At 41.7% G+C, this 64,675-nt stretch overlaps 2 protein-coding genes across 2 annotated transcripts; one reads left to right on the top strand and one right to left on the bottom strand.

Annotated features, from left to right (window-relative positions):
* Positions 1-4,120: 4,120 nt before the first annotated feature.
* Positions 4,121-17,076, bottom strand: LOC109510923 (A disintegrin and metalloproteinase with thrombospondin motifs 8). Its single transcript, XM_019861610.1, has 9 exons — positions 16,121-17,076; positions 14,251-14,490; positions 11,728-11,860; positions 11,476-11,643; positions 10,483-10,775; positions 8,387-8,570; positions 7,049-7,221; positions 6,555-6,730; positions 4,121-6,043 (listed from the first exon to the last, which is right to left on the bottom strand). Exons 1-9 carry the CDS (start codon positions 16,853-16,855, stop codon positions 5,305-5,307), a joined length of 2,841 nt encoding a protein of 946 aa, XP_019717169.1. The 5' UTR covers positions 16,856-17,076; the 3' UTR covers positions 4,121-5,304.
* A 2,596-nt stretch (positions 17,077-19,672) lies between these two features.
* Positions 19,673-35,991, top strand: LOC109510942 (A disintegrin and metalloproteinase with thrombospondin motifs 15). The gene is made up of 9 exons (XM_019861646.1): positions 19,673-19,880; positions 19,911-20,942; positions 23,920-24,052; positions 25,014-25,181; positions 29,919-30,202; positions 30,544-30,721; positions 30,843-31,018; positions 31,436-31,611; positions 33,370-35,991. Exons 2-9 carry the CDS (start codon positions 20,010-20,012, stop codon positions 34,145-34,147), a joined length of 2,826 nt encoding a protein of 941 aa, XP_019717205.1. The 5' UTR covers positions 19,673-19,880; positions 19,911-20,009; the 3' UTR covers positions 34,148-35,991.
* Positions 35,992-64,675: the final 28,684 nt, after the last annotated feature.

Here is a 64,675-nt window from a genome sequence, read left to right as displayed (position 1 = left end):
TATATACATATCTATATATATATAGATAGATAGCTAGATAGATAGATAGATAGATAGATAGATAGATAGATAGATAGATAGATAGAGAGATCGAGAGATAGATATGTAACAGAGTGACACATTAAGTTTATTAAATTATGACGGAAGTGACGCAACAGCGCACAGTATGGCACCAGCTTTCCGCCGTACCTCAGGCAGAGCTACCAGGGAAGTCACACAGTAAGTCACATTTTATTGACGGTCCGGATTCATTAATAGTTTAAAGACTATTTCACTTTGTTTTTCCTTTTTCTATGGTACAATGTGTTTAATTAGTTCCCTGATTTGTCCCAAGTCCAGATTGCTTTTTGTATTATTTAATTTAAGTTTTGTCGAATGGAAGTTTTTACCCGCTGAGTTAATAGTGCTTTTCTGTTGCTCAGCTATGTCCGAGACCCTTGTTTTTCCTTTTTCTATGGTACAATGTGTTTAATTAGTTCCCTGATTTGTCCCAAGTCCAGATTGCTTTTTGTATTATTTAATTTAAGTTTTGTCGAATGGAAGTTTTTACCCGCTGAGTTAATAGTGCTTTTCTGTTGCTCAATGCCTCCGCCCACCACAAGCACGACTGTCACCTTTACCTTCCAGGCTCTATCCAGCTCCTCTGTGAGCCCTTGGTATTTCTCTAGTTTCTCGTGTTCCTTCTTTCTGATGTTTCCATCACTTGGGACCGCTACATCCACTACAATGGCTTTCCTCTGCCCTTTATCTATGATCACGATATCTGGTTGGTTCGCCATTACCATCTTGTCAGTCTGGATCTGGAAGTCCCACAGGATCTTCGCTCTGTCATTCTCCACCACCTTCGGAGGTGTTTCCCATTTTGACCTTGGAGTTTCCAGTCCATACACTGCACAGATGTTTCGGTAGACTATGCCAGCCACCTGGTTATGGCGTTCCATGTAGGCTTTCCCTGCCAGCATCTTACACCCTGCAGTTATGTGTTGGATCGTCTCAGGGTGCCCTGCAATTGGCTGGTAACCGGTTCAGTAAGATGTAAGATGGATGGATGGATAGATGTAATTATAACAATAAAGTATATATATATATTTTTTCTATTTGTTTTTCAAAAAGAAAAATGTTGACTCTTACAATTCCAACAAACAAAAAAGTTTGGGAAAGGCAGAATCACAGTGCTGTAGCGCCGCTGAGTGGAGAAGTTGGTTAATTACAACCGCTCACTCCACCTGTGGAAATTTATCAACATTTTAAAGAGGGGTTCTTTCAAGGCACACTTGACAAATTTATTTTGCAGTTTTTCGTAAGCTTGCTAACAAACAAGCAGCGATCACAACAATATGGTATGGCAGAAGGAGGGAGGGATGCAAGGAAAGAAAGAGTGAATGAAGGAAGGTAAAAAAAGAGGTCTGAAAGGATACAGGCAAGGCAGGATCAAAGGAAGGAACAAGTGCAGAAAAGTAGTTTTTGGCAAGTAAGGATGCAAGAATAAAAAATGTGTAATGGAAGGAAGAAAGGAGGCAAGGAAGGATAGAATTCAGCATGGAGTTGGTTTAAGCCACGGAAGGAAGGCTGCAAGGATGCATGAATGAAAAAAAAACAAAAAGTGAGGAAGCAGGAAAGAGGTCAAAGGAAGGAGGCTAGGAAGGAACAAAGGAAGGAAGTCAGAAAAATGTTTCAGTTAAGAAAGGATAGAAGTAAAGAAGCAAGAATCAAAACAGGTGTGATGGAAGGAAGAAAGGGAAGACAAGGAAGGACAGAAGGGTGGAAGAAAGGCTGCATGATTATGGAGTAACTTTCACTGAAGGAAGGCCAAAGTACAAAAAGAAAAAAAGAAAAGAAAAGGAATTAAAGGAGTGAATGAAGGAAGGCAGGAAGCGAACTTTAATCAAGGCAAAGGAAGATGTGAATAAGAATAAAAGCAGCTTGGAAGGAAGAAAGGTCAAGAAGAAAACAATGCCTTAACCTTTTTAGAGGTACCGAACCCAACCAGTTAATATGCACATTCACCGAACCCTTCATGAGTAAAAATAAATTTAATTTTATTTTTTTTACAAATTCAAGTTATAAAAAAAACGCATTTACTAAAAACAGAAAAAATAAAAATTCAAGCGATAAATATACTTTTTTTTTTTTTAAATTGTACGACGTTTTAAATTATCACGACAGTCACACGTTGACTACTAAGTGAACTAAATTTCCCACCTCACTGATTGGGCAAGCAATGTAATGTGATCATCTGCAGCCAGTGATGGCCAAGCGGGCGTGTCATAACTAATTAACATGTTGAGTCGCGTGGGTCTTACCCTCCATGGCAGAGGCTCCGTCGAACCCCTGAGACCGACTCACCGACCCCTTGGGTTTGATCGAACCCAGGTTAAGAACCACTGTTCTAATTAAAAGGGAATGTGTGAATCTACATTTTCATTGTATTTCAAAATGGCATAACTCATACAAACTCTATCCTCACAAGTTGTCGTAGGGGGTGCTGTCTTCGGGCAGTAGGCAGGGGACACCCTGAACCGGTTGCCTGCCAATCGCTGGGCACATGTAGACGAACAACCATCCGCGCTCACACTCACACCTAGGGACAATTTAGAACAGTGGTTTTAACCGTGTTAGAGGTACCAAACCCAACCAGTTCATATGCACATTCACCAAACCCTTCTTGAGTGAAAAATAAAAATATGATTTTGAACAAATTCAAGACATTAAAAAATGCATTTATTAAAAACAGAAAAAAAGTAAATACAAATTCAAGACATAAGTCCAATTTTTTTTAATTGTATGGTAGAGGCTCTGTCGAACCCCTGCGACCGATTCACAGAACTCCGAGGGTTCAATCGAAACAGGTTAAGAACCACTGACTTATATACATACACACACACACATATGCACACACACTGTGTGCATATGTGTGTGTGTGTGTGTGTGTGTGTGTGTGTGTGTGTGTGTGTGTATATACATGGCACGGTGGTTGACTGGTGAGCACGTCCACTTCACAGTACAGAGGTCCAGAGTTTGATTCCAGGCCCCAGCCTTCTTGAGTTTGAATGTTCTCCCCATGCCTGTGTGGGTTTTCTTTTTTGCATAGCAGGTCAATGGAAAAACTCCAAATTGTCTGTAGGTGTGGCTGAGATTGCAATTGGTTGTTTGTCTATGTGTGCCCTGTGTTTGGCTAGCAACCGGTGCAGGGCATCTCCCGTCTCCTGCCCGGATTGGCGCCAGCACACCTGTGACTCTTCTGACTCAGATAATGGATGTGTGTGTGTGTGTGTGTGTGTGTGTGCGCGTGTGTGTGTGTGTGTGTGTGTGTGTGTGTGTGTGTGCGTGTATGTGTCCATCCATCCATTTTCTGATCCGCTTTATCCTCGCAAGGGTCATGGGGGGTGCTGGAGTCTATCCCAGCCGTCTTCGGGCAGTAGGCGGGGGACACCCTGAACCGGTTTCCAGTTAATCGCAGGGCACACACAGATGAAGATCCATCCACGCTCACACTCACACCTAGGGACAATTTAGAGTGTTGAATCAGCCTGCCATGCATGTTTTTGGAATGTGGGAGGAAACCGCAATACCCGGAGAAAACCCACGCAGGCCCCGGGAGAACAATCGTAATCACCATTTAATAGCTGTATTCTATGTTTGCTTGTATTATCGATGTCTAATATTTTCTGAGTAATTTTAGCTGTTCTCTTCATGGTGTTTGTTCAGTTTGAGGACCCATGACCGATGACTGAGCGAGCTCAAGCTTTCTATAACTCAACAGCACACTTTACTCCAGAGTTTCCTTGCCAGTCTTGAGATTTCATTGGTTCGCATAGATTCAAGACACCCTGCTTAACCAAACATTTTTTTTTTATGCGGTCCCAAAACAAATCTGTACTTAATGTGATATCATTACACTTGCAATGCAATGTTATTTTGAAAGTAATTTGAAAAGAATATTTTGTCGATGTGGTCTTTGCCACTTTTGCCTCCGACGTATTTAAAGGAATCCATTGGGATTCAAGCCGAGAAACATTTAAAGATGACATTTTTACACTCAAATAAATGGCTCATTACCGGTATGTTGTTTTTCTTCAATAGCACAACACAGAGTCTTTGGGAAACATTAAACACTGCCTTATTGACATAAATGTGTTTATTTGACCATTTTTAGAAACAAAACCATTTCTGAGACAGTAGCATCTGCCAGGTTCATTACACATACTAAGTAAAAACTTAAAAAAATAAATAGCTTAAAAGGAAGCTTTAATCATAGAATTGCAAGGTCCTTCATTGAAGGGATAAAGGCCTGATGCTCCCTCGATTTTCTCTCATTGCATACTGTAAATTAACAGGAACTAAGAATAAAGTAATACATACAAAAGTTTTAAAACATGTTTGGATATGATTGTTGACATTGTTAAGGAACATGACAAATGACCATCGTAATCACATAACATGAAATGCACCTTTAATTCGGTGGAACTGACCAAATATGAATGCTTTGTCGCGTAGTAAGCCCGATACCCTCAACAGTAACATAAAGCAGAAAGGAAAATACAGGACAGGGTAATTCTCTGTCTTGCGCTATTCTTGATGTGAAATATTTCACACAGTGTGTCAACTCCCAAAACGTTTAACTTACTACAAATGGAGATTGGCACTGAAAACAAATTGTTTTGGCAAAAGCAATCCAATATTTATTTCGAGCCCAAGATCTTGCCCTATTTTGGACTCAATGAAACTCATGTTGATTTAAAAAAAAAACACACACACACATTTACGATCCTTAACATAAATCAACTGTCTGTGTCTACAAATAAGGAGCAGTGAACGCATCGAGAAAGCTTCAAACCCACAACACACTAATCTCACCCACCTCAGCAACTGAAATAAAACGCTAAATTGAAGCAGCCCAGCGGAGGACAGTATGTCAGATAAAAGCACAGTATATTCACACCATGCTGCACAATGGTAGGCTTCATGCCATTTTCTTCGCCCCACTATAAATGACAGCTAATTTACAAATATATTCTGTAACCAAGACTAAATGGAACGCCAATAAATTAGTTGTCATTTAAAGCGGAGAAAATAAAACACAGCACCTTAATCATCTAGCATCTATAAATGGCATCTCATGACATTTCCGAGGTAGTTTTTTTTTTTTTTCCCATTGGTTACTTTCAACAGTGGTTGTCAACAGTCCAAAAATAAAACGGCCAAACCATACTCAGGCAAATGCGCTTTCTGTGATGTGATGCAATCCGTTGATAAGTGCAGTAAGATCAAAAGGGGAATTGTTCAGTGGGCTTATGTTCTTCATCAGCACTCAAGGTTAAAACATTCCCCAGAGACAGGCGCAGGTTTTTTATTCGGGTCACACTTTTCTGGTTCAACAGTCTTGCCAGTGTAGTCTATACAGAAAATGCTGCGGCGCCGCTCGCCCTGGCCACAAGTTCGTGAGCAGGCCGACCAAGGTCCCATCTGCCAGATGGGACAGGGCTGATCTCCGCAGGCCCTGATGTCCATTGGCTTCAGGTCTTTATCACAAAGGCTTGAGAGAAAGCCCGCGCTGTCTCTGCACTCCACATTCCTCCGCGACCACCCTGAACCGCAGCTCTTTGAGCACTCGGACCACTCTCCCAGCACCCAGTCTGACACACTGAAAGGATGAATCACGTGCAAAGATGCTGAAGAGCCCTTCTTCTCTTTTGACTTGAAAGCAACATCTCTGGGGATAAAAAAGGAATATTTGACTTTCGGAGGACTGCTATCCCCTGCTGTGGCCAGAAGCTGAATAACGATGGCCTCCTTAAGCCGCATGAAACTCTGGATCCTCTCCAACGTGGTGGAGGAACCACTGTATTTCAGCACAGCACCAAGTACAGGAATGTCCTGTTCCACCATCGATACGGAGAAATTTCCGTTGAGGATGTAACTTCCACTCTCTCTCATGATAGCCAGATAATTCCCGTCATGTTTGATTCCTCTGTGGCTGCGCTGTTTGATATCGATGTTGGTTGCGCCGGCAGGGATTGTGACAATGTCACTGTATCCATAGCTGAAAGTGAAGAGTTCGACATCATTTAAACGTAGCGTATTCACAAAGCACAAAGGTACTTTTCATAGTGTGGTGTGGTACCAAAAAAAACATTTCTGCCCCGACCAACTAAACCAGGGGTGTCAAACTCATTTTTGGCACGGGCCACATTTTAGTTAGCGTTTCACTTGGAGGGCCGTTATGACTGAAACCATATAAAGAAGTAAGGAATAACTGTTGATTCAACTATTGTTTAAGTTACTATCATGAGGGGTTTGGTAACAAGAACGTGCTTAGAATATATCTCTTATTTATTACATGTGGGAAATTTATTACATGGTGGACAATTTAGAAAGGATCATGGAAAATGACATGTTTGAGCTGCTTTCGCGGGCCACATAAAATGATGTGGCGGGCCAGATCTGGCCCCCAGGCCTTGAGTTTGACACCTGTGAACTAAACATTACAAATTTCAATATTTTATGCAAAAAAAAAAAAAAAAACAAACAAAAAAAACAGTTAGGTCACTTACCTTGCCTTGTTGTAGGACCCAGTGATCTTCCTGCAGCTAAGTCCGTTTCCGCCACACACGCCGCACTTATCCACCCTCTTATTGGATCCGATCACCTGATCGCAGCCTGCCTTCACACACTGGCCTTGGACGCACACAGATGTGGTGTCAGGACCACAAGGTGTGCCATCAATTACCTACACAAATATATTGATTGCATGATTAGAGTTCACGAGACGTTTTGGGGAGTTTTCAAACGGTCATCATCTTTTCTGGCAATGGCGTTGTATAAAATGTTCTGTACGAAATACTAATCAATTGACAGTTTGAAAAGCCACAGTGAAACAAAGTTCATTTGGTATACAGTATTTATTTCCATTTGTAGATGTTACAACAAGAAGTCGCCTGAAAGAAAAATGCCAATTCAGAACCGATTTGCATTATTTTCATTTGTTAGTAATCCTTAGTCTTACTCGGAATGTTTTTGAACAAGTTGTGATGTTGGATGCGTGTACCTTGGACTCAAACACCTTAAATTCACTGCTGCCCCTGGCCCGGCAGAACAGTTTGCATCTGTCCCTCGGAGACACGCCAGCATACTTTGGTATCCAATGCTTCATTTTACCATTGTAGTCCAAGTAGTTTGGGCTATTGTACTTCTCACATTGCTCCTCTCGATAACTTTTGCCTGTTAGGGTAAAATAGAACAAAGATGTGTCCGCGACCTCCACAACGTATCTTACAACCAAGACACTTTGTTGTACTGATTGTAACACAAACGCCCTCTGCATCTCTCATTATGTTTCCGAAAGTTCCTGATGCTGCAAGGCCAGAAATACTGACCGTGAGTTTACAGAGCTCCTGGGGCAAAAAAATGTGATTGTTCCAACAATATGAGATGATATAGAGCACAGGTGTCAAAGTCAGATCTGGCCCGCCACATCATTTTATGTGGCCCGCAAAAGCAAATCAAGCATGCCAAGTTCCATGATGCCTGCTAAAGTCTGAACCAAAATTTCAAATTGTCATATGTAATCCGCAATAACAGGCATTATTCTTGACTTCTTATTTTAAACCAGTTATCTATCAATTTGTTGTGCGCTGTGTTTGTCATGTGTGGAGGAGTGATTCAACATTTATATGGTTTTCCAAAATTCATAATGGCCCTCCAAGGGAAACCGTAACCACAATGTGGCCCGCGACAAAAATGAGTTCGACACCCGTGATATAGAGGGAATACAAAAAACCTACACACCCCTCTTGAAATGGCAGTTTCAATCATTTGAACGTCACATTCAAAGGTAGATTTTTGTGTGGTTTCTTTGTGTGTGTGTGTGTGTGTGTGTGTGTGTGTGTGTGTGTGTGTGTGTGTGTGTGTTTATAAACATACTGTATGTAAAAACAGACCAAGATAAATCATTTAACAACTTTTTGAACCATTAATGTGGCTTATAACCTGTAAAAATGTGAGGGGAAATAAAAAATAAATGACTGAAACAAAACTCATTTTAATCGGAGCCATCACACATCTGACACCGTTTAAAGGGCCTCTGATTTAGCCCAAATAAATTTTAGATGTTTTTGAAGGCTTGTCATGCCTCAGTTTTGTTTTTTTTTTTTCTTTCTGGCAAAATAATGAAGGTTTTGTGATCATATTGGCTGCTATTTCCAAGTGTTCATTATTCCCCCCATCTTGCCTAAGGCCTCAAATGAATTATCTTGGTCTCAGTTTTAATATCACAAAAAAACCCTAACATTTGAACAGGGGCGTGTAGATTTTTATATCCACTGTACAGCGCATCAGTTGATTACGTGGCTCAAAACCAGAGGAAATCACTGAACTTTTGCCTCACCATTGTTGTCACAAGGCTGCGTGTTGCAGGACTGGTATCGAACCCTCTGTCCCTCACAATAGTTGCCCCCATTCTGAGGCTCAGGGTTCGTACACTCCCGATAGGAGAACTCTACTCCACCTCCACATGTCCTGGAACATTGTTGCCATGGTCCCCACGTGCTCCAGCCGCCATCCACAACCACCTGCGGTAAAGAAAAAAGGGACAAAAACAGGCAGTAGTTAGAGAGGTTGGTTGCCACAGGAAGTCTCAACTGTGCAGGCGAAACCACAGTCTGGGCTTCTGGCTCTGAGGCTGCAGTGGGTTGGCATGCCGTGACTGGAGGCTAATTCTGTGTTGAAGTACGGCACGCGTCTCCTGTCTGCTTGTGTCCACATTCTTGCTACATGTGTCACTCACTACTTGTGGAGCCTGCCATAGAACTGTTCGCCGAGGTACAATTTACAATTTGTGCGCCTTTTCCAGAGGTTGAATGACTTTAGGACAGCTCAACTCCCAGCTGCCGATGCGTCTGTTCGCAAAAACAGATGTGGGATCATAACACATGGGTAAGATATCAGGGTACCCAGACTAAATTTAAACAGAGCAAGCAACTCTTTCTGAACAACATCCGCTAAGAACTTGCTGGATATTAACGATAATTTTGAACATGTTATACAAACACTTCTTTCTTGCATGCTTGCTGTCATGTACATTCCCAGCCTTGCAGTGGCAAAAGGCATTTCTATCTAAAGAGCTGTTTTGAAACTGAGAGTTACATCTTGGGTACTGATTAATGTGTTATACACACTTTTGAAAAAAAAGACATTTGGTTAAATTAATATTACATGTTATTATTAAATAACGATATTCATTGATGTGAAAGCCCTGCTTATGTTTGTCAGATTAATTAGGAAATAGATAAATATCATATGTAATACTTTATTTCTACAAATTTCTCCCAGTGTTTCCATTTTCAAATGTTCCCTTCCACAGCATCCTGACAAAATAAGGTCCCTTCACTGGTTAGCTGAATTTAGAACAGGTCTGCGGGCTGCTCATGTGTTCCTTGAAGGTAGATGGTGCACACCACCTTCGGTGACCTCTGTGGTACAGCATTAGATCCATTCAACAGATGGTTGTTATTTTAACTGGTACTTCATATTAAAATGTTTTTTGGGTCATAGGAAATGGGTGATGCTAGAACAATTTTAAAACAGGGTTCTTTTCTATATATTTATGTCATAAATTTCATTTAAAAAGAAACTACGTTCTGTTCTGAGTTTGTCATTGAAATACCATATGACTACCACTTAAATAAACATAGAGAGTTCGATTCCGGCACCGGAGCTTTCCTGTGTGGAGTTTGCATGTTTTCCCCATGCCTGTGTGTTTCACTGGGTACAACGGTTTTGTCCCACATTCCATAAACATGCATGGCAGGCCAATTGAACACCCTAAATTGTCCCGAGGTGTGAGTGTGAGCGCGGATGGTTGTTTGTCTGTGTGTGCCCTGCGATTGGTTAGCAACCAGTTCAGGTTGTACCCCGCCTACTGCCGAAGACAGCTGGGATCGGCTCCAGCATGCCCCGCGACCCTTGTGAGAATCAGCGGATTAGGAAAAAAAATCAACAACAAAACATTTTTTAAAGTGGAACGATCCGATTCGGTTCTATTCCATACACACATCTTTTAAATCAAAGCACATTTGACAAGAGCTGTATCAAAATGTTTTGAATTTTAACAATAGATTTTGCATTGAGGGCATAATTTGTTCCACCACATAATGTATTACAGGCTGTCCCAAAATAATGTTTAGATTCCTGAAGGCTAAAGTGCGCTTTTCAGATTAACCGTTACAGTTGATAATGGGGGCCAGACTAATCTTTGAACAAATCACATTTTTTTCCCTAAAACACTACTGGACACCAAACATAACACAGTACAGCCTTTTCTAAGTTTGAGGTCCGATTACATACAGGTAGCATTATCTTCATTGAAATAATGCCTGATAATTTCCTTGCATTTAAAAATGAAGCGAAAATGATCAAATACCATCTTTATATCTGTATACAAGTGTATACACTTGGCCGCCTTGTATACGCTGCTATTCTTACCAGTGGCTCCAGCACCTCCTTTGTCGGCATGCAAACTCCGTGGAGGCATGTCCTGTTGAGACTACAAGGGGTGCCGTCAGCCCAGGGCAGGCTGCCATTCTTTGTGGAGCACTGGGATGTTCCATCCTCTTGGCACCAGAGCTGGCTGCAAATATCACTCTCTGTTGTGTTGGGACAATGGTAGAATTCCTCTCCAAAAATCTGTTGGCACTGATGGTCTAGGTTGTATTTGGTGCCTGGCAGGTCCTTGGGTAATGGCAAACTGCTCTCTGGAACATCCAGCAGGCAGTCTCCTGTGGTGACAATTCAGAGCAAACATTGAGGTAAAAAGGAAATCGTGGTTTTTGTGGCGATACGGTACTTGTGCATATGCCTTTTTTGCACGGTCACAACAAGAAGAAAAACATTCAAGTTTGTGTCCTCAATATTGAACTCATAAAATTAACCGATACAATGTGCTTTTAAAGGCATATCTGAACTATTCATCACTGTCGAATTTGCTTTTATTGTGTTCAATAAGCGATTCGTCCGGAGTAACATTCCCAGTTTGGAATGAACGTGTTTTGCCGCAAGCTTTCTTTGCAGAGACAACTGATAAAAAGCGTATTTTGCTGACAAGAGCTGTTTATTTTGGATCTTGAGGGCAAACTGGAAGTATTCCATGCATAGTAAGACTCAAAGACCAAAAAAGGTTCATCAGTAGTTCTAGCAAGTGTACGAGCAATGAAAGATACAAGAACAATGAGTGTACTGCGAACAAAAGAAATCTAAGCCGCTCCTGAAGTAGACGTGTGAAGACAGTATTAGGAAACCTTGGGTGAGATAAACTATGCGGCTTGTACTTTATAGGGGTGGCATGTTCAAGCAGGAAAGAGAGTTCAGAGGGAATATCGGCATGTTATTCATATTAATAATTATAGAGTCTGTGCGCATGACGGATGTCCACAATGACGAAGCGTCAGCTCATATTATTTACACATTTACTTTTCTTACCATGGCCGTTGTCAAAGAATTCCGTGATGTAGAGTGCACTACAGGGGGACCAAGGCATGTTTTTGTTGAGGCTAACAAACAAAGGGGCCATCAAGTAATGTCCTCCAAGATCCCCAAACAGCCTCTCGCAGGTTTTGGAGTCATCATGGGGCATGCTCAGAACATGACCTAAAGTAGGAAAGAGTGTCAAAAATTAAAAAAAAGAAAAAGACAAAATACGGAAAATTTATTTCACGCATCCAACAAACTAACCAAGTTCATGTGCGGCTGTGAACGCAGCTTGCAGACCGTTGTCCTCGATAACAGAGCAGCTTCTCTTGGGATCGCACATTGTCCCGACATCGGCAACACCCAATGTGTCACAGCTCTTTTGTCCACAGATGTCCTGCCACACAAAGAAAACACAGACCACTGCAACAGCAATATTATGACAGGAAAGGAATGATGTCCATCCCAATGCCGACAATAAAATCATTTTTGTCAAAAATAAAATGAGAGAACAAATTAGCTTTTGTGTCTCCCTAGTGATGCATATTATTGGACTGTATGTCATTAGGACCAGCACGCCTTCTGACGACACAAACTTTTCCTCGTAGGAATTTTATTATTCAGTGCCAAACGGTTGCTCGTTTAGATTACTAGTGATGTGTTTTGATTATTTAATCAGCACACGGCACACCCAACACACTGGAATCAAACGATGTGTTGTGAGTCTCATGAGATTAAACACAAGAGCTGGATGGAAAAAAATGCTTTCACAAAGATAATAATGAAGTGGTAAAGATTTGTCAACATCACAGTGGGTCTGACTCCAAATTAAGTCATAACCATACACAGTGCTTGCTACCTTTGCTGTAATCCCATCTCAACATTAAGTAAACCCTTTTCAATGTCAATGTATGTTATCAGACATTTTTTGTTGCGTTTTGTAATCTTTTCACCGAGAAACTGTAAATTCTCATCCATTTTGAAGTACTGCTCTTTGTAGCTAAAACAAAAAAATCAACCAAAATATCGGAAACAGCTCTCACAACTGTGCAGTGTTTCTTCTTTACAGCACAATGACATTAAGAAACACACACAGAGAGAAACAGAGAGAGGGAGAGAGAGATCTTAGATAGATTTATAGATTTGATACATAGATAAATTGGAGATGAACAAATGACTAGTGTAAATGTTAGCATGGTGTGTGTGTGTGTGTGTGTGTGTGTGTGTGTGTGTGTGTGTGTGTGTGTGTATGTACATGTGTATGTATGTATTACTCTTATATTCATGTTAAGACTTCAGTGGTAAAAACACTGTACCTGATTTAAATTCAAATAAACAACAATAAATGCATGCACTCAAAAAGTTCATTCGACACATTCCCAAATATCCACAATCCACTATAATTGACAACACATCTGGTTTTGGCGCTGCACTTGAGTACTGCTCAGCATGTTTGTACATCTTGTTCCACAAAAGCATCTGCCATTTATGTATTCAGCTCTACGTCAATGCCTGTAAGTATGGTTCAGCACACAGGGCCACAATATTAAATTTGCAAAACGGAGACTATTGAAAGGTCAATAATCAGATCAAAGTTGCATGTTTTCAAGGCATGCAACAATGTGGCAAAGCGAAATGGTGTACTACAGGCTCTTGTGACTTTGTAAAAAATGACATCGGCATCAGAAAACTGAACCTGGCTGAGCATTCGAGCTGGACCATAATGTCAAGATTGATTTGTGAAGGTCCTAAAATCAGCTCATTCATGATCTTGCATCCTTTGCATTCCAAAGTTTATCTCCATTTGAATGGAAATAAAACCACAAAGTATCTTTGTAAAAAAGATGGCTTTTCTCAATGAGTTTAACTCTGCAGTACAAACTCGGAAACAACCCATTTGTTGAATCATCTTGTTATGAGATTTATGGAAGCGCATGACTCAGTGAGTCAGTTGGGTCTGAGTAGTCCAGACAAGTGGAATGCCTTCATTTTCTTGAAGATGGTATTTACATTTGCAACATTACCTTTCCTGTGGTATGGTCCTATTAAAATTAAATGTGGGGTTCCCCCAAGGACCTGTTCTTGGACCACTTTAATTTACTCGTGGTAATAGAAGAAAAGGAGCATTTTATGATTCATTCATCCATCCATTTTCTAATCCGCTTATCCTCACAAGGGTTGCGGGCGTGCTGGAGCCTATCCCAGCTGTCTTCTGGCAGTAGGCAGGGTACACCTTAAATTGGTTCCCAGCCAATCGCAGGGCCACACAGAGACGAACAACCATCCGCGCTCACACTCACACTTAGGGACAATTTAGAGCAGGGGTCACCAACGTGGTGCCCAGGTAGAGGACCGCATGAGTAGCCCTCCAGTGCTAGGATATTGTGATTTGCTCGGAATGTTGTCGAAATTTTGATTTAAAAATGCAAACACTGGCAGTATTGTGAGACATCTTCAACGTGACCAGAGCCGGCAGATTAAAATCATCAAGTACACATGCTAACATTCACACAATCAGTACACATGAAGTAGCTCTCTCTCTCCAAATGGTTGGTGACCCCTGATTTAGAGAGTTATTTTATTATTCAGAACATGCAAAATAATCCATTTGAAAGGGTTTTGGTTTCTTGATCTGTAATTTCTGGTTAATTACCTTTGAGAATTGCTAAGACACAGCTGTTTTTGTTACTTATAATAAATGTTGGTTTCTGATGTTTGCTTCCCCAGTGCATTTTCTTGGATTTTATTATTCAAGATCAAAGAAATCCACCAAATGTTGTCACTTACCTCTCTGGTGAAGAGCATGGCCGTGTCATAGTGCTCTGGATGACGCTGACTTGGTGGGTTGAAGAGCTGCTGCCATGAGCAAAAGTTCCTGAGAGCGACCCCTCCATTGCTGGAGACTTCTGGCCCAACCTCCTCATCCTCGACCACCAGCAACTTCACTACCACTACATTGACAGAATTCTTTATGCTGGGGTGCTTGTATAGCTGGGCAGCCATTGACATTAAGGTCAAAATATAGTGCTGTGGAAAGAAAGAACAACAGCAAAAAATAAGCTTGAAAGGTAAATGGCAAAGGAATATAGCTCATGGAAATATTTTTGAGAGATTCACTGTAAAACATACATTAGTAAAAACAATAGTTTTATATTAAATGGTTGGTTGCCTTTTCTATTCTGAGGTCTTGGGTGGGTGTTCTCGCAGCCTGTTCCAAATGTTATTCTTTTAAACTATATTGTTTATGACCCTGAAGATGATAGGCGAAAGAAAAATTACAACTGGATGTTTTCATTTAGCAATCAGAATAGAGAATCATTTGGATCAGGAGGAAGTGATGGTTTGAGACTGAATCAATCCAAATTGACACAGTTACAAGGATATCCAAGGCTAAAATGTCTCCAGTAGTTGAAAAATGGTCACTTTAATCGCTTAGTTGTTATGTGGGAGAGAAATCATGATGATTCCTGTCGCCCCCAGGCCAAACAAAATAATTGAGCTTGCATATCCTGAGCATGAAAACTGTATCAGATTATTGTGGTAGGTGTATTTTTATTCCATCATCACTACATTTTGTGTGCTGTCATTTTCTTTTTTTTTTTTTACATCAAAATGGAGAAATCCTTCTGGCCAATAAACTGTGTTGCCATTTGGAGGGAATGAGAGGAGCAGATGTCATGAAGCCTCCAAGTAATGTGGAATATTTAGAATCTTCTCCATGTCTTGAGCAAAGTGAATAATTAAGATTGATCGCCTTTTTGGATTTGACAGTGGAAAGACTTGTTTTCAAATAATCTTATGTTCACTAGCCATGACTTTTATTTGAAGCACGCTTTCCCAACTCTCGTTTTGTGTACATGTGTTTGTGTGTGTGTGTGTGTGTGTGTGTGTGTGTGTGTGTGTGTGTGTGTGTGTGTGTGTGTGTGTGTGTGTGTGTGTGTTCTTTTTCAGAACCAGTAAAACACAGTCAACGTCGTTCTGTGCCATGCACGATTTGCAAGTACCTCTGAGGATATAAATTTTTCCTTGTTGCACATTTTTTAAACATAGACTATGGTGCCAAGTGTTCATTCTGCCTCTGTTCATCTATCCCTTCGTGTGTGGCATCGTTTTTTTTTTTTTGTCATGAAAAACATATGCCAAGTTTATTGTCCCTGTAGAGTTTCATCAACATCTGTTGATTTTGGTCAATAACGGCACAACAATATGGTCACATTGTGACAACATACATACTTTCACCTCACAACAATTGGTATGTCACAACTTCATTCAAACAGGAAATCCACCATACATTTTGCTATTGCGTTCCATGGTATGCACTTTACATAGTTAAGTTGTGAATCATGGGAAGTATCTTCCATGATGCTGCTGCTCCGCTTGCCAAATCATGATCAAGCCCAGAGGAATGTGTTTCAGCATTTTTTGGTGCATTTTTTTTCTCCCTGACCTTTTTCTTTTATGCAAAACAGAGAATTAAGTCAATCTCAATACCAAAATCTTATTTTGTCCAAGCCCTTAATCTAAACAATACATTATTTATAAGATCGTTAGGGCAAAAATACGGGACAATTAAAACTTCAGGAGAAAATTATGGGTGGAATTGTTAAAATATGTTGCCAAAGATGATGTGCAATGTGAGTACGGGCGAGAGTCTGACCTTTATTTCATCCCCATAGAAGTGGACCATGCTTGGATCTGCCACTGCCAGGGTCTCTATGAACCGTGGCGCTGAAACGAAGCGTCTCCGGCGAGGTTCCCTTTGTGCGTCACTGCCATCACGCGTAAAACTTTCCCATTTGTTTTTCTCCAGTCCACTCGCTTCGATCGCGTGATCGAAAAGGAAAGGGACATCGTGGCTTTTGGACAACGTCCTCCTCTTGATCACATGCAGCTGTTCAGCCGAGTGTGACCCAAAGCCTCCTCGAAATTTGGGTTCAATTAGGTACTCGGTTCCCTCCGTTATGAAGGAGCCATAAACGCCGGAGCATAAACTCAGAGCCACAAGCGAATGTTGATCTTGATCAACGTTCCCCGAATAAAAGCAAGTTCTCAGTTGTCCTTCACTCTCACCCGTCCGGTTGATTAAATTGTGGAGCTCTTCGCCCAGAGAAAGTTGCGCACCTGTGGCGCTGCGCAAAAGCCCGACGTCTTTAGCTCGGAGGCGCTGTACGGTAAAATAAGGTGAGATGAAACTGGTATCGGGAATAAGATTGAGGGTAAATTCTTTGCCAAATGCGTTGAGGATGACTCTCGCCTGGTCCTCGCTTCTTTTCCAGAAGCGACCGCTGACTCTTCCGTTTATCCGAACGGGCACAACATCCTCGGATTCAAACCGAGCGGAGAGCGCTGGATGGAAGACGCATAAAAGCAGCAAACAAGCAACGGGGCACATCTTCAGGAAGTAAAAATTGGCTTCCAGACGAATTTTTCACAATTATATGCTCCTTAATCTTCGACAAAGCGCCTGTCTTCAGGAATCAACTCTAACTCTTCTAGAAAGCTTCTCACGTTCAGGTTTAGTCCTGTCACGTCAGTCTTGGTCAAAGTGTGTCTGCTTGTAATGCTCGCGTGCGTGAGTGTTCCCGAAACGAGCTCGGTCCTTGTGTCACTCACCAGCGTCACTCGCTGCAGTCTGCATACAGCAGGTCTATTTATACGTTCTGTTCTTCTCCAGACAGGAGGCGACGGGGGCGGTGGGGGTGTATTTTTGATTATCTCGCTTGCTGGAAATCCTCCTCCCACTCGTAGGTCCACTCGAGAAAAGAAACTGGAGGATAAAATGAACCCGATGGGAATAAGCCTACCCTTACCCTTGTGGAGAAACTATTATTAACCAAGCATGTTAGTGTAGCTGGATAGGCTGGACATGGACGCTATGTTAGCTGCGTGTCCGCTACTCTAGTTATTTCAGAGTCCTGTGTCTGTGTGCGTGCATTGTGAGTGTGTATGTATGTGTGTGTGTGTGTGCGTGTGTGTGTGTGTGTGTGTGTGTGTGTGTGTGTGTGTGTGTGTGTGTGTGTGTGAGAGAGAGAGAGAGAGAGAGAGAGAGAGAGAGAGAGAGAGAGAGAATCAGTGACAACCCCCGGCCAAGACTTAGGCCACCCCCGTGGATAATCAATTTTTTTTGCCACTCTTGCGTTTACATTGCAAATCGCAACACAGTTAAGGCAGGGTGTGTGGTCAAAAGCAGGGACCCCAGACCAGTGTCCAAAAGCTAAAGTGCTTTTCGTTTGCGACGAGATTTGATATGAAGTTATTTAAAATAGTCATGTTCCATCTTAATCAATTCCATCTGACACCTACACTTCCAAGCAAACAAGCATGCACGAACACTCACACTCCACTTTAGTAGAATACAGTACTGCGTGTGCCATGTTCCATCTTAATCAATTCCATCTGACACCTACGCTTCCAAGCAAACAAGCATGCACGCACACTCGCACTCCACTTTAGTAGAATACTGCGTGTGCATATGTATACACACACACACACACACACACACACACACACACACACACACACACACACACGCACACACACACACACGCGCGCTTACTTATTATGATACCTTACTTCTTTATCATGCTATGCATGCCTATGTTCCTGATAAATATAGGCTATCATACCTTGAAAATGCACTATATAAAACTCTGTAATATAATAACAAGAATATTCTCAATTGTTATCATTCTTCTTAATATTATTATTATCATCATCATCATTATGAATATTATATTTGAAGTGATTTACAATCTCGCTGATCTGTTTAGGTGCACCTCAACAATCCTACAGTGCAAAAGCTGTACTGTAAATAAAATTCTCCCTTTACAATCACACTAATTCTCAGTTCTGTTGAAGCTATTACATGGGGTATTGTTTTTGAGGCACACACACACACGCGCGCACACACGCGCGCGCGCGGGCGCGCACACGCTTACTTATTATGATACCTTACTTCTTTATCATGCTATGCATGCCTATGTTCCTGATAAATATAGGCTATCATACCTTGAAAATGCACTATATAAAACTCTGTAATATAATAACAAGAATATTCTCAATTGTTATCATTCTTCTTAATATTATTATTATCATCATCATCATTATGAATATTATATTTGAAGTGATTTACAATCTCGCTGATCTGTTTAGGTGCACCTCAACAATCCTACAGTGCAAAAGCTGTACTGTAAATAAAATTCTCCCTTTACAATCACACTAATTCTCAGTTCTGTTGAAGCTATTACATGGGGTATTGTTTTTGAGGCATGTTTATTGCAATTCTGTGTTCCTCTCATGTGGCTAAATAATGAAAACCTGTTATTATAAACGCAAAGCATAATGCACGATAATCCCCCAAAACTACTTCATGTAATATAATAACAAGAATATTCTCAATTGTTATCATTCTTTCTTAATATTATTATTATCATCACCATCATCATTATGAATATTATATTTGAAATGATTTACAATCTCGCTGATGTGTTTAGCTCAACAATCCTACAGTGCAAACGCTGTGCTGTAAATAAAATTCTCCCTTTACAATCACAATAATTCTCAGTTCTGTTGAAGCTATTACACGGGGTGTTGTTTTTGAGACATGTTTATTGCAATTCTGTGTTCCTCTCATGTGGCTAACTAAGGAAAACCTGTTATTATAAACTCAAAGCATAATGCACGATAGTCCCCAAAAACTACTTCGGATACTTTGGTAAATTAACTTGTTTGACAATCCAAACTGCGCGTTATCATCGTTGTAATTGCACGTGTTTAATCCTTACCAGTAGATGGTGTGAGAATGCAAGACATTTTCATCGTGTCACAATTGTGACTAGGCCAAGATCGTTGCAAACACCAACAGATGTCGCTCTTTGCCTATTCCCATTGTGTTCCAGACTGCCACATTGATAGAGTGTCAAAATTAAAGCTTTGACAAACTTTATTACCGATGCAATACGAGGCCACGATACGCCAGAAAATACAATGTTTGTTTTTGTTTGTTCAAAGTCCCCGAAATGTTTTAATAATTGCCAATGTTTTAAGTGTTTTTGACACAGTTGAACGCGTTTGTCAATATTATAGCACGAAATCACTCTTAGAATAAGGCTGAAAGAGTATTTTTCTGCCTTTGTATAAAAACGTGAAGTTAAGCTGTACGTGTATGCAATGTGAGCGAACCGTCTCGGTGGGAGTGGGGGCAAGTGGGAGGGCTGATGATGCTCTGGCTGCTGTCACATATGCTGCACAGCAACAATAATATTCGGAGAGTTACAAGTGGCTGCGGTCTGCAGCACAAACCGAGATGCATGAACAATGAACTCTCTTTTGCGCAAACCTCCAGCTGACAGAGGTCATCGGTGTGCACGCTTCGAGATTTTCTGCATGGCCTCAGTTGTCACGCCGACGAAATAATTGTTTAAGAGCAAAACGAATGGAAGTTGTAGTTCTTTTTTTTTTTTTTTAAGCGAGTGCTACTGTGCAATAAACTGCAAGCAAACGTAATTTAGGGGACTTACAAGGGACTTGCAAGACGTGGAGCAGTTATGGCTATACTGATAACTTCCACTTTGATCGTTTGCATACAAGTGGTTCTTTATGTGACATTTACGCACAGCATGGAAGCTGATTTCTGCAAGCCTTTACGAGTGGCGCGTGGAAAGCATTTACAAATGAATGAAAGACAAGTTACGTTTAGGATCAATGCGTTCAAACAGGTTTTTTACCTCCACCTTCAGCCGGATTTTAATTTTCTCGGACCGGGTAGTTTAAACTCATTCGAGTCCAACGCATCGACAGCTGCAGACCTCAGGAAGTGCTTCTACTCCGGTAACGTCAACTCACAGCCGGACTCGTTTGCTGCCCTAAGCTTGTGTAAAGGTCTCAACGGGGGGTTTTACGAGAACGGCGTGGAATATTTCATCAGCCTCGCAAGAGGTGAGGATGGATCATCCGAGACTGGGGACTCTTCATCCAAGGCGCACGTCATCCATCGCCGGAGTCGCTCTGCACCCTTGCTCGGTAACTTCACCAGCAAGTGTGGAGTGACACGTGACTCTAACTTTAACACGTCCCTGGAAAAATACAAGTATTTGAGTGAAATGGAAATTGGAGGCTCGTCTGAAACAGTGTTGGAAAGACTGGGGAGGTCCAAAAGATTTACCTCCATCCCCAGGTTTGTGGAGGTGCTGGTGGTGGCAGATCCATCCATGGATTCGTTTCACGGGGATGAGCTGAAGCATTACCTGCTGACACTCATGTCGGTGGCTGCTAAGCTTTACAAGCACCCCAGCATCTTAAACTCCATCAACATAGTGGTTGTGGGCTTTGTGGTGCTAAAAGAAGATGACAGAGGGCCAAAGGTTTCCAATAATGCTGCCCTAACTCTGCGTAATTTCTGCTCTTGGCAGAAGAAATTAAATAAACACAGCGACAAGCATCCTGAGTACTGGGACACTGCAATTCTCTTCACCAAACAGGTAAGAAAAATCAGAACGTGTGCAGCTGGTATGCGTCACTTGTCTGATGCAGTCTGTGATCATTTAGTGAGTCACTATAAAATACCCACAGTATGGAAATTTAATCGCTGAAAAGGTGTTTATTTAAGAAAAGTCAGTCTTCATCTACATAAACAACTAGCTCACATTCGTGTCTCATAAAATGTCCATTCTATAATATATCTTCGGTACCTTCTTAGAAATTAGGTGAATTAATTTACTGTTAAGATTAAAATTGCTTCTGGCTGTGGCACAAACAGTTATTTAATGCAATCTTTTGGGGTACATGCGTGCAGATTGAACCACCGGCATCGAAACCAACTCTGCCCATAGCTTGTTTCTGACAGTGTGAATCGAGTGAACAAAATCTCGCTATTTGCCTCAAAGATGGGTTAACCTCCATTGCTGCCAGACCACGGAGCAAGTAATGATACCCTTGAAGAATGTTGTCGTGACAGCACATGGAAAAGGCTGAATCAAGAAACAACCCAACTGTTCTTGGTCTGTGGCAGGAGCGCAGACCAATCTGTCACTGTGGCTCCCTTTAATACATACCTGTGCTCAGGGGTGTCACGAAGTTTGATGGACAAAGAGGGCTCAGGAGATGTACAGGAGGTGAACGAATCCAATATGCGAGCACATTTCACAAGCAGCTAACAAAAACTGATAATACTGTAAAAGTTCAAAATCACCACATTGGATTCGTAGTGTTATTTTGGTCTGTTTTTAATACGGCACACAATCAGGAAATGTGTTTGTAACCTTAATAACCCAGAAAAAGAGAACATGTACACATTGCCACATTGTATGCAAAAAAAAAGGGTCACTGTATTGTCACAAAGTAAACCAGGCCATCATATTTAATAAACAAAAACATTATAGACAAAAATGTACCATCTAAGGGTTTTTAATATCCACCCATCCATCCATTTTCTAATCCGCTTATGCTCATTAGGGTCGCGGGCGTGCTGGAGCCTATCCCAACTGTCATCGGGCAGTCGGCGGGTTACAGCTGGAACTAGCTGCCAGCCAATCGCATGGTACACATAGGCCAACAACCATTCACACTCACAATCACACCTAGGGACAATCTAGAGTAATCCATTAACCTGCCATGCATGTTTTTGGAATGTGGGAGGAAACCGGAGTACCCGGAGAAAATCCACGCAGGCACGGTGAGAACATGCAAACACAGTGAGGCCGCAGCTGGAATCGAACCCTGTGCACTGTGAAGCGGACGTGCTCACCGGTCCCACACTGTGCCGCCTTAGAGTTAATAATGTTTTTAAAATCAAATTAACAGCTGCAATCGACAGCTACTTGGTGAGTGGAAGCGTCAAAGAGTCCCGCTGTTTTTTTAAAAGGTGGTCAATTGGTTGGTTACTGTGCTGTGACTGTGTGTTGGGGCTAATCACATGACTTTGACTCATAGCACAATAAATGTTTGCTCCAAAATACTTTTGATGTTGCAAAGATTGGATTTTGGCGCACATGTGCCTAAATGGTTGGGGAAAAATATGACTCACTGATATTTTAATTCAATAACAAAAGTAATTTTAAAGTCGTTGCCTTGAAAATATCTGGGAGATGCTAATTTGGTTTTATCCCTTGGCCCTCTCCAATTTAATTACATTCCGAAATTAAGTTTGAACTAAACAAGTCTTATGTGATGCACCTTGCCTGAAATGTTTCATATTTTGTATCCACATTGAGTTGCATATCATTCCTATTGACAGTCTGCATCACAACTGACTTTATTCTGTGAAATCTTAAGGCCTCACATTCTGATATTCTGCTGTTCGGCAGGAGCTAGCTAATTGTTACTAACAGCAGTAATGAAGTTTTACTTTCTTGAAAAAAAACGTCCATCCTTCACGTTCTTTTTAGTCTCTGTTCTGCTTTTAATTGCCCTGTTTGCTCATAAGGCAAGCAATAGCGTCGTGAGGGAACGGGCTAATATATGACTGCACTAACAATTCCACTTACTCGCCATAGGGACAAGTGAAGCCACCGGCAGCCATATTACATTGCCATATATAAGTCCATTAGTAACTGCTGCAAGCAAGGACACAGGGAAATCATGGACTGGCTTTACAAGAAATCCGCTGTCCCTGAAAGGGTTAATGAAATTAAAAACAAAAATACATTAAGAATGCAGCCTTCATTTTGTACTGGCTTCAGCCCCACTAAAATAGGCTGCCACTTTGTTTGTGATACTTAAAACTATAACAATCAAAGTACCATGCAAAAGCAATTGGATTCTCTCTACCGTTTGTTATTTTCCCAATGTCATGAAATGCATATGTTACTGCAATGTTACTCAGTGGAGAAATGGATGTGCCTTTGACAAAGGATTTCAACAAAAGACCCAGAATGAGAAAAGGATGTGACATCTCCACGATATGTCAAACTGACAATAAGTGAAAAACAGAACCAAAGCTAAAATAAAATCCATTGTTGATGCTTCTCCTTTCACAATCAAAATTAAGTAAGCTAGAAGTTTATTCAGGCAGCAGCCAGTGCATTTAATTCCTTAAACGATTCCACAGAGCATCGGTCCAACCCAGTGGTTTACCACAAATGAATAAAAGACCAATTTAAGCTCACCCACAACTTGTGATGCAGTCGGAAAATTGCCCAACCCTACTTCACTAGAAATAACAAAATAAATTCCTGGCTTATTCACCTATCGTTGACTATAGACTATAATTACTGTACACGGCTATATGTGGGCTAAGTGTATGTATTCTTTCCTAATGCTCTTGTATTGCCTTTATAACAAGAGTCAATCTTGCTGCAGCCCATCCATCAACACAGAGTGAGTTTACAACAAAGCCAGGGCATGTGCATTGTGTTAGTGTCTGTGATCGTCATGGCTCAGTTATCCCAAACGTGTCGTGAGTAAGGTTCTGATCCCTTCTTCAAGCAAAACACTTCATAATGAACTGTTACCAACCAGGATCTTTGCGGGGCCACGACTTGTGATACGCTGGGGATGGCTGATGTTGGGACCATGTGTGACCCCAAAAGGAGTTGCTCTGTCATTGAAGATGATGGCCTGCCGTCAGCATTTACAACAGCCCATGAACTTGGTGAGATGCAATGTTGTTCACTTCTTTTCCTGTTTTGTTAGAGAAACCCTGATCTGGCTTGCATTTCCATTACGATACTGTTGGCAATCGTCATGTTATGCAAATAGCGGGATATAGCAGTACAACTTACCAATGAACTAAACAATGAAAACATTGACATGGTGCAGTAGTGACAGAGGATGGGTCTTGAAAAAAAAGGCTACCCTAAACTAGAGATCTGAAAGAAATGGTGCTAAAAAGTGGAAATGTATCGATGTTTTATGACCCTTTATAATGGAAATACATCACGTAATACACTGGCAATACGTGTCATAAGCCACACGTTGATACACACGTTCTGTATTCATTTCTGCACTCAACTTTGAAATGACAAAAAAGGAGATAGTCCACTCCAGTTCTCAGTGGCGAAATTATAATAAGGTTAGCTGTAGCTGTGTCCAAAACCAGCTAATAACTCCCCCGGAGACGCATTGCATTACATTCCTCTCATATGTGTCATGTAATAAGTTGTTAAACAATTTCACTGAACATGTTCTTCTCATAATTGATCACTTTGAAACCACAGTTTCGTTTTCTTTTGGACGGTTCTTCATGTTCATATTAAGGGAAAGAAATTGTTTCCTTGGGAACTGAATTCCCCTGTCAGGCATGGTTAAGCACATGGATGTATGCCATGCTTTATATTCCCATGCATAGCTGCATTCCTGCCTGCTGTGACATCAGCTTCAAATCAGTCCAGTTTTAGTCTGCTCTGCCTTCTCCATACACAATGAATAGATGTCTGGCGAAACCTTTAGAAAAAATATTTTCACATGTGTCAGTGTTGCTTCTAGAAACATAGCAGTACATAGTCTGCAGAGTTACAGATTGTCATGTTTTCAATAAACTGAAAAGAGAAATACTTCAACTATGATGTGACCTTTTTTTTTTTTAATTTTCCCTTCCCACGCTATCCTCTTAGGTCACGTCTTCAACATGCCCCATGACAATGTGAAGGCATGTGAAGAGGTCTTTGGGAAACTAAACGACAACCACATGATGTCCCCAACTCTAATTCAGATCGACAGGAGTCGTCCCTGGTCTGTGTGCAGTGCAGCCATCATTACTGAATTTCTGGATCGAGGTCATGGTTAGTGAACGCTTCCTATGCACGCTTCTTGATTCAAAAAAAGGAATACAGATTTTGTCCCAACGCTGGTCGTCATCTATTTGTATGTCTTTAAAAAGAACTTAAACTGCTGTTACAAATGTCATAAAACACAAAAGCAAAATCAGTAGTCGTTGATTCATTAAAATGCTTCAAAGTCAATAATGGTGGAGTGGTTCATTCACTTGACTTCTGTGGCAGCAGTGTGGGTTCAGTTCCCACTCAGTAATGTTGTGAACATAAGTATGAATGGTTGTCTGTCTGTATATGTGACTGGTGACCAATCCACGGTGTAGTCTGCCTTTCTCTCAAAGTCAACTGGAATAACCTCGAGATCTCTGCAACACCAAAGGGGGATATGCGCTATAGGAAAAGTATGGATGGATGAATAAAAAAAAAATGGAATTACATTTTCTACATTTTCATAACCTAGTTTACACACTCTTGTCGATCAAAAGAATAGCTTGGATACTGTGAGACCCCCCTGCCAAAAATATTGACAGCAGTGCTATAAAAAAAAAATTAAGATGATAATGATTATAATTAAATTTAAATTTCAATTAATTTATATTTCTCCAATGATTCTGAGGGACTGTCCCACTTGTCATATTTGCGAATTCAATAACATGACGTCAAACACGCACGTACGCAAGCTCTGCATTTGTCTGCCCGCGCCTCGAACAAATATATCAAAATCACATGATGTCACCTGCACTATAAAGAAAGTTTTATCCAGTTAAAAATGTCATGTACATTTTATAAACAAATTTGCAGGTATGCTAGGGGTTAAGGCAGGAACGCCCAGTGAGGTGTAGCGCATCTAGCAAATTCACAAACATGCTGAAGTGGACCATTGCCCCAGCATGAAAATGACACTGCACCCGTTTTTCGGCTGAGTGCAGACTGCTTTCTGTTCCCAAATTGTTGAATGGGCGAGGCAACTCAATCCGCTGGAACGCCCAGACAGGCGCAACACTGCCCCAAACACACCAGACTAGCATTGCACTGGCTGGGCCTACATCCATGGGGTCCGGCTGGGCTCAGCCCGATGAGGCAACGTGGGCTGACCACCCATGAGAGGGCCCAAAAGGGTCGGATGCAGTGTGAGCTGTGCGTCAGCCAAAGGCGGGGACCCTGGCGGTCCGATCCTCGGCTACAGAAGCTAGCTCCAGGGATGTGGAAGGTCACCTCTCTTGCAGGGAAGGAGCCTGCGCTGGTGTGCGAGGTAGAAAAGTTCCAACTGGATATAGTCGGACTTGCCTCCACACACAGCCTGGGTTCTGGTACCAGTTCTCGCGAGACGGGTTGGACTCTCTTCCGCTCTGGAGTTGCCCACGGTGAGAGACGTAGAGCAGGTGTAGGCATACTCATTGCCCCCCGACTCAGTGCCTGTACATTGGGGTTCACACCGGTAGACGAAAAGGTTGCCTCCCTCCGCCTTCGGGTGGGGGGACGGGTCCTGACTGTTGTTTGTGCGTATGCACCCAACAGCAGCTCAGCGTACCCACCCTTTTTGGAGTCCTTGAAGGGTTTGCTGGAGAGTACCGGTACTTCTGCTGAGGACTCCCTTGTTCTGCTGGGGGACTTCAATGCTCACGTGGGTAATGACAGTGAGACCTGGAAGGGCGTGATTGGGAGGAACGAGTGGTGTTTTGTTATTGGACTTCTGTGCTCGTCACGGATTGTCCATAACGAACACCTTGTTCAAACATAAGGGTGTCCATATGTGCACTTGGCACCAGGACGCCCTTGGCCGCAGTTCGATGATTGACTTTGTGGTTGTATCATCGGATGCGGCCGCATGTTTTGGACACTTGGGTGAACAGAGGGGCGGAGCTGTCAACTGATGACCACCTGGTGGTGAGTAGGGTCCGTTGGTGGGGGAAGATGCCGGTCCAACCGATGTGTTTAAAAAGCTCCTCTGTGGCAAAGCCCCAGGGGTGGATGAGATCCGCCCAGAGTTCCTCAAGGCTCTGGATGTTGTGGGGCTGTCCTGGTTGACATGCCTCTGCAACATCGCATGGTCATCAGGGAGAGTGCCTCTGGATTGGCAGACTGGGGTGGTGGTCCCTCTTTTAAAAAGGGGACCGGAGGGTGTGTTCCAGCTACAGAGGGATCACACTCCTCAGCCTCCCTGGTAAAGTCTATTCAGGGGTGCTGGAGAGGAGGGTCCGTCAGGAAGTCAAGTCTCAGATTAAGGAGGAGCAGTGTGGTTTTCTATACCACTGATGTCAAGAGTTTGGTTTGCATTGCTGGCAGTAAGTCGGAATCGTTTCCAGTGAGGGTTGGACTCCACCAAGGCTTCACTTTGTCGCCGATTCTGTTCGTGACCTTTATGGACAGAATTTCTAGGCGCAGCCGAAGCGTTGAGGGGGCCCGTTTTGGTGGCCTCAGTATTGCATCTCTGCTTTTTGCAGATGACATGGTACTGTGTGGTCCTTCAAGCAGGGCTCTCCAACTCTCACCGGAGTGTTTCGCAGCCGAGGGTGAAGCGGTTGGGATGAAAATCAGCACTTCCAAATCTGAAACAATGGTCCTCAGTCGGAAAAGGGTGGAGAGACTATGTCACCCAGCTGGCCTGGGAATGCCTCGGGATCCCCCAGGAAGAGTTAGAAGAAGTGGCAGGGGAGAGGGAAGTCTGGGCTTCACTGCTAAAGCTGCTGCCCCCACGACCCGACCCCGGATAAGCGGTAGAAAATGGATGGATAGATGGACCATCGCCATGTGTTTTTACAGTAATAACGTAGTTGGGTCAGCAATATAATGTGAAAGCCATCCTTCCTGATTATACAAGAGAGAAATATCAGATAGTCTGCAACTCCTCTTGGCTTTCGGGGCTTGACACAAAGTTGCACAAGCTGCACAACTGTATTTTGGTTGCTTCCTAAAACCCGCTGAACTCACTGATCAACACAGTTTACAACAAACTGGTGAGCAACGGGAGTCAGTCGCCGCTCAGTCTTCATGTACTTGTTGTAGAAGTCCTATGCTGTAAAGGCCATAGACTAGAGCAGGGGTGGCCAACCCGCGGCTCGCGAGCTGCATGCGGCTCTTTGGCTGGTTCAATGCGGCTCCGGGCTTTCACATGACAAGCGTCGAAAACACCTCGGCAGTGGCGATGCCTTTCAAACAAGGCGCTAATTACACAGAACGTACTACGTCAGCCTATCATCAATCCCGTTATTTGATTGACAGAGAGGGCAACCAATCAGATGACTGCATCACCGCTCATGCGCAAACAACGGCGGTGTGTGTGTGCACGGGCGCGCGCGAGGAAGTGTATGATGTGGCTCTTTGCAGTAACACAGTAAAAAAATTGGCTCTTTGTCTCTGACTGGTTGGCCACCCCTGGATTAGAGTAAACATTTTTCTCATTTTAACAATGTGCTCTGCAACATGATGCATGCAAGTCTGGAGTACAATAAACACTACTAACTCCTTCTTATTTTCCTTTCAACTTGTCCTCTTCACCGAAGCCTATCTTTTGCATCCTCACTATACATTTATCAACCTTGTCTCAGGTGTTTATCCAGCTTTCTTGCCTGTAGCTCTTTCCTTATTATCTTTCTGTCCATGTACGTACTCACTATCTCACCACCTTTTTAATATCCGTCCACCTGCTCCCTGCTTTCACAGTCGATCACAGTGTCGTCTGCGAACATCATGGTCCATGGAGATTCCAGTCTAACCTCATCTGTCAGCCTATCTTTTGTTATGCCAACAGAAAGGGGCTCAGAGTTGATCCCTGGTGCAGTCTCACCACCACCCTCTTCGGTCGCACCCACAGCACACCTCGCCACTGTCCAAAAGCTGTTACACATGTTCTGTCGTATTCTAACATGCTTCTCTTTCACTCCTGACTTCCTCATGTGGCCTCCCTTGGTATCTTTTCATTAAGCTTACTAACTGAATGCATTAAATTATATTATCCGAGAAATTAAAAATTCATTGCATAACATCAAACTAGTGAGAATATCCATCCATCCATCCATCCATCCATCCATCCATCCATCCATTATCCGCTTTATCTGCGGAGGGCGCTGGAGCCTATCCCAGCTGTCTTCGGGCAGTAGGCGGGGAACACCCTGAACCGGTTTTCCAGCCAATCGCAGGGCTGAGGAGAATATTTCTATTTATTAGTCATTTGTCTTTTCCTATGCAGATTCTTTATAACCAAGTTTTCCCAAGTGTAAACTGACTGTAAGTGGATTCTGTGACAACAAAGCACACTGATTTTATGACATCCTCTTGTCCTCTATAATATTTGTAAAACGAGCGGTCAGTCATAAAGTTTAGCATGACATGAGTCATTTGCACTAGCCTAAAAACATTTTGTGAAGCTGCAATATCTTATACAGTGCTGTATAGTATTCTGCACGATTTATGTTCAACACTTACTCTCAAGTAGTCATTTAAAGAACACACGTCAAGAATTGCTGTCATTTATAGTGCAGCAATTTCAGTTCTCACACTGCGATGGTGTGAATCTGAGCATGAATAGTTATCTGTCTCAATATGTGACTTGTGATTGACTGGTTCCAGGCCATTTTTGTCCAAACCCAGCTGGAATATGTTTCAGTTCTCCGTGACCCAGAACAGCACAAGCAGTTGTACAAATGCGTGGATGGATGTTTTTTGTATCAATATCATGGAATGAAATACTTGAAATTGATTGTTTTTCCAACTGTTTTTTTGTTGTTGTTGTTGTTGTTGTTGTAGGAGACTGTTTGCTGGATCAGCCCGGGAGGCAGCTGTCTCTCCCCGATAACCTGCCTGGCGCTAGTTACAGTCTTCATAGTCAGTGTGAACTGGCTTTTGGTGATGGCTCCAAGCCTTGCCCCTACATGCAGCCCTGCTCCAAATTGTGGTGCACAGGGAAGGCCCATGGCCAGCTGGTTTGTCAAACCAGACACTTTCCCTGGGCAGATGGCACCAGCTGTGGCACTGGAAGAGTTTGTTACCAAGGGATCTGCACTGAGAAGAACACTACCATCCACATCAAGGTGTGGTACACTGTTTAAGTAAAGGGATTTTTTTAATCATAAATACTTCTCCTAAACTAATGTATTTTCTGGGACGCGTTTGTGTTTTTGTAAGAAATCTGCCGTATGGTGCTGCAAATCCAGTTCCAACAAATTTTTGACACACGGTCGCATGTGATCACCTCAATTAATCCGTTTGGGCTCAAGTGCGTACCCCAAAAGTTTTTTAAGCCAATGCAATAAAGTATCGCAAACACGAGTCTGAATATTAGCAAAGGGTGTTCATCACATTTGAAAGGTGCGTGGCATGTTCTATTGGGAGAAGTATTACCTTTTTTTGTTTTGTTTTGTTTTTGTCCCAGGTGGATGGTAGATGGGGGAAGTGGGGCTCATTTGGGGATTGTTCCAGAACGTGTGGTGGTGGTGTCCAGCTGGCGAGGAGAGAATGTGACAACCCAGTCCCTGAGAACGGAGGCAAATACTGCTATGGCCTTCGAATTAAGTATCGCTCCTGCAACCTCAACCCCTGTCTTGATACAGGTACAAGGCTTTGTCTGTACATTCACACTTTTATCACAGGACGTTGAATTCTTCATCAGAAATTTGCCAGTGATTTTCATTGCAATTTAAAACTTTTTTTTTTTTTTTTGTACCCCTTTAGTTAAGAGTTTCCGTGAAGAGCAGTGCGAAGCGTTCAATGGCATTAACCTGAACACTAACAGATTGGGCTCGTCTGTGGTCTGGGTTCCTAAATATTCTGGCATCTCCCCCAAGGACAAATGCAAGCTCATCTGCCGTGCCAATGGGACGGGTTATTTCTATGTTCTTGCCCCAAAGGTACATATGGATTTTCATCATTTCTAATGTCTAGGAAAGAGTGAAAAACAATAATAGTCATTAATGGACCTGGAATAACAGACAACTCTTGAATAGTGTGTTAATGGTGCATTAATTTAAAAGTAGAACACTGCTCAGAAATGCATCTCTTGTGTAGTCCATTTCTGTCCTTTAATGTACAAATAATATGAGTAAATAAATTGGACTTCAAGGTAATTTCTTTGCTCCTTTTGCATACTAAAAACGTACAGTTTCATTCTCAAGGGCTATAAAGTCACCTTATTTCAATACGTGGTGTGGTTGTAGTTCTCCAAAGATTGTTTGCTGCAGCAGAATAGCTGGTCCACTACAGACAACAACTATAGCTTTGTCTATTTTTTTTACTGTTTTTAATAATTCAATATCCGTACCCTGCAGGTTGTTGATGGGACGCCCTGTTCACCGGATTCCACTGCTGTCTGTGTTCAGGGAAGATGCATCAAAGCAGGCTGCGATGGAAAGCTTGATTCCAAGAAAAAATTTGACAAATGCAATGTGTGTGGAGGTGACAACCAGGGCTGTAAAAAGGTCTCCGGAATGTTCACAAAACCCATGTATGTAGTTTGTATGTGATTTGTCAGCATGTTTGAGAAACTATGTCTCAACAAGATTGACGCTAAAAACAACAGAGCTACTTTTTAGGATAACTAGGAGTCTAAACATTATTGTTACAGCGCATACATGACATCATCATTGTTTAGTAACAGTTGAACCCATAAATGTTGGCGTGACTTCCAAAGAGCCAAAACAGAACACATACTACAGAAAACAAACAAGAAACAAAGAAGCTAATGCTAACCTCATGAACTTTGTACAGCCGGAGACGAACAGTAACGTTTGCGGCTAACGGGTGTCTCTATGAGCCACATATCTATCCCAGTTTTTGGTTCAATGATTGAACTTTGTTACTGAACTTGAAGTGTGCATTTAAACCATTGACCACTTCTCTCATTTTCCCACTGTTTCAGGTGTCTTAAAAAACAATTTCAGCCATTCTTTGGTGAAAATACACAAAGGGAAAAATATTGACATTAAATTTAAAACCAATTTGTAAAACCCCACCTGAAATTGTTTAGTTTGGGCTGTGCAAATGATGTTATATAGCCAAGGCCAATACACATTTAATTACAATGATGTCCAGGCGTGGAGTTAAGGCACTGTGACGAGAAGAGCAGATACTTGTTAGCAAGCAGCCAAGAGTCTGAAGAGAAAGGTCAGCAAAAAAAAAAAAAAAAAAAAGGGGCAGCACTTGAACACTCAGATGTCAGCATCGGACGTGTCAATCAGTGAAGCCGATTAATCTACAGCTGCATGTGGCACATGCAGGCAACACGTTATTAATCTGTGCTCTGCATACGCTATGACGGGGGTCGGCAACCTCTTTAGCGCCGCCCTAGTGGCTTCTTGGAGTTTTTTAAAAATGTTTGAAAATGGGAAAAGACGGGGAAGTGAAAATATATTTTTTTGTTTGAATATGGTTTCTGTAGGAGGACAAACATTCTTAACATTTTCCAATGCTGTAAAAACGTGTCGAATAAATATTTCATTTCAACATTTCTGTCAACGAAGATTTGCGTCATAGCCTGCGACAAACGTTTCTATTAGCAGGGCGGTATGAAAGGCAGGTGACTGTTGTACGAAGAAACGGGATTTCATGTCCAATTCACCGAGGGAACTGGCAAAGAATGGCAATCTGAAGGACCGAGAGAAGCATTTTAAAACGGTACACGTCAGCTACGAAAGTTAACACGCTGCAAAAGTGCGTACCGTACCTCGTTCATCTCAGGGGCTGTTATGGTTGTTGCTCATTATGGCATGCGTGTGTAAGTGCATGCGTGCGTGTGCGGTCGCGGGTCGATCGCGGGAGGCTGGTTGATCGAAAAATAGAGCTTTGGTCAAAAAAGGTTGGGCCCCCCTGCTCTTCAAGATGCACTTCAGGGAAAAAAAACTTTAATCAAGAAGGCTCTTTGTGTATTTGTAGCCAACTTAGTCATTTTGATAGTCGGCTAATATAGCTAATATAGATACATACACCGTGTGTTGCCTTCTTTCTAAGGCTTTTAATTTTTTGTGGCTCCAGACACATTTGTTTTTCGTTTTTTTTGGTCCAATATGGCTCTTTCAACATTTTGGGTTGCCGACCCCTGACCTATGACTTTGATTTGATAGTGCAGAGACCCAAGAATTTGTTGACCACTAAAAAGTCAATATTCTTTATTTTTTTCTTCAAATAAATTACGTCTCTTCAATATCTTTTTACGCCGACTCACCTGGAATGACTTTAATCTGTTTACATCTGTGCTCTTTTCCAGTCATGGCTATAACTTTGTGGTGACGTTGCCTGTTGGCTCATCAAACATTGACATCCGCCAACGGGGCTATCGAGGAATCGTCAGTGACGAAAACTACCTCGCAGTTAAGAACGGGCACGGGAAGTACCTGCTGAATGGCAACTATGTGGTGTCAGCTGCGGAGCGCGACCTGATGGTGAAGGGAACCCTGTTGCGCTACAGTGGCACTTCAACATCTGTGGAGATTCTTCAGTCCACTAGGCCGCTGCAAGAGGCACTGACAGTGGAGGTGCTCTCTGTAGGGAAGATGACCCCTCCCAGGGTGCGCTACTCCTATTATCTTGCCAAAGAGAGTAAAGAGGAAAAGACCTTGCGGAAAGAAGAGAAGAAGCACGTGTCACACAATAGCATCTTATTGACTGGCAACAAAGTAGAAGCCAAAAAGAAGGTGACAGGGAAGCAGCCGGTAAAACACTGGGTGACTGGAAGCTGGGCTGCATGCACAGTGACTTGTGGAAGTGGCCTGCAGAAGAGGCTGGTGCTGTGTCAGAACACGGACGGGAATCCAGCCTTCGGCTGTCACAGTGCTGACAGACCTGTTGCTCTGAGAGCGTGTGGAGATCCATGTCCCATGTGGGATGTCGGCGCCTGGTCTCACTGTTCAAAGTCCTGCGGCAGGGGCTTTAAACGGCGGCCGGTGCGCTGCGTGACTGAGAATGGTCTAAATCTGCCACGAGACCACTGCTCCGGAAGAAGGAAGCCTCAGGAGCTTGACATCTGTTATCTAAGACTGTGTTAAGGGTGACTCAAATGGCATTTGACACATGTCACATCATCATCATGGTTGTAACTCAGCGGTCTTTGTTGGTTGAAAATACACTCAATTGCCGCATGACTGCAGCCGGCAGGGTGTTACAACAACAAAAACAAAGTCACTGATGACCGAGAGGGTCTTCCTCAGACCTTCTGTTTATGCGAGAGGGACATGTTTTTGCTCTCCTCAACTGACTAACCAGTTGAGTCAGGTTGGACTTTACGTAAGTCTACCTCCTCGGGGATGTGAAATATGCCTCTGTATCCACAAGTGATACCTGGCATGCATGGGAGGATTTTTGAAGAGCAGAAAATAGTCAAAGTTCAGGCAAACCGATAAGATATACAGAGTGTGCTTGAACCCTGTGCTGTTAGCAATACCATTAAATGTGCATTGTCTGTGAAATGACTCTCCCCACACCCACACAACCCCCCACACCCCCAACTCATTTTAGCAAAGAAACTGGTGGAAATGTGAAATGCAGTATTGTATTGGAAATATTTCACTGAAATGTATGTTCCTGGTTTTTGTTTGTTTGTTTTTTTCAGTGCTATTGGCTGCTGAACAGTTATCTTGGACGAGAGTACACTGTAGGTCTCAGTGTCCAGTTTTGATTCTGTGTCCATATCAGATGCTTTTAACAATTACATTGATTTTCAAAGTACATACTGTGTATCCAATTTCACCATTTACATTTACAGAAGACCTGAAACAAACCCATATACATGCAAACAATTACACAAGCATAGCATTTAGTTGGCCAGAACAGACTCCCCTTAGATAAATGCTGGTAACCTCCGCATTGTTGTCCTTGTTTAAAGGTCACCAAAGCACTAATGTGTTATATTTAGACCACATTTAATGCCCTCTAATTTTGCTTCAGTTTAAATTTTCAGTGGGCATTTTTTTTCAAATGTTTTGTCTAGAGACCCCCCCACATACAGTGCTTCCTCAGTTGATGAAATTCTGTAACATCCGACTCACATCGACAGTATTGTTTGTATGATGAGTCTGTTGACACTGCAGTCACCTTGGCAGGTGTCTGATTCATATCAGATTTTTATCCACATCTGAGGTTCTCCAATTTCAAATCACCTTTTTCGCTCCATGTGCCGTGATGTACTGTATATCTGAAATGAACATTATGTCACCTGAACCATGTCATGAAAAACATTGCCTTTCGTTGTAAAATAAAACGTGCGCGAACAATGTGATGAGAACAGAGTCATTCAGATTTTCTTGCGATCAATCACATTATGTGACTTATTTGATTAAAATAAAATGTGTGGTTAGAGGCAAAGTGTAACTATTTTGTCGGAAAGGGCGACATATGGACTGTGGTGAATGTGGACTGTTTACATACCATATGGTTCATTCAGAAATGAGCGAGCTGACACGTTGTTTGTTCTGTGGCACCAAGAATCCATGACCTTAGTGACCTTGATCTGGGTATCCGTATTCTGAAGGTGGAGCAAGAATCACCACAGACTCAACAGAAGCAACCTGAAGTTACGGTTGTCACGTTGCAACAATCGAGTGTTCATATAAAAAGCTACCATACCACATGTGCATCCTTGTTAGCTGAGTGATTAATCATTTCTTAACACAGGACCGGTTTGTTAATAAATATGGTGAATGGATTAATTAGTATAGTATTTGCAGCATAAATTCCCATTTTTGTTTTATTTTGAATTTCAATTCATATGTTACCAATTGATGAATCAAAAATCACAAAAGGCAAAAGCATTCATATTTGCTCCAAGTTGCTGGCTGTTATCTTTACTGTATCGTCAGCATGGCTGATTTAGCACCTCCAGAATAAAAACAAAGCAAACAAACAAAAAAAAAAGCCCACACATCTTTAAATTGCTAAATTATGTTTGTGTTATTTTGTTTTTCCAAGCTTGCTGCATGTACAGTGCAGAAAATATAAAGCCATGTTCATGCCTAGATTTGAAGGGAAGATGACCAAAAAACCATACTCAGTCCCCGTAAGACTGATTACTGCGTTGCAGGCCATATTGCATTCCAGTCACCATTTTTCTTTTTTCTTCGTTTTTTTTTTTTGGAAGGACTGTTTAAATTTCACTGGGGATATTGGTGCTCATGTCATACGATCTGTTCGAATCCTTACCCTCCATGACTTATATCAATCGCACAGAAATTTTCCACCGTAGAAGGTTAAAGGGGCCCATTTTCACTTTGTCTGTTGTGTTTAGTTTCAGGGAGACATATCATCGACTCTTAAAGATGGCAATGTACAGTTTGTTTCTCCTTACTCAATGTACTAAAGACATTATTTCTTTTTTTTGTATTGTATACTATGTATACATTTATCTAGATGTAAACAAAAATAAACTATAAATAAATGTACTGTATATATGAAGTAAAGACATGTAAGACACATTCTTTCAGGGCACTTTTTTTCGACTGACATTTTGTTCTTTACTTATACAAGTGCACGTACACACACTCACACACATAAGATACACAGTACAGCTAATGCAGACTAAAACGTCTATGTGCTACAATAGCTCGTCTTCCCAATCACACCAATGAGACAGTATTTGTCATCTCATCACTAATGCCTGCACCCTGTTCAAGTGAGGCATGACTGCCGATGAAAACAGATTCATTCATCCATTTCAAAATGATGTTTTGTCAAGCAACCTTGTCCCGACTGCACTGCGAAAACACACCGTGCAGAGCTGGCACAAAACCCTCGTGCATTTTTCATAGACATTTGGTCTCGACAATCTCATTTTGGCAGAAAAAAACTCCCATGTGATATGGTTTTATTTTTAATACTCCATGAAGTTAACCCTTTTGGGGACAGCGGTTACTCCAGTGGACAGCTTATCAGGTTCTCAGGTTACAGGTTCTCTTTATCGGTGCATGAAAGGGTTAAACTGGGGTTAGTTAGGTTATCAAAAAGGTTAAAAGAAAGGACTAATCCAAGTTGTGCTCGACACAAAACATCTTGATCTGGATGACTCAGAACATCCATCCATCTTCTACCGCTTATCCGGGGTCGGGTCGCGGTGGCAACAGCTTTAGCAGGGAAGCCCAGACTTCCCTCTCCCCAGCCACTTCTTCCGGCTCTTCCCGGGGATCCTGACGCGTTCCCAGGCCAACTGGGCGACATAGTCTCTCCAGCGTGTCCTGGGTCGTCCTCGGGGTCTCCTGTCGGTGGGACATGCCCGGAACTCCTCATCAGGGAGGCGTTCAGGAGGCATCCTAATCAGATGCCTGAGCCACCTCATTTGGCTCTTCTCGATGTGGAGGAGAAGCAGCTCGACTCTGAGCCCCTCCCGGTTGACCGAGCTTCTCACCCTATCTCGAAGGGACAGCCCGGACACCCTGCGGAGAAAACTCATTTTGGCCGCTTGTATCCGGGATCTCGTTCTTTCGGTCACGACCCATAGCAAGTGACCATAGATGAGGGTTGAAACGTAGATCGACCGGTAAATTGAGAGCTTCACCCTTTGGCTCAGCTCTTTCTTTACCACGACAGACCGATGCAAAGTCCGCATCACAGCAGACGCTGCACCGATCCGCCTGTCGATCTCTCACTCCTTCCTGCCCTCACTCGTGAACAAGACCCCAAGATACTTAAACTCCTCCACTTGGGGCAAGATCTCTTCCCCAATCCGGAGGGGGCAATTCCCTTTTCCTACTGAGGAAAATTGTTTCAGATTTGGAGGTGCTGATTTTCATCCCAACCGCTTCACACTCGGCTGCGAAATGCTCCAGCAAGAGTTGGAGAGCCCTGCTTGAAGGAGCCAACAGTACCATGTCATCTGCAAAAAGCAGAGATGCAATACTGAGTCCACCAAAACTGACCCCCTCAACGCTTCAGCTGCGCCTAGAAATTCTGTCCATAAAGGTCATGAACAGAATCGGAAAAAAAGGGCAGCCTTGGCAGAGTCCCACCCTCACTGGAAACGATTCTGACTTAGTGCCGGCAATGCGGACCAAACTCTTGACATCGGTGGTATAGGGACCGAACAGCCCATATCAGGGGGTTCGGTACCCCATACCCATGAAGCACCCCACACAGAACTCCCCGAGGGACACGGTCTAACGCCTTCTCCAAGTCCACAAAGCACATGTAGACTGGTTGGGCGAGTTCCCACATACCCTCGAAGACCCTGCTGAGGGTGTAGAGCTGGTCCACAGTTCCGCAGCCGGGATGAAAACCACACTGCTCCTCCTTAATCTGAGGCTCGACTTCCTGACGGACCCTCCTCTCCAGCACCCCTGAATAGACCTTACCAGGGAGGCTGAGGAGTGTGATCCCTCTGTAGTTGGAACACACCCTCCGGTCCCCCTTTTTAAACAGAGGGATCACCACCCTGGTCGGCCAATCCAGAGGCACTCTCCCCGATGACCACGCGATTTTGCAGAGGCGTGTCAACCAGGACAACCCGACAACATCCAGAGCCTTGAGGAGCTCTGAGCGGATCTCATCCACCCCTGGGGCCCTGCCACCAAGGAGCTTTTTAACCACATCGGTGACTTCAACCACAGAGATAGGAGAGCCCACCTCAGAGTCCCCCAGACTCCACTTCCTCCAAAGAAGGCGTGTTGGTGGAGTTGAGTAGGTCTTCGAAGTACTCTGCCCACCGACTTACGTCTCGAGTCGAGAGCAGCAGTGCCCCATCCCCACTGATGATGTTGTATACAATTTAAAATAAGTGTAATCTTGGAATGTTTTTTCTAAAAATCTTTGATCATCACAATAGAATACTTCATATGGTCACCTTCAAAGTTTTTTTTCTTTTTCATCAAACATCTTCTCAAGATGCTGGCCACATCTGCTAAGGCTACATCCTTAATTAAACAGATCATTTAATTCTACCCCTGAAATGAAATTACTGATAAATATAATATCGTCAGTATTTTATTCCATGTTTTGCATATTCTGAAAAAAACTGAAAAAAGGCCACGTGTGGTGACATGAAACATAGTCATATTCAAAATATTTTAAAGATAATATTACGGTACTTCATCTTATTTCTGTCCATAGAGGAATGTATAATCATGTATAACTTCAATCATGAAGTATATAAAAATGGTAATTCCAATTAATAACAATATCCATCCATTCATCCATTTTCCAATCCGCTTTATCCTCACAAGGGTCGCGGAGGTGCTGGAGCCTATCCCAGCTGTCTTTGGGCAGTAGGCGGGGGACAGCCTGAACCGGTTGCTAGCCAATCGCAGGGCACACAGAGACGAACAACCATCCGCGCTCACATTCACACTTAGGGACAATTTTGAGTGTTCAATCAGCCTGTCATGGATGTTTTTGGAATGTGGGAGGAAACCGGAATATCCGGAGAAAACCCACGCAGGCACTGGGAGGAGGGAGAGCATGCAAACTCCACACAGGAAGGCTGGGGCCGGGATCTAACCCATGACCTCCGCACTGTGAGGTCGACGCACTAACCACTCGCCTGAGGGAAATGGATCCAGGGCACAAGTAAAGGGTTTTCTTTGTCATCTTCCTTAAGATGTCCTCACTCTCTCGCTGAGTGGTGTCTACAAAACAGCAGAGAGAATGTGGTCTCAAAATGGGTACAAGAGATTGGGTTTGGAGGACAGAAGGGATGGAGGCATTCGGGAACTGAGATGGGAGGAGTCTGGATGGGTGGATCACATTTTTTCATCTTTCATCTTGTGAAGAACAAGATGAATCTGTGACACTGTTCCGGGTAAGTGTCCCAGTGAAGTGGGGTTTGTGGCTTGTGCAGGTGATTTATAGTGGAGAAATGTTGTTTGGCGTTTCCACAGCTACTGCTGATTATGTGGGAGTGTAACAGGGACCATGTGTCACTGAGGAGCTTTATTGCAGGGCTTCTGATGATGCCTATCGGCAGTTTTGTGGATAGTAAGTCCCTTGTCCTTGTAAGCACCGTTTAAGGACACGTCATGCTTTCTTCATTTTTCACAGCTCATTGGTGTACAAGAGGGAAGTGCATGTAAAAGTGATAGTTTGGACCTTACTGGGGCATGATGGTAAAAATTCAGGATGTGACTGATGGTCAGGGTATCTGTGTCAATGTTTTTGGGGTGCTTGAAACTGATGACTCTTTAATGTTTACGAACAAGGGGGGCAAGGGTGTTGGTTGGCAAGTTTTGAATTTCCCTGTTTCCATGGCAATGGCCTTGTGCTCAGACAAGCCCAGATCATATACTGGAGGTTCCTGATCAAGGCAGAGTCTATGATAATCAGATCGAGGGTAAGGCTTCTGGTGTTTGTTAGGACATCAATGTGTTGGGTGAGGTTGAAGCTGTCCAACAGATGGAGAAACTTGGTGACACAGTCGGAGGACTGGGTGTTAACAAGAATGTTGAATGCTGGGTGTTGACAAGAATGATACCACTGCCTGGAGTTGTACAATGGGTGGTGAAGAGGTCGTGAAGCTCAGGGATGAAAGATGGCTTTGGGAGACCGGTAGATAAGAAATACCGTTGTGGAAAGCAGAGGTTGACATTTGAATACCTTGCATTCAAATTAGTTGAAAGTAGGCAAGGGTATACAATATAATACAATACATCCGGTGGACAGGTTAAAGCAGTTCTGGTGCATAATAATTCGGCCACCACCCTGGCCTATGGTGCGAGCTTTATTGAGGGAGCTGGTGATGAGCACATCAGTACGTCAGTCACCACTCTGTCATCATCGGCAACAGTCAGTCGGCATTGCGAACGTACTTACTAAGTCACATGCAGGCGGAGAATAAGTAGGCTCAAGTTAAAAAACAAAAAACAACAAAAAAAAAAAAACACTGTTGTATACCTGGTCACTGATGGTGTAGTGGGACACTCGCTTGACTTGTCTGCGGGCAGTGTGGGATAATTTCTCACTCAGTGACGGTGTGCATGTGGGCGTGAAAGGTCGTTTGTCTCTATATGTGCCCAGTGACTGACTGGGGATCATTTCAGGGTGTAGTTTGCCTGAAGTCAGCTGCGACCCTCTTCAGGGTAAGCGGTGATGAAAATGGATGGATGGATGTTGTATACCTTTCGCTCACTCAGACCGCAATGACATTGTCCCATATTGTACAAAAAATGAGCAACTCAAGTCTCACTCGAGTCAAATCTTTTCCCGTTTGCCTAAAGAACACAGTTTAGAAAAAACAGAATAGATGAATGGGCATGTTGAACAAACATTGTAAACCAAACCAAATGTTTACATTCTCCAAACTGTCTTTTTCTTCAAAGCCTCAAATACACAGCACTCCGCCAGATGTGCTTTTTGTTTTGCTTTTTATGATAACCATTTATTTTCTGATCCGCTTGTCCTCACAAGGGTCGTGAGGCATGTTGGAGCCTATGCCAGCTGTCTTCAGGCAGCAGGCGGGGGACACTCTGAACTGGTTGCCAGCCAATCGCAGTATGATAAATAGCGACAGAAGCTAATTTTAGGCTAGCAGTGAGAACAGTTTACCCAAAACACAAAAAACGGTTCTAGTCACAAGAATTGTGTATGCGCTGCACGCACACAGGCTAAGTGGATAATTTTAACGTGTAGTTTAGCTTTAGAAGGGTTGAGGCATGGAGTGTGGGTATTTATTTCAACGGTGTTCTTCCACACTCATTGGTTCATATTTATTTGGGTTACATTGCTCTAAAATGCCAGCTGAACCAACTGGGCCTTTTTTTTATCGAGGAGCAATGTGCACCCGTTGTCTGAAAATGAGGTTCTTTGAGCGGGGAACCCAATGCTCAAATAGTTCCAGAAAGAAGTTGGTAGTAACATGCTATATTTACTCCACACAACTCAAATCACTTTTTGGATAAATTGTACTGTACTTGCCAGAGTAATTTTGATGCCACATATGTTTTACTTTAACTTGAGTAGATATGTAAAAAAACAAAACAAAACAAAACAAAAAAAAAAACGCTACTTTTAGTCCAGTATGTTAAGCGAACAATCCATTCACTACTTTCATTTTTATCCATTAATTTTATTGCTTGCACATTTGAGTTTTTTGTTTACATTTAAGTGTATGAAAAATAAGTTTAATAGGTCATCTGTGCATAAACGTGAAAAGTTCAGCATACAAAAGCTTGATGTTTCCCTAAATTGAAGATAGTTCTGTTGTGTACTTGTTTTGGCTGGACAAGGTAAAATAAATAATCAAGTATATTTCTTGGGTGAAGCTAGTTTTGATTATTATTTTTATTTTATTTTATTTTTTATCTCTATCAAATTTTTCTAGGATAGATTCTCTGCTAGGATAAATAGGGCAGGCAGCAGGGGTAGAGGGGCCACAGCAACTTATTTGAGGGAGCTTTGTCCAAGAATGCCCCCAATGACACTGACAGTATTGTAAGGATGAATAGATTAACCTGACCAACAAAACACGTCTACTTGGGTTTCCTTGATTATGTTTGAAGGAAGTGAAGTTGCATTATTTTGCAGTGGCTTCCTGTCTTTTCATTGCTGCTTTCGTGGCACTCTATGGACTATACACACTGCATCCTTAAATGAGAAGCTCGACTGAACGTTATAGTTGGTTAAGTATTGAGGGAATCATTCACAGTGGGGCTCTGCTGCAGAAAAGTGTGACGAGAGCTCTTGTCCGGAAATCACATTATCTGCATTACAGAGTGTGGCCTTGGCTGAGAGTGCAGTGGATTCTGATAGACGGCCCCCACCACATCTCCACCCCAATTGGGGGCTTTTCCACCTATTCAGAGCACACTTATGTGATTAATGGGCATGAAGGGTTAATGTTTGCAGTCCATGGGAACTGCTAAGACTTCAAGTTGGCCTTTCTTCACATTGAGTGAGGCGTAAAGTCAAAATGACCAGCGTTACAGAACGAAGTGCATGTCGAGGGCTGTCAACAATGGGTCAATCCAGGAAGTACATCAAATTCCTCTCCTGTTTAACTTATTCATAAATTCAAACTAATTTTTTAGCAAAACACTTTTTTAAAACTCAAGGAGTAAAACCACATGGCTAAGTTGATCAATTGATTTCAGTTTTAAAATGTGATTTGAATGGCTAAACGCCCAAAATGATTGTCACTTGAAATGGAACATATTATGGAAACACTTCTATTGCTTGGAGACACATATTTGTATCTCAAGAGTGCCTGCCCAACATCCATCTATCCATCCATCCATCTATCCATCCATCCATCCATCCATCCATCCATCCATCCATCCATCCATCCATCCACCCATTTTCCGAGCCACTTTATCCTCACAAGGGTCGCGAGGGGTACTGGAGCCTATCCCAGCCGTCTTCATGCAGTAGGCGGAGGACACCCTGAACTGGTTGCCAGCCAATCGCAGGGCACATAGAGAAGAAAACCCATGCGCACTCACACTCACACCTAGGGACAATTTTGAGTGTTCAATCATCCTGCCATGCATGGTTTTGGAATGTGGGAGGAAACCAGAGTATCCGGAGAAAACCCACACAGGCCTTCCCAAACATCAAGTGTGAAATTACACAACCAAATCAATTGTTAGTGCACTATCTGTCCTGTGTCTGTGAACTAAATTTTGTCTGACTGTGAAGTTACAATTTGCTAATGTGTTCCCCATCTGAGGTGGGAACGACAAACAAGACCCTAGTAGGCCCCACAAAAAATGGGGCAGAGGTGGCAGTGGCTGCATTTTTTTCAATGTAGTTTGATTCAGTAGTCCACTCCTGGCCATGCTGGCACAGATGAGTCAGATAGTATTAGCCGTACAACCTAATGGGATACCCACAACCCCATATGCCCATCAATTTCTATTTTGGTGCCATTCTGCTAATGGAAAGGATTGTGCCATTCAAGTCAAATGTGTTTTATTATGCTCACATGAGGTGTGCTTAGATATAGTACATGTTGTTACATTCACAGGAAATGCATTTCTCCAGAAGCAGCAAGCATTGTATCTCCAACTAAGTCATTCCTTAAAATGGGAAGAAAAAAAGAAAAGGAAAAACACCTTTTATGGGAATGAATGGGCACAGACCAACAGTAACTTCATCAGAAAGCAATGCTCTCCGGAGGTAGAGAGTTCACAGGGGGCAACGTCATATATCCACCACCAGTCATTACACCAAGTATGAAGAAAATATATTCCAAATTGGAAGAAAATGTGATATCACTGTCTGAAAAGCTTGAAAAGAACATTACCCTTAAGAATCCTGGTGTTTTCTGAAAGACCGTTGCTAAGTTTAAGGAGCGATTAAGCGCACATGCATGCCATCATCCGTGATCTTACATAGCTTGAACTCGGGGTGTTTTTGAAACATTAGGGCTATATTTTTCCTTTGGGTGAATCATTGTCGGGATTTTGACCGCAGACACAACACCATTTTTGGTCCGTTACAGTAAATAGTGCTAAGGTCTCATGTGAGGATAATGGAGGGAGCCAAATTATTATGTTATCATTAATAACATAGCCAGATTGCCATCCGCACAAACAAAAATAAATGAATGACTGAACAAGTTTGCATCAAGTTTTATAATATGCAATGTTGTATTGAAAATGCTGACGAGTGTGTTGTTACCCAACAGCGTCCTTGATTCTGTTGGCCCAAGGAACTATACCTTGAGTGTTTTGAAAGGCGCTTATAAATAAAATGTATTATTATTATTATTATATATCGCTGTATATTTTCACAAATTTTTGTCCAATAAAGTTAAAAACTAATTTGTGGCAGAAAAGTCATAAGATAAATCTCAAGACACTAAACCTTAGGTACCACATTGATTTATTGGTGTAGTTTATGATACAGAAGAATTCTCACGTGTTTCTTCACAAATTCAAAGCTCGAGTGGAGGATTTCACACACATCTCTATCTGCGTGTCTCCAATTTGGCTTATCTCAGAAAGATGGCCTTGCATTTATGGAGGAGAGGTTGAAAGACAATATCGAGAGTACATTAAAAGGGTCGCAGGTGTGCTGCAGCCTACCTCAAATGTCTTCGGGCATTCGACGGGGTACACCCTGAACTGGTTGCCAGCCAATCGCAGGGCACACTTAGACGAACAACCATTTAGGCTCACCATCACTTCAAGGGAAAATTTCGAATATTACATGAATCTGCCATGCATGTTTTTGGAATGTAGGAGGAAACCGGAATACCCAGCGAAACCCCACGCAGGCATGGGGCGAACATGCGAACTCCACACAGAAAGGCCGGAGCCGAAATCGAACCCTGCACTTCTGCACTGTGAGACGAACATACTAACCAGTCACCCACGGTGCTGCCCACTATTGACAAATGAAATGATTTTCTACTTTCAACAACAACAACAAAAACTCATTGCATCACCCCTCTCCAACATAGTGATTTGAATCTTAATCCCACAGACTCAAACGGAATCAAATCGTTCCACTTGAAAATGTACCTTCCTTGAATCGTATTGCGCTGCATGTCTCGAGATATGTATCGAATTGTCATTTAATGGAGGGATGCACACCCTTAGTTGCTATACAGCCAAAATAATGAACTAATGATTAAACTGGAGTATGTTGAGCCATTCGTTGCAACTTAGCCCTGCCCATATTTCTCAACTTACCCCATGACTACGAAAGTGAATGTATTATCCACCACAGCTAATAACGGTGCGCAATTTTGCACCTGATAGATATCCTAACTTATGTATAAAACAAATTTAAAACAATATAATTTCGTATATGCCCAATGATCATGAACAGAATGTGAAAAACAGTTTTCTGCCGATATAAAAGTCCAACGACTTTGGCCATGTGGCTCTTATCGTCACAGGTTCCACAAAATAGAGTCTGCCCGCTAAACATTTAGTCACAAGTTCAAGTTTTTCATGGTTTGTTCGGAACACGGGGTGGTGCAACTCGCCCCTATGCTCAATTTACCCCAGTCTCCTCTACACACATAGACAAGTGATGCACACTCATTTATCAAAATAAGCCAGGTAAAATGACCCTGAACATATTCGGGCATTCTTCATACTTTGACTCGCACATCCTTTCTTGGTTCCCTCAGAGAAGAAAAATGCAGAGAACACGGGGTTTTCCAGGTATACTGTACACAGATTTACGTTACCATGGAAACCCTGCAAAATAAGGGTCAGGCTCTACTTAAGTTTCAGCAATCAACTCGACTGTAATGAAAAGCAGCATGTGGCAACAACTCCACTCTTTATGCTTCTTGGCAGTCAGTTTTGCTTTATTCGTTCCTAATTTTATGCTTTAGTGCTGAACATAACACTGTTGTGAGAATGGATCCCAATGCCTTGCAAAAGGCTGAATTGATGAAGAGGTCAGAGCAGCGCTTTGGGTTTCGCTTTGATGTTGGGCTGAATACACACAATGAGTGATTTCTTTGCCCGTGTAAGAATTTATGGTGCGGACACTAGATTAAAAGACACTCCTGAAGATTCTTGACTTTGTCGTCATTGGGGGACATCTGGCCTGCAGCCAGTGTTTCAGGGTATCATGCTGGGAACAGGACTTAAAGCATAGAAAGAAGGAAAAGAGGGTGAAATGAGGATGAAATGGAAATCCAGTGAGAGCTGTTCTTGAATGGAATTTTCGTGCAGGACAGTGAAACTGAACAGTCTGAATCACAATATAACTGTTGTCTTGACACATTTATACTTGGGGCATTTGATTACAGGTTCGTGACACATGGGAGAATTTTGCCGAGATGTGTCATGATACTCTTGGACTTTACTTCACTTGAAGGATGATACTTAGACTTGAAGACAGCAAGAAATGGGACAAGATTTTGAAAAGTCTTAAGTGTACAATTTTATTGAAGTTTAATCTGGTGCTGTAGTATTTCAGGGAGAAAAAGATCTACATCTCTCCACCCACCCAAGCTTTCAGCAAAATACCGCCAGGATCAAGGATTATAGCACACTTTTTGCCCTATTTCACTTGTGTTGGCATGGTTTGCAAATAAGATAAGATAAGAAAACCTTTATTTGTCCCACAATGGGGAAATTTGCAATCTACAGCAGCAAATTTGAATGGGGGCGACAATGGGGAAATTTGCAATCTACAGCAGCAAATTTTAATGGGGAGGGGGTGGGGGTTAGAAAAGAAAAACAAAGCATTGCATGTACAAAATAATATTAGAAAAGAAAAACAAAGCATTGCATGTACAAAATGTTTCAGAAAAAGAACTGTACGCAGTACAGAATGCAATATAAAATATAGATGTAGGCATATATGCAACTGCATATATGTTGCATAAGGTGGCTGTGCTATTTACAATGTATGGATGGGGTGAGTCCAGGTTTTCACGTGTGTTTATTCAGCAGCCTGACAGCAGTCGGTAGGAACGAGTGGCGATATCTCTCCTTCATAATGAGTTTAGTTGTACTTTGCTAGTGTCAAAAAAAAAAAAATCCAATTATATCTAACAGTCAAAAACATTCCAGACATCCTCATCATCAGAATCGCTCAACTGATTAATATTGTGGCAGGGCAAATCTCTCTCATCTGCAATTTACACTATGTTATTGGAACACAAACACCGGTTACTGATTTTAGCCTTGCAACAACTTTTATACAGTCCGCAATCAGATTCCAGTTATGACCAGAGTACCACACTGCTATATCTATTATGTAATATCTTTTCTTCACATACAGGCTCTTCCATCTTATTCATATCTATAAATTTTTGCGCTACTGCGGGTTATTGTCGATGTGACAACATTGCTTCAATCATCTGACATTAGTCAAGGGAACCAGAAATCTTTTCCCTGAATGTAGAAAAATATGTCAGGAAAGGATTATTTTCGAGCATTACCTCAGTGGGCATGTAATTCTTCCACTGCACCGTGGCGTGTATTTCTGTTCTAACCATATATCTGTGTCATCACTAGATGGATTTGTAGCCAGCGTTGATGGAATGATTGGGTGGTCTCAATGTCAATCACCACTTGGACAAATTACATTTTCGCCTACAAGACAGATTTAGAGAGCTTGTTATTTATTAGACAAACTGTTATGAGTGATGGAAAAACTGACTATTCTACAGTTTCAGCGGTAATGATGATTCTAAGCCTCTGTGACTCACAGGATCCAGCATATTATATTTTCAATTGGCAGCACAGACATGAAGGTGCCACTGTGCTTTGTTTGTTTTTTTCAAGGCACCTTAAATCGCCGGCAGCGCCAGAGTTTGACACCTATGTCTTAAAGCACAGGTGTCAAACTCAAGGTCCGGGGGCCAGATATGGCCCGCCACATTAATTTCCTGTGTCCCGCGAAAGCAAATCAAAGTTGTCAACTTTCATGATGCTTGCTGAAATCTCAACCAAAATTTCAAATTCTCACTTGTAATAAATAAGACTGATACTGTAAGCATTTTCTTTTTACCAAACCCCTCATTACAGTAAAACTTAAACAATAGGTGAATAAACGGTTATTCTTGACTTCTTTATATGGTTTCAGTCATAACGGCCCTCCAAGGGAAATTGTAACTAAAATCTGGCCCGCGACAAAAATTTGTTTGACACCCCTGTCTTAAAGTATAGATGGAAATGGGCTGAATACAAATATTTCAAATTTTTATTTGGCTAAAATTTTGAAAACTATGCATGGTTTCCATTCCAGAAAAATATTATGTGCTACTACATGTCAGGAAGTTATCAAAAGTCTCAATCTGAAACTCTGAAATGAGAAAAAGTTAAAGTGGTTTGAATATGTTTTCAAGGTAATGTACATGCCGTGGGTTGCAAAAAAAAAAAAAAAAAAAAAAAGACAGCCAGCCACAAATGGCCCTTGGGCTGCAATTTGGACACCATGTTTTACATCTGAAGTGGGTCGAGAGTCGGCCTGTCTGTGCTTTGACCATACGCTACACATTGCATCAAAGTGGTCAGAATAGCTGTCATCCCAGAAGGAAGCCTCTTCTCAGGTGATTCACAAAAAAAAAACAAAAAAACCCCACCACCAACACTTTCTTGAAGACAAGCAGACTAAAGACACAGATTACTGGAACCGTGTCCTGTTTTCTGGTGAGACCAAGCTGAATCAAAATAAAGCCAGTTTGACCAGGTGGGTTTTTGAGAAAGGGATTTGATGTTTTCTAATGAATCTGAGTTTCTGGTCATGGGAGTGACTTTCAGAAGGTGGCGGCAGCGACGGCAGAGAGTCCGATGATGTGACAAAATATTGACACTTTGGGAACTATTTGGACATTCACGGGAGAACTCACTTTTGTTGCCGCCAGTTTCGACATTCATGGCTCTTTGCTGGTCACGGATGGTGTGTTGGTATATTTGCCAAACTTTGGTTTCCGACAGGGCGTGTTTCAATTCCCACTCAATTATGGTGTTAATGTGAAAATGAGTGGTTGTCTGTCTTTGTATTTGCTCTGTAGTTGACTGGCAACTAATCCAGGGTGTAGTCCACATTTTTGTCCCAATTCAGCTAGGATAGGCTCCAGCTCCCTTGCAATCCTGAGCAAGATAAGTGATAAAGAAAATAAAATACGGTATTTCAAAAATTGTTTGGGATGCTTTACATTTGCTTGAATATGTCCTTCCCATATTTGCTTCATTTGTTTCAGAAGGGTGGCTCGGTGAACCAGTGGTTAGCACATCGACCTCACAGTGCAGAGGTCGTGCGTTCGATCCTGGCTCCGGCCTCCCTGTGTGGAGCTTGCATGTTCTCCATGGGACTGCGTGGGTTTTCTCCGGGTACTCCGGTTTTCTCACACATTGATGGTTTTTCATCTCTGTGTGCCCTGCGATTGGCTGACAACCAGTTCAGGCTGTCCCCCGCCTACTGCCCAAAGACAGCTGGGATAGGCTCCAGCACCCCCCGCGACTCTGTGAGGATAAAGCGGTTCGTAAAATGGATGGATAGATGGATAGTTTCTGAAGTCACTGCCCTTGTGAGGATAAAGCGGATTGGATAATGGATGAATGGATGGATATTATGATTATTAATTGGGATTACCATTTTTATGTACTTCATGCTTATGAAGTTATACATGATTATACATTCCTCTATGGACACAAATAAGATGAAGTACCGTAATATTGTCTTTAAAATATTTTGAATGTGACTATATTTCATGTCACCACATATGACCTTTTTTCAGTTTTTTTTCCAGAATATGCAAAAATTGGAATCAAATACTGAAGATATATTTATCAGTAATGTCATTTCAGGGGTTGAATTAAATGATCTGTTTAATTAAGGATGTAGCCTTAGCAGATGTGGCCAGCATCTTGAGAAGATGTTTGATGCAAAAGAAAAAAAAACTGTGAAGGTGACGGTATGGAGTATTTAATATTCTATAGTGATGATTAAAGATTTTGACATTACTGAAAAAGGGATTAAGTCGAGAAAAAACAATCCAAGATTCCACTTATTTTAAATTGAACACAACATCATTGTTCTGAGTCAGAGGTACCGGGTTCAATTCCAGCTCCGACCTCCTTGTGTGGAGATTGCATGTTCTCCCCGTGCTTGCGTGGGTTTTCTCCGGGTACTCAGGTTTCCTCCCACATTCCAAAAACATGCATGGCAGGCTGATTGAACACTCCAAATTGTCCCTAGGTGTGAGTGTGAGCACGGATGGTTGTTCGTCTCTGTGTGCCCTGCGATTGGCTGGCAACCCATTCAGGGTGTCCCCCGCCAACTGCCCGAAGACAGCTGGGATAGGCTCCAGCACCCCCCACGACTCTGTGAGGATAAAGCGGTTCGGAAAATGGATGGATGGCTGGATAGTTTCTGAAGTCACCCGCTGTGCGTTGCTTATGTACACATAAGCAACGTGCTATCTAATTATTATGGGAAAAAAAATAGCATGAAACATGGAGGAGTCTTGTATATGTGTGAGCAACAAGAGTGCAAGTGAAAGTATGTCAGCAGTCTAATGTAAGATGTCTAAAGTTACCCCTCCCACCTTCTTCATTCTGCCACATTCTGCAATACATCACTGTCAAAGTGGATGTAGGCTGTTTCCAAATAGTTTTACTTGACAGGACCCATGACTTGATGCCGTAAAGAACAGTCATTTATATTAGTCAAAGAAGTAAACGTCATTGTGGCAAGCAGCTTTTCAAAAAGCAGCTGCAGTATGTTTCTATATCACAAACAAAAAATGCAGATTTTGCAAAAAGCAATGAACCTTGAAGTCAAAAAGTGTACGTACTGTAACAGACATGAATGGAAACTAAGCATTTTTATTGCAGCAAAGTATAATTTATTGTATCTGACCATCCACTGCTGAATTTAATACTAAACCTCAGTTAGGTCAGATTGACTATTACATATTACATCGAATTATCTATACATGGTATGTTCCCACATGTAGTGATTTGTGTTGTTGTTTCTCCAGCTTTCTTGGTGAGCACTGTTGGGCACCATCTCCACACCTGCTTTCTATTACAGTCAGCTGACTATATAGTTGCAGCTGTGCTGGATTTTCAGCAAGTATGTTTACCGTTTGTTCGGCCGTTTATTGAGCACAAGCACCACTTTACCATATTTTCTGGTGATTATTAGCAGGAACCAATTGTAACGTAAAAGGATTCTGCCCGACACTAATTAACATGTGCAGTCACCAACACACACTCCAACACACAGCTACTTCGTGAGCTCTGCGCAGCCATTATGAAAGGAAGATAATACTAAAACCATAGTTAACGACTGACTAAACGAATGAAAAAGGAGACAAGCAAGACTTCTAAAGATATTTAGTGCCTTGTGGATGTGAGCCCATGAGGTTTGTGTTCCTTTTTGTTGAATCAATTGTCTTCGTAACTTTTGTCATTCATTTATTGTTTTAGAATGGCATTTTTATTTATTTGTTTTATGTTTTTTTTGACCACTTCTAATGGCTTTATTAGAGCTGCAGCAGTTATGAACGCTCTATACAAATAAAGCTGTTTATATTGTATTGTATTCTTTTGTGTAGCTCCATCTAGTGGATGCATAGCGCAACCGCAGCAACTATTGTAGCTTCTGTTCTATGAGCCTTTTTATGCAGTGCGCCCTATTTATGAAAACAGTTTTCAAATAGGCCATTCATTGAAGGTGCGCCTTATAATCCGAAGCGCCTTATAGTGCAGAAAAATATGGTCGTTTTAGTTGTTTTGTACACCTGCTTGAGGTTTGCTCAGCTCTTTCCGTTAGTTATTGTCCACAGTGTGTTTTAGTCACGTCAATCTTATGTCATCATCGTTTGGTGTTTCGGATTTGTTGCGTTACTTGCGCCCATAGTTTCATAAAGCTGTGTTTGATTGCTTAACCATTTGTCACCTCTGGAGTCCACGTTTTAGTGCTTTTCGACAACCGTTCCAATTCTTGGGCCAAATGTTGGACCTAAAATCCACATTTGGTTGTTGTAGTCCTCTACTTTGCCAACAAAACAGTAGTTAAATAAAATCTCATCTTTCTTACTAAAATAACCACACATTGGATTAATGGTCATATTGTAAACAGTAATTAGTACCTGGGTGTAAATGTGGACAGCTAACCAGCCAATATCACCATAAAGTACCTTTGAGACTTCAGCATTTCATGAAAGAAATATGGGATTTTCCATAGAATTTTTTTATCGTTCAGTAGATGTTATGTTCCGAGAAATACATAAGGGTCAAGCGCCCACTTTTTTTATACTATAAATTAACTGCCCCCAGACCAACTCAAAGGCAGAATCGAGGCAACTGGACTTGTTCTTGTTTGTTGAAGACATTTCACCTTTCATTCAAAAGGCTTCTTCAGTTCTTGATTGTTAGAGGTGGAGGGCAAATACGGTATGGTTCAAAATGTACTTGCCTCTGAGTAAGTTGGGTTCTTGTTAATTGGAATAACATTCGAAGCAGAGCTTCAAACGTCATACTCATTCATGTGGGGCTTCAAATGTGTTGCTGCATGACTTAAGTGGTCGATTGGTCATCCACCAGCCTGAAGTTTGTGTGCTTGATCCGAAATCCCTGTGACCAAGCCGAAGTGTTGTTCAGCAAGAAACTGAACCCTCGGTTGCTCCTGATGCTGCGCCATCAGTGCGTGAATGAGGAAACGGTGTTAAAATTCTTTGTGTGTCATCAAGGTGGACAATCCAAATGTGAAAGTGCATTCACTATTGAAAACCAAGGAAGCAGCATCACAGTTTAGTGGATATCTATCTACTGTTCAAATGTGTTGGCCAAGTCTGAACGTTACACTCTTGCACAGCTCCAGCTGACGTTTGAGCAACACACGAGAGAGCAACAGGAGGAATGGGTGAGTCATTTTTGTGAATGCAGTTTTATACTCAGATGTCAATATCTGTTTTCAACTGAGCACGGGGTGACTAAACAAAGGAATGTGGGATATGTCTGCAGCTATGCAATGCTTTTTCAATATCTTTCTGGCATTGTATTTCACCAGCAAAAGAGACCAATCTTTTCATCTAAATTGTAAGCTCTCCCTTTTGAGCATGACCCATAATGGAAACCAGCGAAAGCTTTTCATGACAGTTAGCAATTCCAGAGATGAATCTTTACCAAGTCAAATGTTCATCGAACTGGACTCCACATTGTAAAGGACTCCCACTCCTCTAAACTCCTCTCACAGTCTGTTCGGCCAGTTGCCATCTGGCAGTATTGTACTGACAACATCAGAGGAATGAGCAGCAGATTCAAACCCCCGGGCTCTTCGACACTCGACACTCATCAACCCCTCACAGGGAGACATTGTTACCGTGTACAAGTGGATAGATTTTGCTGGCACCGAATGCCGGGAACACAAGTATCACCAAAAAATGTGTTGTGACATTGTAAATGAATCTTCTATGTTGTGTCTCTGATCCAGATGTTAACCATTGGAAATAAAACCTGGCTTTCTCATTTCATGTCAAACAATATTATTTCGGTCTGCAGCGAAAACAGTAATTTAATAAAATTATTTATGTTTATGTTCCAATATGTATGGCCAGAAACGATTGTGTGTGTATGTGTTTGGTACTAGTCAGGTTATTCCGTGAAAGAAAATGTTGAAACCCCAGTAAATAAATACTGTATCGACTCAGTAAGTGGTTTTGTGTAAACAGAACATGAGTATGTCAAAATACTCGAGTGTGGGTAATGCAGTGTATTCCAGGTAAGCGACAGCAATGGTGAAATTTACTTCAAAATGTGACTCATTGAGGAAAACACACGTTTATGCTATTAAAGACACATGTTGCTAAAACATTAGTGAAGAATGACGATCCGGAGATGATTTTTTTTTGACAAGTGTGGTGGAGTTCAGTCAAGTATTTTCGCATGACTGTGATGATGTATCAAAGATGAAAATAGGAATTAAAGGGGACAAAACAAGTTGCTCGCGTACCTAAATCCACAGAAATTAAAAATATTGCTATCCTTGTAAATACAGTACTGAATTCAAAACTATGTACAGTATTAATATATGAAATAAAAATATTGTTTCCATGTTTGTTTATGTGTTTCATTCATTCATGCAAAACTATTGGATGTGTTTCGAGAAAGATCTGATAATGGAATGGCAAAAACTGTCCATTACAAATAAGAATTAAAATAAGTATATGAGCAGGCCTATTTTGAGTTCAAACATTTTATTCTTTCACTCCAACATTAAACTCCTTTTTATAGCCACCAGTCCCACCGCTTGGCTAGAAGCTCCTTCCTGAACTTTTGGCCAAATAATCATAAAAATAATAAATAACTTTGTCCTGGAAATATCACATGTGGAAAAAAACCCATTAGGATTGCTGCCTTGTAAAGTTTGAGGTGACACGTTCACTTTTTAAGAAACTTGAGGACAAATATATATTTAGAAATATAGGCCTCCATATTTCTGGACAACATGGCTGTGCCAGAGCATAAAAACTGGCTTGTCCTGATTGCCATGCCGACACAAGGCTTGATTTCCCAGAAATAAAATGCACATTATGAATTAAATGTAGTATGACACTTTAAATGTTTTGTTACCGCATGATTTGTTTCATGAATTGTGTGTTTGCTGTGTATATGTATGCGTTATTTATATCTAGTTGATGATAAATGTCAATGTGCCAATCATCTTGTAAAAAATAATATGCATTTGACAAGGTTATACACTGTTTGACTGTGTGGATTTGATTTAATTTTGGTTTTCTGATGAAAGCAGTTACATCAATCAAACTAAAACAGTGATACTTTCACTCACAAGTTTAATTTGTTCCATGACCAAGTTCGTAGCTCAGTTAATTCGTATAAATTCAATTTTAATCTGTACAAGCCCCCGCCCCTTCAAAAAAAAGTCAAATGTTTGTAGTAAGGAAAACAAGGAGTACTCTATTGCAAAATATAGATATAAAAACATAATAAAAGACAAGGTAAAAAAATAAACTGTTCTGATAATGTGTAAATATGTGTGAATATGCGTTAATGTGTACCTCTAAGGGGTGTGGCTTAATGAGTGATATGAGCAGCCTGGATGGCCATTATCCACGGTTAGTTTGGTGTGGGAGTCTCCTCCAGGCTCCTTGGAAGTGTTTGCACCACCGCACCATTCTTTTTCTCCATCAACAGCGGTCCTGACTAATATGTTTTTTCTGTTATCGTCTTTTATTGCAGAGAGTCACCCAGTGAGACATGAGCCAATAAGTGGTAAAAGGACAGCTGAGTTTAGGTTTGTGGTTCTTCATAAAATATGAAAATTAACATGAATGAAAACAAAAGGCACCAAAAATAAACATGGGAACAAACTAAAAAAATGACATTTGCCAAATCCATAAAACCCTTTTTGATATGGTTGGAACAACCAGCACAGAAGAATTGGACCCAGAAGCTGACTCGGATAGGATTTTGAGGCAACTTGTGGGTTGGGTGATGGGTACTGGAGCTTGTAAAGGAAGGAGATGTGAACATGTTTAAGCTCTTCATTGGTAATACAGGTTTCACAAAGGTTTACAAATCAAAGATGGCCAATTTACCACTTTGCAAGGCTAACAATGTGGCAGAGTGGACCCCGGGTAGTTGACCTGAAGTGGATGATCAGGTGACATTGAACAGGTTTGAATGTGCGGGGAGAGAGCTCCAGCCAAAAGAAGCCAAACTCAGCCTCTGAAACCAAAATTCAAAAGGCGCATAGAAGCAAGGATGAAAACAAAACAAGCCAAATCTTATGCCATCACCACAGATACTTCCTGGCCAAGCTCTGACGGACCTCCAAACCTGTCGAACACAGTGCAGGTGTTCACCGACCACTTTGACTGCAACTTATCCTCCCTGGTCTTTAAGCAGTTGGGGTTGGAAGCCATATCAAGGCATGAAAGGAGACAGCCTGTCGCTGAACTGCTGAGCGATTTGTGGGCATAGGAAATAACAGTAGGAAGCAAGCATGGTGATGCGTTGTGCTGTCATGCAGCAAAGAGCTTCTTCTGCACCCTTGTTTGCCTGTTTGGTGTGGATGATTGTTGTGGTCAGTGCTTTGTCAAGCTCTTTCCACATGTTAAAGGAAACTGCTCAAGAACAAAATCCATGACAATGACATGCAGTTGGAAGATTTGATTTACCAGCAACTGTGCGTTTTTTGAAGACCGAGTGGAACTTGGGTAATGGAACTTAATGATTTTTATTTTTTTTTGAGAGCCAGCCAATATTGATTGTTACTCTCAGAGGGTAGAAATCCACTGCAATGTGAGACCAGGAATGGCTAGGGTAGGGATGGGTAGCGAGTGCAGCAAAGCAGCAGGGAGTTAGTGTGATACCTTACCACTGGCACAGTCAGCAACATTTTTGGTAGTCTTGTGCATGCTGGCTTCAGGATGACAGGTAATTCTTGAGGAATATCCTCAGTGGGGGCAAACAGCTTGTTGGGATGGCCAGTTCAAGTATTTGGTCCAGTCCTTTGGGCCACTTTCCTCTCACAATCGTCTCTATCTCGCAAGAAGCAGAAATAACAAAACAGTTGGCTGGGATAACAACGTAAGGATCCTGTGTACTGGCAGCAAGTGATTCATGAGCCTGGTGTTCTGATAGCTGAGATGCTTTTTTTTTTTTTTTACATTTTTCGAAGGATTGTGAGGCCCTGCTCGCACTGTCTGTATTTATACTGAAACTCAATATGAAGCAGCAATGTTTCCCTCAACAGACACTCTTCTTTCCATCTTAACTTGACACTAGTGCAATTAATGATGTTCTTTTAGCCTTGATACAGCTGTTATGTTTTGCTCGTGTAATTTGTCATCGAGGTTGACATGGGTCATGCACGGTTGTCAGTGAAGGCTCCCTGAATGATGATCTCGTCTTCGGCCATTACAGAAGTGCCACATGAGAACTTCTGGGCAAAGAACAGCTGAGCCTCTTTCACCTCAATGTCAAATATCGCCAGGCTGTTATGATGGACTGCAAGCTGGTACTGGTGAATCATTGTGTTGGGAGCTGCAAAAGCTCAGGCTCTTCATTGTGGGCTGAGTGGCGATGCTGGAGTAGGAGCTCAGAGCTCAGGAACTGTATCGCAAAACCAGACCTCATATAAAAATCCAACCTGAATAGACGTATGCGTCATCTGGCCAAGGCCACACATCATGCCGTCTTGGGCTGAGGCATGGTTTTCCCCAAAATTATCAGAGCGGTAATTTTCTTGATGTTTATCTTTCACTAACACTTCCAAGACCATCACCTCAAACTTCATTTTGCTTTTAAAATGTTCCTTCAGGCAGACTCGACCACATTCACACCTGTTGCCAAAAGTGTTCACAATATGGTAGAGCGAGTGAGCACAAAATTTAGTGCTGGCCCTTTGGGATTTTTGAAAATCACACCCCTATTACATTGGTAAGCCCAAAAGGGCGTCAGAGCGCAATCAAAATCAGTGCTGGTACACGCGTGCTGCCAAGAAAGCGCAACCACCAAGCACAGATTCTTCTCCTTTCACGAATGTCATGGCCAATACGCTGAAAACAGTCCACATCGGTTCCACACGAAGGACAACAAACACCGTATGACAAAAGAAAAGACAAAAACAACACAAAGCAAAGCTCTTGAAAAGCTCTTGCCAGACAACAAACACCGTATGACAAAAGAAAAGACAAAAGCAACACAAAGCAAAGCTCTTGCCGACGGCTGCCAACTACGACGCCATCTTGAATTTATTTGGGAGGCAGATTAACCTGGCAGCTTGGAAGAGTCAAACATTGTATTTTGTGGATTTGATCCAGGTGCAGGCAGACACATTCTGCGTTCCGCTGATAGGTGAGGTGGATGCAATTGTATTTCATTCAAAAATATGACATCAACGTGCATCAAATCTTCTGAATCTTTGGCGAAATCAGCGCATTATTATTATTATTTATATCATCTCAAACATGGCAGCACGGGGGTTGACTGGTTATGGGTTATGGGTTTGAGTGGTATTTGATTGGCAGTTGATAGTTCTGCTGGGCGTGGTTGCAGCACATTCACCGGACCTGCCCACAGGATTTGAGAAAGTAGAGGAATGGCTTGACTTTAAAAAAATGTGGATGTCTTATTTCAAATACTGTACTGGACTTGAAAACAAATTTCGCAGGTTGAGAAGACATTTATTTTCTCGCTTCAACGACTTAAAATCAAGGAAGTGTCTGACAAAGGTTTCCTCAGATGAATAGCTATTCGCATTGTTAAACACATTGAATATATTTAATTGCTACTTGTAAATCTCTTGTAATTAACCTACACATGTACGTTTGTTGAAATACAGCCCAGACTTGATCCAGCCAGACACAGCCTGCCTGCATGTTTGTCATGTAATACATCAAGTTCAGTTCTTATTAGCTATACTGGATAAGTGGCACACACTCTTATGCAGTCGTGGGAGCACCTGGTCAAGATTAAATGTAGATTTGAACATTTGATGTATAATTAATGAGCGACTCACGTCTGGACTGATCTGCTATGCTAGTAAACTGCAGGGGGGAGCTTAGCTGTCGACTTTTAAAACTACCACCTGCCCTTGTCGAAGACGGAGGTAGACTGCGTGAGGTGAGTCTTGTATCCTTTCAACATCTTGTCAGAATAAAAATTCTAGTTTTAGGTTCTGTCAATCGGTCAATCAATCAATCAATCAATCAATCTATCTATCTATCTATCTGCTTGCCTGCCACTAACCATCCATCCATCCATCCAGCTCTATGCTTGCCTGCCAGGCAGTTAAGCCTAAACAGAGAAATCAGCTATTCACTGGCAGCGCAAGCCAGAAGTCATCGAAATATACTAGTTAGTGACGTATGTTCACAATAACACACACACACACACACACACACACACACACACACACACACACACACACACACACACACACACACACACACACACACACACAAGTATAGAGTGTCATGTCTTGATCTGTTTTTGCGTTTGGTTTTCAGCTCCAGCTGGAGTGGAGGGCGTTCCCTTCAGCGATACAGCTGTTTTGCATTCCGTAATCAAGCTCTTAGACTACTTAAAGACTGCCTTGCGCTCATGTCACTGTCAGATTATCCGCCTTGCTCTCGTTCTTCGCACCCAGTGCAATTCTCTGTTTTTGCTATAGTCTTGGTTAGTTATTGTTATTGTTCTATTTTAGGTTGTTATTTAGAGTGTAGTTCGTTTTGTGTTTCATTTGCCATTGAATTTACTTGTCCTTTTGACAAGCAATTTACGTTTTTTTTTTCTTGCCTTTTGCATGCGCTTTTTGTTATCCACCAATTTCCTGGCCCTGCTGGCCAGCAATCTCATTTGTACATTGTCGGTCTTGTGACCTTTGTTGTAAAGAAACCTTTTTGTCAAAATTGTTTTTTTTATCCTTGTCTTCATTTTTGGGATCCACCCCTTTCTGGATTACTCCGGAAGGTGACAGAGAGAAAATACAGAACAGTCTAAACGTGGTATTTGATGTGTGTTGAACATTTAAAAATGCTAATAATTGTTGTCGATGGTCTGTGGAGTACTAAGGAGTTTACCTGCATTTAGACAAAGAGTGGGCAAAATTTTGTGCTCACAGGCCTCATTGATTATTTGTTTGTTTGTTTTGTTTATGTTTAAATTGAAGATTGGCCACATCATTAATAGATGAGGCAAAAAATAATAATTTGTAAAAACTCAAATTCATTTATTCATTCAATCATCTTCCGAACCGCTTCCTCCTCGCGGGGGGTGCTGGAGCCGATCCCAGCTGTCTTCAGGCAGGAGGCGGGGGACACCCTGAACCAGTTGCCAGCCAATTGCAGGGCACACACAGACGAACAACCATACGAGCTCACACTCACACTCACACCTATGGACAATTTAGAGTGTTCAATCAGCCTGCCATGCATGTTTTTGGAATGTGGGAGGAAACCGGAGGACCCGGAGAAAACCCATGTAAGCACGGGGAGAACATGCAAACTCCACAGAGGAAGGCCGGAGCTGGAATTGAACCCGGTACCTCTGCACTGTGAAGTCAACGTGCTAACCACTCGACTACCAGGCCGTCTCTCTCAAAATTATTAATTATATTATTTACAAATAAATTTGTTTAGAATAAACCAATTATTTTTTTTAAGAATTAAAAAAAATGTGAAATGTACATGCAATAAATATGTAACATTATGTTGGTAATATTCCCTAAATGTACTATCTAATATACTGGATCCTGTTTACAATAAATCCATAAAACAATGACTTTGATAAATACACCAGAAATAAGTATTACATGAAAAAAAGATATGAACATTTGATAATTGGTTAATTTTACGAATAAAGTAATGAATTCTCTTGTTTCAGATGTGTTTGCCGAAAATGTCATTGATTCACCAGTTACTTATAAAAGAAGTGAACAAAACATATTTTGACATGTAGTTATTTATTTTTAAATTATTTTCATTATTTTCAATCAATCCAACCAATAATTTAATGAGATGAAATTACTACATTTTGATGAACCAATTTTAGGTAGGAAAAAAATGGCTGGATGAATACTTTGCTTTCCCCTGAGTGAGAACAAGAAATCATCGTGGACCTCCTAAACAACATCAAATATTTATATATTTAAATATTTGTTTAATATTTAAGATCTTTTTTTGGTGGGGTAGTGTTCTAAAAGAACATTAACAAAGTGAGAACAGCACATAGCTGAGAGCAAAGCAGTTATTACATTTCATAGAGCTGACAATGCATGTAAGAGATTGATTCTAACGACAGGTCTGCCAATTCATTTTCATTGACCAGGTAGGCCCTCATTTTACCGAGAACAAACCGACTTCGAAGGAAACAAAAAGGTGTTGTATTGCTTGAGTTCCTTGCTGTCTATCAAAAGTCAGGCAGCTCTCAACTTGCTCGCTGACTCAACTCGACTGGTGACAATGCAGAGGCCCATTTGTTGTGAGGGACTTCAAGCAAACCCTCAACACAAGAGATAAAATCTTGTATGAAAATAACCTCAGAGAATTGAAAGGATTGTTCTTACATACTGTACAGTCATGTTTCTGGCACATCAATTGCTTTTCTGTTAATATATTTAATTACATATTATTATCTGCTTACACAAAAGATTATCTGGCACAGAAAGTAAAACAATACTTGGAAATGTTACTGAGCGAGCAGTATTATTCTAACTCGACCCTTCCAGGAATGAGATTTGCAAAAGGAAGACAATGGCACGTGTTTGATTGGGATTCAAAGAGACAATGTAAAACAACATATATATATATATATATATATATATTTTTTTTTTTTTAAGATCATTTGAATCAGATGTGTTGGAGGAGTGAAACATCGAACACATGCAGGAAAAGGGCCCTCGTGGACTGGAGTTGGTGACACCTGATTTAGGAACTCTTAGTACACAAAACGTACATCCACACCTTTCAAAATGTACTAATTGTCTCCTAAAAAGGTTGGGCTACGTCGTTCAAGTTTTTTCACGCAAGAGTGTAAAGCAGTTTCTGAAGGATAGGGCTTGACAAGAATGTAAATTATTCAAAAAAAAAAAAAAAAGCCAGCAGCTGCCAGCTGTGTAAGATCAGCCAGGATCATGCTGCAGACGAAGAAGTAGAAGTGAGCATGGTAAAGTCGTGTGCAGAAGGCGGAAAGAATATGCCGGCAGTAGAGATGGATGCATGCCTTTTTTTGTTTGTTTTCATTGCTGTTGTTTAAAAAAAAAAAAAAAAAAAGCTCTCTCGATTGAGTGTCTATGGTGGAGAGAATGATGCCTCGTCTCAGAAAAACGCAATGGGCAGCCATCAAGCGAGGCTGCACATGACTCACTTGGCTTATGGCGCATTCTGTCTGAGACTTCTTGGGATGATAGCGAAGCCTTGAAGATTAGTCAAAAATCGTCTGAAATAGCTGGTGGTGAAGCGTGCTTCTTTTGAAAAACGTCTGGGATTAAAAGATTTTATTTTGTAAAATAAAAAAACGAAACGAATTGAATTTTATCTGAAGTTGAATCATGCAAAAACCATGGCACAGATAATCGAATGAAATGCGCACATCCGAAATATTTGTTGAAAAGCAAAAGATAAATGAAAGAGAGTTGACAGCAACAAATAACTTTTAAGTGAGGCCTGTTTTCTTTCCTGAGATGGAATGTGCTGTCAAAACCACAGCTCAATACTTCACTTTGTGTCTTTCAAAGCCTGTAACTATCCTCAATTGAAATGAAAGGGTGGCATGATAAATGATGTCTCAGAGAGATACGTAGGCAGGTGTAATACCTTTTTGCATGAAGTGGCGGGGTAATTGATATGAGGTCATTGCGCTCTGAGCAAAACAGCTCAACACTGATGGAACTGAGTAAAACTAACCTTACTCTGTTGAGTGATGATATCTGTCGGAGAGTTTGAGCGAATCGGTGTGATGTTTTGAATCTCCATTCAGATCTTGCTCTCTGGAGTTCTCTTTGTGTCTGGGGCACTCCAGGGCTTCTGCGACTGTCCAAAAGCATGCATGTTCATTGCAGATTCAAAATGACGCAAAGCAGATAGTTATTTTGCTGTGTTTTGGTCAAGTGTGTATGTGGTTTGCTTCTGGTATTCAGAAACTGTCAGCGCACATCACATATTTACGTTTTAAGTCATTTTCGTGGTTGGCCCATGCTGTCACACAGTATGATGCCAACGTTGCTCGCGGCACAATCCTATCGTAGCAAATGGTGATTTGGATATCGCATTACGGCATTATACATTATGTAATGTGATGTGTGGTTTATTTCTGTCACAAATTACATTTTTAAGTTTTCTATTTATTCCTTTGCATGTTTAAAGAACCTGCAGCAGACGAGTGGGCTTAATACCGACCACAGAAGTGCACTTGGCCAATTCAGCTATTACAGTATGTTCCGTCAAATTTAATGACATCACTGTTTTGTCAGTTTTAAACGTGTATATGTGTGTAATGAGCACAAGTTCCATGGTTCTCCTTGGTGCGTGGTCAGCTGTTGGCTTACTCAGGCTGCATGATTGATGGCTTGCAGAGGGATTGGCAGAGGTTTCCACAGCTGCAGTACACAGTGCCTCACTGCTGCCAAGGCAGGCACTTGATATTGCTCCCAAAAAGGGAGAAATGAAGTCGTATGCTTCTGAAGTCTCACGCAATATAGTGCCTATACGTTGACATGAATTTTCACGTGATCGTCAATCTCACACACCCATGTATATTACATACTTTTGTATGATGAACTAATTACCAAAATGCTAACGTTATAATCTGGATAATTTTGAGAAAAAAAAAACATTAACCATGACCTGCACATTTCCCCAGGACAGAACAGGACTACACTTATGTGTTAAAACTCTCCATTGGGTCAGTTTGAACATGTTGTTTAATAATGGCTATGGACAAACGGCAGAAAAATGTTTATTTTCTCCCCTCAAAGGACTACATATATATCTGTTTGCAAATTGTTTACCAGAATGCAATACTGTACATCAATGTTTTTTTTTTCTTATAAATCAAGACATGTTTTTAAATGTATTTGTATTTGCTTGTATACGAATAGTTGGACCTCTGGAGTGCCTGCCTTATGAATCAGATGGGAAATTACCAAACCAAATTTTGAATTTGGGGTGTCATCATTCTGTTTTTGTGTTTCTCCAGCAGGTGGCAGAGGAGGGCCTTCCCTCCGGTTTGCACAACTGCTGCCAATCATAATCCACTTTGTATTTAAGGACTTCCAAGATGCCATGCCTTCGTCAGATTATTCACCTTGCTCACGACTCTGTCATCAAGTTTGAATGTTCGAGACATCACATGTTTTTGCACACAACACTCTTGTCTTGTCGGCCATTGTCTCGCAACCAGGCCATTGCCAATTATCGGCGATGCACAGCGCCAGCATACCAAGTGGGACAGAAGGTGTGGCTATCAACCGACGGGTATGAGGAAGTCTTCATGATCTTAACGGTGTAGCTGATGGATATGGAGGTGTGGTTGCATGTGGTCTCCAGTTGATAGGCCTGTTGGATTTACAGTCCTGCCAAATTCTCTGAAACGCTTTTTTGAGATATTTTACAGTAGATAACTCGACATTCAATTCACAGGCAACAGCTCATATTGACATCTCTGCAGTCAGCATGCAAATTTCAGATTCCCTCAAAACTTGAAACATCT

Source organism: Hippocampus comes, unplaced genomic scaffold (genome assembly GCF_001891065.2).
Source record: "Hippocampus comes isolate QL1 unplaced genomic scaffold, H_comes_QL1_v1.1 scaffold122, whole genome shotgun sequence".
NCBI classification, from domain to species: domain Eukaryota; kingdom Metazoa; phylum Chordata; class Actinopteri; order Syngnathiformes; family Syngnathidae; genus Hippocampus; species Hippocampus comes.
This window is presented reverse-complemented; position numbering and strand designations above follow the sequence as displayed.

Coding starts and splice junctions, on each gene's coding strand:
- LOC109510923 (XM_019861610.1), bottom strand. CDS start 16,855: ATGTGCCCCGTTGCTTGTTTGCTGCTTTTATGCGTCTTCCATCCAGCG. Junction 11,861..14,250: donor CCATGCTCTTCACCAGAGAG/GTAAGTGACAAC, acceptor TTTGTGTGGCAG/GACATCTGTGGACAAAAGAG. Junction 8,571..10,482: donor AGGAGGTGCTGGAGCCACTG/GTAAGAATAGCA, acceptor TCTTTACCGCAG/GTGGTTGTGGATGGCGGCTG.
- LOC109510942 (XM_019861646.1), top strand. CDS start 20,010: ATGGCTATACTGATAACTTCCACTTTGATCGTTTGCATACAAGTGGTT. Junction 30,203..30,543: donor ACACTACCATCCACATCAAG/GTGTGGTACACT, acceptor TTTTTGTCCCAG/GTGGATGGTAGATGGGGGAA. Junction 31,019..31,435: donor TCTATGTTCTTGCCCCAAAG/GTACATATGGAT, acceptor CGTACCCTGCAG/GTTGTTGATGGGACGCCCTG.